This window comes from Panulirus ornatus, chromosome 72, assembly GCF_036320965.1.
Source record: "Panulirus ornatus isolate Po-2019 chromosome 72, ASM3632096v1, whole genome shotgun sequence".
Taxonomy (NCBI): domain Eukaryota; kingdom Metazoa; phylum Arthropoda; class Malacostraca; order Decapoda; family Palinuridae; genus Panulirus; species Panulirus ornatus.
This window is the reverse complement of record NC_092295.1, coordinates 8,015,326-8,087,414: the sequence shown is the minus strand read 5'-3', so window position 1 is coordinate 8,087,414 and position 72,089 is coordinate 8,015,326. Positions and strand designations below refer to the sequence as shown.

The following is a 72,089-nucleotide window of genomic DNA, read 5'->3' as shown; positions in this document are numbered from 1 at the left end:
TACGCCCAGCCAGCCAGAGGGATGAAAGCTGGAACATGGCTAGTGCTGGAGAGGGGGGCCTTAACCCACTTCGTTCGCTCGTTGATACATTCGCAGGCAAGAACAGTCGCTGTCTGTGATGCACTACCCTCTCAATTCCAAAGACCTTTGACTCGTTCATCAATTCACATACTCCACCACCTCATCTGTTGCAATGATTAGTATATCCTAGTTTAAATACTGCCTTTACAAGGAGAGTCATTCTCTAGCTATTGTCATTAGTGACTAGTTGATTACGTCATCCATTTAGAATGAAATGTCTCAATCAGTCCTTCGTATTGAACACTCTAGTGTTCATATATATATACGTGTGTGTGTGTTTGTGTGTGTGTGTGTATGTAAGTGGATTCAGCCTGCTTGTGATTACACAAACAGCTGAACGTACATATCCTGTGTTAGTATGAAGTCTGAACCAATATGTTATGGGTTCCGAACCGAAGCTGGTTCGACTGGTCCGTCGTGTAGGAAGCACCGTGGTGTTGGCCTCTGGCTCACGTAGCCAGTAGCAGGCGAGCTGCCGTACAGCTAAGTTGTATCTGTTCATATGTGTTGATATATGTACTGAGTGTTTACGTCATTGTTTCTACGACTCCAAAGCGTCGTAAGTTATCTGTTTTACATTCATTTGTGTGTGTATAATGTATATAATGTGTATAGCTCGTTTCATGATTAAGGTTAATTGGCTCGTTGGTAATTTTGAGCAATATCTGTGTTTATTCTTGATATTTACGAAGTATATACACGTTTCTTGATTAAGCTACTCCAGTTTGACATCCCTTTTAACGAAACTGGATAATGATAAATGATAACTGATTGATATTTATGAGGGATTTACATACATTGATGCCATCAACCCCTTAGACAGGTAACGTTAGTCGTAGTAATGTTTACAAACACGCGGGCAAACGTTTTACCTCGACTGAGGCAAAATAACGTTTCCTTCAACGCGATTGTTAACATATGGAATAACTTACGAGTTAGAGTGGTCGAAAATCGTATTGTAGATACGTTTAAGAATCACCTTGATCAATACTCCGCTTCATAGCCAGGACTTACCATTATTTGCGCCTCCTTAGTCACACTGACAATTTACAGGTTATTATCTTTGAAGTTATCTGTATATATTTTATCTTTTGCCACACTATTCTGTGAGTTTCTGATATCCTCCACTATCATAAGCAGCCTCGAAAGAACCCAATGGTCATACTGTCTGAAGTCCTTTGTATTCCTTTGCTTGTGTTTGTGTGTGTGTGTGTGTGTGTAATTACTAATTGTAAATATCATTTGTGTGTTGAGGGAGCAGAGTTGTCCAATCGTGTTGTCCCGTCTCCTAACCATGTATAAACGTTCCATTGGATGGTTGTTAACTATGATGTGGTTGAGTTTGGGGCTGGGGAGAGCCATGTACTATGGCAAAATATTGCGTACCGATTATATCTTGAATTAAGATGATATTGAAAGTATTTTCGATGTGTAAGTAATGGGTGTTTGAAGTTGTTAATCAAAATGACTGTTCTGTACGCTCTGCTTTGTATGGTCTGTAGCATTTCCCTACGTGTGCTTTTGAAAGGATGGGCGACCAGATGGGTGAGGCGTAGTTTAGGGTGGAGCAGATGATTTGTCTGTAGAGAACTAGGGGGGATTAATTTTCTTGTCCGAAGATGGCGCCGGTAAGTGTTCTTAGAGCACGTAGTTATTTATGGTTTATGTGATCACGTCTTTGATGGAGGGAGTAGATGACATGGATATGCTACCATGTATGGTCGCAGGATCCCATGTATGGCTTGCGTTTTGTTGGTATTGTTTGTATTGTCAGCAATGTATATATGATTAGACTGGAAACGAAGGTTTTGTTAGTATGTGGATATCCAAACCTTGGCCGAATATACATGTTTCACCTAGACCCCAAACATGGCTCTCTCTCTCTCTCTCTCTCTCTCTCTCTCTCTCTCTCTCTCTCTACCCCAGGCAGGTTGATCACACAGGGTTAAGGGACGGTCAAGACTGGATTCGTGTTGGGTTGTGGTGGTGCTGGAAATTCTGTGGAGACATTCTGTCTGTCTGTGAGTGAGCTCCAGTCACGTGATGTGTTGCTGTGCCGTCATGGGGGCTGGGGTAGTGTGGTGACGTTGCAGTGACGTGCTTGTGACGTCATCTGCCTCCTAGGGATCGCAACACACACACACACACACACACACACGTAAACACACACACGTAAACACCCACACACACACTCACACACACACACATACGTAAACACACACACGTAGACACACACACACGTAGACACACACACACACACACACACACACACACACACACACACACACACACACACACACACACACACACAGTGCACTGTAGTGGTTAGCGTTACTGACCATGGGTCGTCAAGGCGTGACAGTCAGCCTACACCCAACCCAGGTGTTCATCCTCGTCTTGGGGTTGGTCGATAAGTGGGTACCTGGCTTCTACTAGTGTGTGTGTGTGTGTGTGTGTGTGTGTGTGTGTGTGTGTATGTGTGTGTGTGTGTGTGTGTGTGTGTGTGTATGTGTGTATGTGTGTGTGTGTGTGTGTGTGTGCGTGTGTATACGTAGGAATGAGACATAGTACATACATTTATGCAAAGTTATGACAAATTTCCATGAAAAAGTCCTGGTGTTAACAAGAGCCTATGTACACTTGCAGCCCAGGGCTGCGCTACTTCCAGTGGCAGGGAAATGTAGACTTCTTTGGAATGATGCGTCCTTTGGCGAGACTGTAGTCCCAGTGACACAGCCTTTCCAAAGGTAACTTATCACACCTAGAGTGCATAGTCTTCTGTTCTTAACGCTGCCTCGCTAACGAGGGAAATGGCGAATATATTATTATTTGCTTTGTCGCTGTCTCCAGCGTTTGCGAGGTAGCGCAGGGAAACAGACGAAAGAAATGGCCCAACCCACCCCCATACACTTGTATATACATACACGTCCACACACGCAAATATACATACCTATACATCTCAATGTACACATATATATACACACACAGACACATACATATATACCCATGCACACAATTCACACTGTCTGCCTTTATTCATTCCCATCGCCACCTCGCCACACATGGAATAACATCCCCCTCCCCCCTCATGTGTGCGAGGTAGCGCTAGGAAAAGACAACAAAGGCCCCATTCGTTAACACTCAGTCTCTAGCTGTCATGCAATAATGCCCGTCATGTCTGTCATGCAATAATATATACATATATATATATATCCCTGGGGATAGGGGAGAAAGAATACTTCCCACGTATTCCCTGCGTGTCGTAGAAGGCGACTAAAAGGGGAGGGAGCGGAGGGCTGGAAATCCTCCCCTCTCAATTTTTTTTAATTTTCCAAAAGAAGGAACAGAGAAGGGGGCCAGGTGAGGATATTCCCTCAGTGGCCCAGTTCTCTGTTCTTAACGCTACCTCGCTAACGCGGGAAATGGCGAATAGTTTGAAGAAAAAAAAAAAAATATATATATATATGAAGTCTTACAGGCGAAGCCCTAGTCTCCAATGCGACAGTGAAGCACAAGAAACAATGATCAAATATCCTTCTCGTTAATAAACATTAATATAAATAACCGGATTAACTCATCGGCGATGGTAAACGCGCTTGCAAGACGTACCGTCGCATTATCTACATGAATTTATGAGGGAGCCATTATGGTCCTGCCTCTTACGAGCACGACGGCCTCTTAATTACTCACTATCTAGGGATGTCCCACACTCGTAAATATCCCGTCCCACAGCGCCGCTGTTGCCACACACACACACACACACACAGACACACACACACACACACAAGCCGGGACTGAAGAATGCACTCATTTGTTGCCTGGAGTGAACCTGTAGCTTGACGGTCTCATACGTAGGGTTTTGAGATGAGAAGGAGGTGTAGTAAATAGCCACACACACAGACACACACACAGACACACACACAGACAGACACACACACACACACTGTCCTCACCTGTTCGCTCCCAAATCACTCTCATTTCCCACGTCGAGAAAAATCTCTCTCTCTCTCTCTCTCTCTCTCTCTCTCTCTCTCTCTCTCTCTCTCTCTCTCTGATCTCTCTCTAACCCCCACTCAACCAACTGCATCCAAGGAGAGAGAGAGAGAGAGAGAGAGAGAGAGAGAGAGAGAGAGAGAGAGAGAGAGAGAGAGAGATGCTTTAGCCGCGAGAGGTCCTACGAGGTTTTGCGATAATCTCCCAAAAGCTCTCTTTCTCATCTCTCTTTAACCCCCACTCAACCAACTTCATCCAAGGAGAGAGAGAGAGAGAGAGAGAGAGAGAGAGAGAGAGAGAGAGAGAGAGAAAGAGAGTGTGAGAGAGAGAGACAGAGAGAGAGAGAGAGAGATGCTTTAGCCGCGAGAGGTCCTACGAGGTTCTGCGATAATCTCCCAAAAGCTCTCTTTCTCATCTCTCTTTAACCCCCACTCAACCAACTTCATCCAAGGAGAGAGAGAGAGAGAGAGAGAGAGAGAGAGAGAGAGAGAGAGAGAGAGAGAGAGAGAGACATGCTTTAGCCGCGAGAGGTCCTTACGTCGTCGTAGCCTTGCGTCACCTTCTGCGATAATCTCCCAGAAGCTCTCTTTCTCATCTCTCTTTAACCCCCACTCAACCAACTGCATCCAAGGAGAGAGAGAGAGAGAGAGAGAGAGAGAGAGAGAGAGAGAGAGAGAGAGAGAGAGAGAGAGAGAGAGAGAGAGACATGCTTTAGCCGCGAGAGGTCCTTACGTCGTCGTAGCCTTGCGTCACCTTCTGCGATAATCTCCCAGAAGCTCTCTTTCTTATCTCTCTTTAACCCCCACTCAACCAACTGCATCCAAGGAGAGAGAGAGAGAGAGAGAGAGATGCTTTAGCCGCGAGAGGTCCTTACGTCGTCGTAGCCTTGCGTCACCTTCTGCGATAATCTCCCAAAAGCTTTGTATTCCGAACCGTAAACCTAAGTCTGGAGGCAGGACCGAACACACAAATCAAATCCTGTATCAGGGCCGGCGCATCGCTGTCACCTGCTCGCCTCGGAAACCATGCAGGTCAGATGGACCAGCCACTCCTCCGCTTGGGGAGGTGAGAGAACAAGAAAAGAGAATAGGACTCGTTAATTAGCAGTGCGAGTATCATGATGGAGTTGTTGACAGCAGCGACCCTGCCGTGTTGCTGTTCCCAACCCTGTAATGGGAGGGACTGTCATGTCCATCATCGAAGCGACAGAAAAACGCCTCTGTTTGGACGGGTGGTAAGGGTCGGGGTGGAGGAGGCGGCCGGGTATCACAGGCGTGTGCATCAGGCAACGGCAAGCGGGGTGGGTGTATAAACACTTCTCTCTCTCTCTCTCTCTCTCTCTCTCTCTCTCTCTCTCTCTCTCTCTCTCTCTCTCTCTCTTCGTAGTTGTCCCCAGCCTTGGCTTCATCCTCTAGCTTGCATGCAGTGTGACTCGCTCAGACCACAGTGCCGACGGAGAAAAAAGAAATGCATCATTGGACGACATACACAAGCTGTTGTCCCTATTTGGCAAATTAGCTGGCGTGGGTAAAGCTAACTGCTGACTATTCAAACTGGCTGGCGTGGGTAAAGCTAACTACTGACCATTCAGTTATGTCTCCTCGTGTATTCTTCTATGTTGTCCCACTAGGTATGACGTCACATCATGTGATCACGCCATGAAGTCGGTGGGTCTAAGTTCGGTGGAAAAATAAGAGAAAGAAAGACATCCCGTACAAACAATGTCATCCTAATTTAAACTGCGCCTCGCCTACCTGGTCTTCCTCTCTCTCAGGAACAAATCTAACGAAGCTGCAAACCTTACAAGACTGTTACTTAGTAACCACGAATACTTTTCACCTACACAGTGGAACAAAGATCTTCCCAATACAACCCCACCTCAACACTCTCAGCACTCTGTCCTTTTCAGCAGCACAAGACCTCACCACCCTCTCACCGCTAGCAAACAGTGAGAGAAACAAACACACTGAAGTGACCCGGAATACACTAGACGAACACCCTCTCAACTCGGTCTTCAGCACTACCCTGCAGGCATACAGACACCCATTGGAAACCACACTACCTAGACAAACACGAGTCACACTTTCCCGTCTGGACATAACCCAACATTACCACAAACACAGATTCAGCTCATCCCTTAACCCAACATCACTGCAAACACAAATTCAGCACATCCCTTAACCCAACCCAACATCACTACAAACACAGATTCAGCACATCCCTTAACCCAACATCACTGCAAACACTAATTCAGCACATCCCTTAACCAACCCAACATCACCACAAACACAGATTCAGCACATCCCTTGACCATTCATGCTTACGAAGTAAGTACCACTACGAACTCATACACTCTTGCCACGTTGACACAGACACATCACTGCACTTTACAATCTATACGATCCCTCCCGGTGGACATGGTTGGCTTTCTGAGAAAGAGAAGCGTTCCTATGACCAATCTTTGTGACTTCAGACCAGCTCAGAGTATTTTCAAATTTTGTATATTTTGGGGTAGATTCAGGGTTAAGAGTATTTGAGTTTTGTTGGTACGTTTCGGTTTGTGTTGTATATTGTTAAATTCTTTTTGAGCCCCTCCAAATTGAGCAGTACAGGGCATTAGTAGGTCCTTTGGGAATTCCAGTCTGTGATGTGACATTGCGTATTTTGCTGGAAGCAGCAAAAGAAACCCTATGGAGTTTGACAGTTTTGTTACAAGCAAGAGTCATTACCCAGTCAGTTGATTTTTCGATTACGAGTAACGAAAACATAGACATGTCATCCGTGCCAACGATCTCAGATAATATTTTTGCATCTGTACGTATAAATGAAGATGCATTACTTTTACCTAATACAAATCTATTGCTGAGAGAAACGATTTTCGACCAAAGAGCATACTATCAGCACTAAATGGCATTAAAGTACATAAAACGGCAGATCCAGATAAGTTTTATCAGTCCAATATAGGAGGCGAAAAATGAGATACTTAAGCCTCTGGCGGGAAACTTTCCAAAGAATCAATAGTTTCCAATGGAATACTCGTATTCCAAAGAGGTATCAAGTTCCTATCCGGAGATTATCGCCGTATCAACTTAACGTCTGTGGTTGCAAACGTGTGAAAATCATCATTCATATTATCTTAAATCATTCTAAGGTTCACCACTTGATAAACGATGGTTTTCGACGAAATCGCTCATGTCTGACAAATTTGCTTGATATATGATATAATCAACATGTATGATGAAAGTGTAGCATTTGATGTAATCTATCAAGATTTTCAAAAAGCATTTGATAAAATTCCACATCAAAGCTTACAAGCAGAAGTTAAGTTACATAGTACAGACAGGATTGTAATTTAGTAGTTAGGAAAATAGTCAACAGGCCGTAGATAAAGTGTTGCGACTATTGGTCAAGCCTCAAAATGGTTAGACGTAAGAAGTGGTGTGCCACAAGGATCTCTCTTGGGATCGGTTCTGTTTCTCCTGTATATTAATGATACTGATAATGGGCTGTTGTGTTAGCTATCAGAATTTACAGATGATGGGATGATACATTTACAACAGAAATTGTACGCCTATTTCTTGAAACTGAGTTCGACAAGCTGATGAACTGAGGCCACAGAGGGCAAACCTTGCTATAAAGGAAATTGATGACTCCAAAACGGCATAACAGATTTTCGTCAAACGTGGTAGAAATGTTCGTTGTGACTAAAGAGCACAATTCGTACGGTTTTCAGATGTTGTACGTAACAAAACCTTTTTATATCTTCTAGTCTATGTATAATGGGCTAAGTCCAGTACTAGGAATACAGTGCCAGCAACAGTGGCCCGATAGACCACCAACGAGTGGGTGTCTGGGTATGGGAGGGCCATGTACGAGGTACAGGTCTTGGGAGAGGAGCGCCTTTCAGGGGGTTAGGACCTCGGGGAGGGGAAGGCAAGTCTTCGAGGAGAGGATACAGCTCTCGAATTGAGGGTCGGAGGAGGAGAGGTTCCGACGAAGAGTGGGGATCTGGGGAGGAGAGATCAGTTCTTGGAGTGGAAACCTCGGTCGAAGGGGAGGCCAGTGCATGTTGATTTGTCTATTATCTAATATACTTTTCCGCCGTGAGGGGATCTTGGTGTTCCGGATGGCTATTCGAACTTCCGGCAAGTCACTAGCCACTGAGAGGTAACTGTCAGGAGACAGTCGGGTTGTGCATGGGATGGGGATCGGGAAAAGGGAAAGTCATGCAGGGGTTTAGAGTCAATGGGACAGAGGGCCGTGCTAGTGAGGTGGAAGGCAGAGCGAGGAACGAGGATTGGGAGAGTGGAGGTGCGTGCAGGGTTGGAGGTTATATAATACAAGCAATGGTTGTGTGGACTATGTCTGCCCACTAAAGCGCCCAAAATGATCGAAGCATCGAAGCCAAATATGACCAAAGCTTCGAGGCTCAATATGATCGAAGGCCCGAAGCCCAATATGATCAAAGCTTCGAAGCTCAATATGATCGAAGGTCTGAAGCCCAATGTGATCGAAGCTTCGAAGCTCAATATGATCGAAGGTCTGAAGCCCAATATGATCGAAGCTTGAAGCTCAATATGATTGAAGGTCTGAAGCCCAATATGATCGAAGCTTCGAAGCTCAATATGATCGAAGGTCCGAGGCCCAATGTGATCGAAGCTTCGAAGCTCAATATGATCGAAGGTCCGAAGCCCAATGTGATCGAAGCTTCGAAGCTCAATATGATCGAAGGTCCGAAGCCCTGTGTGATCGAAGCTCGAAGCTAGGTTCAAGACTAGTGCGTAGGAAGGCCAAAGAGACTGATGAGTTTTGATGTGGGCAAGTGTAGAGCTACAGTGTGAAATCGGTTGGGCTACGAAAGGTGTAAAAGGAAAAAGACTTTGGTGTTATAATCTCTCGTGACCTAAAACCAAGTAAGCAGCGCACAGGAGCAGCAAAAGGGGCGAATCTTTTTTTTTTTTAAATTCATATACAGGTTTTCGAACAGGGTTTTCGAATGCGAGTCTAAGGAAATTCTCCTCATTCTTTGTAATTGATTAGCACATCCCCACCTTGAATATCATGCTCACTTTTGGTCTCTTGGAAAAAGACAGGCAAAATAGAGAGCGTAGAGAGAGAGGGCTATCAGAATGATTTCTGGACTGAGAAACTAATCTATGAGAGCCGTCCAAGTAAATTGAATTTTTTTGGCTTAGAAAAGAGAGGGTCAAGAGGTGATCTAATACAGGTATTTAGAAATATCAAAGGCTCCTATAACCTCGATCCAACAAGGTTCTGAAAGCTAGACTTTATCTTACTCATAATAATGGATGTAAACTCGGAGGCAGACCTAGAATGGGACGAAGCACTTTTTTTTTTTTCAACAGGATCATTAACGTATGGATTGATTTGCTAATTAAACTATTTGAAAGCATCACTATAGATACGTCTAAACACTTTGCCCTAATTCCACGACTAACATTATGTTACGCTTTCTTAAGTATAAAGAGCGTGTGTAGGTATATATGTTACGCTTCCTTAAGTACAGAGAACGTGTGTAGGTATATATGTTACGCTTCCTTAAGTACAGAAAACGTGTGTAGGTATATATGTTACGCTTCCTTAAGTACAGAAGACGTGTGTAGGTATATATGTTACGCTTTCTTAAGTACAGAAAACGTGTGTAGGTATATATGTTACGCTTTCTTAAGTACAGAAAACGTGTGTAGGTATATATGTTGGAATCATCTGTATGACTTTCTGATCTCGTTCCCTATCACAAACAGGGTAAGATTAACAGGCTTGAAAGGACCCCTTAGTCTTTATCTTGAATTCCTTTTCATCATGGTCATTATGTACCCAAGTGCTCCTTTTCCAGGCTCTTGTGACTCTAAGGCTGCGCTACAATCAGTTGCAGGGAAGTAATGTACTCTTCTAAAATGGGAATATCTTCGACGAGGATGTATTCTCTTAGAACACTGATGGTGATACGAGCCTCGCCAAAGGTGACCTTGACCTGCCACGGTTCAAGTCAAAGGCCAGGTCATCACATCGGAGGGTCGTTCAGTCGTGCTCAAGGGCCATACCGTCGTGCTCGAGGGTCATACCGTCGTGCTCGAGGGTCATACCGTCGTGCTTGAGGGTCGTACCGACGTGCTCGAGGGTCGCACAGTCGTTCTCGTGGGTTCTAACCGTTGTGCTCAAGGTCGTACAGCCGTGCTCGAGGGTCGTACTGCCGTGCTCGAGGGTCGCACAGTCGTTCTCAAGGGTCAAACCGTTGTGCGCAAGGGTCGTACCGACGCGCTCGAGGGTCGTACAGCCGTGCTCGAGGGTCGTACAGCCGTGCTTGAGGGTCGTACAGCCGTGCTCGAGGGTCGACCCATCTTGCTAAACGGGTCACCAGAGGCACAGGCGAAGGGCATCGTCCTCTGGAGACGAGAGTCGAGACTACGCAACACCTGTGCTGTGGCGGAGGATGAGGCGCCAGCAGGTGAGGCTATGTGATTAACCAGGGCCCGCTAGAACGCCACCTCCCTCCTGCCCGACGACCCACGTCCTCACACGAAACCCGACACTCGCCTCCTGCGAAAACAATCGATGAATGAGACGCGTAAAATTGCCAGGCTTAACCTAGCGTAAATAGTGATCCTCTCGTGTCTTTTTGTCGTCCTGGTGATGGTATTTTCCACGACGGAGCTCGGGGCCTTAACGGAATTGATTTCGTCTGGTCTCTTTCTCATCCAGCGTTACTCAACAATGTAGGATCAGGGGGTCAGTGGGTAGATCCTACGATAAACACTGTAGGTTCAGGGGGTCAGTGGGTAGATTCAACGATAAACATTGTAGGTTCAGGGGGTCAGTGGGTAGATCCTACGATAAACATTGTAGGTTCAGGGGGTCAGTGGGTAGATTCAACGATAAACATTGTAGGTTCAGGGGGTCAGTGGGTAGATCCTACGATAAACATTGTAGGTTCAGGGGGTCAGTGGGTAGATTCAACGATAAACATTGTAGGTTCAGGGGGTCAGTGGGTAGATTCAACGATAAACATTGTAGGTTCAGGGGGTCAGTGGGTAGATCCTACGATAAACACTGTAGGTTCAGGGGGTCAGTGGGTAGATTCAACGATAAACACTGTAGGTTCAGGGGGTCAGTGGGTAGATTCAACGATAAACACTGTAGGTTCAGGGGGTCAGTGGGTAGATTCAACGATAAACATTGTAGGTTCAGGGGGTCAGTGGGTAGATTCAACGATAAACATTGTACGTTCAGGGGGTCAGTGGTTAGTTCCAACGATAGACACTGAAGGTTCAGGGGGTCGTTGGGTAGATCCAACGATAAACACTGTAGGTTCAGGGGGTCAGTGGTTAGCTCCAACGATAGACACTGAAGGTTCAGGGGGTCGTTGGGTATTGCATAACTTCATACTAACGTTGTTCATGTAAATATCTGCTTTTGCATTCGATGATTCTTGTCAAAGTTTGGAATGCTTTTGGCGAACAACGTCTGAGACGAATGGGTTCATGTATATCCTTGGGAAAATGGGGATATTACATCTGTACTCCGTTGGCAGCTTATCTGCCCACCAGCTTGCCTTTGGACCCCATTGGTAGCTTATCTGTGCACCAGCTTGCCTCTGGACCCCGTTGGTAGCTTATCTGTGCACCAGCTTGCCTCTGGACCCCGTTGGTAGCTTATCTGTGCACCAGCTTGCCTCTGGACCCCGTTGGTAGCTTATCTGTGCACCAGCTTGCCTTTGGACCCCGTTGCTAGCTTATCTGTGCACCAGCTTGCCTCTGGACCCCGTTGATAGCTTATCTGTGCACCAGCTTGCCTCTGGACCCCATTTATAGCTTATCTGTGCACTGGATTGTCTCAGCTTATGACAACATTAAGTACTTTACCAAGTTCCTACATTCTGTGGGACGTGTTACTCTGGTATGTGTCGACTGTAGGTATGGTCCTCCGTGGTGTAGCGGTTAGCATTGCTGACCATGGGCCTTCCAGGGGTCAAGCCCACGTAAGGGTCGAATCCTTGTCGTGGCAATCGGTGAGCAGTCAGACCAGCTGTTCATCCTCACCTAAGGGCTGGTCTGTGAACTGGGCCCTTGGTTTGGGCCTAGGGTATTATACCTGTATGTGTATATAAACTGTTAGTATACTGGCCTTGATTAGGGCATTCAGTTACCTGTGTTCTCTCGGTTGACATAAGAAATGAACTCTATGACGCTCTGAGCTGCGAACGCAGAAGCTGCCACTGACATTCTCCAGTTATCTCAGGTCCCTCTACCGAACACTGTCCTCAGTGCTTTAAACTCAACTGGTTTCTGAAATACGAAATGAAGGAAAACTCTAACTTTGCGAGTTTCTGTGTGATATATATCACTGAATCTTCTATTATTAAATACACAAAGAATTATAATCTTAATATTAGTGAAGGTCTATACAAATTGGATAACTTTATTGTTGATGAAATTTGTAAACAATTCACCTTCTTGTCCACATAAAAAGTTTATGATACGCTCGTTTTCTGTCTTGGACAATCGCATGTTTACCAAATGGCGTCCTAGCTACGTCTCTTCGTTGTATATCAACTGACTGTTATATTTCTCTCTTGTGTCTCCCCTGATGATGTAATTATTACACGAAAGTGCCCTTTATCAAATTCATTCTCTAGCTGTCATGTATATTGCTTTCATCCCATATCATACATTCGTATCACCGTTCAAAAAGCCTCTCTATCAGCCCTATCATACATTTTTTCCATGTCCATAAGAATCGCATATATTTTCTCCTCTTTCTCAGAGAATCTCCTCACACAGATGCACCAGAGAGAACACCTAGTCTACACATCCTCTGCTACTCCAGAGGTTCCAGCGATGCACTGTGCTGGCCAACATCAATCGCCTTTCTCCCATTCAGCTTACGAGGTACGTTCAACAGGCCTGATACTCTCATATCTGCACGTTTGCTTTTGCCCTCCTTGCCTTTATACAGTGGCACCACACAGGCATTCCGCCAGCCTCCACACCCCTCACCACCTCACTGAAATCTCTAACTAACCAGTGAACAACGCTGCCACATCTTTTTTTTTTCTTCAAGAAATTCAACCGCATTCCATCCACCCCGTCCGATTTGCCACACCTCATCTTACGCAAGGCTTTCACCACCTCATCTCTTTTCACCATACCAATTGTCATGACACTCTCGCTCCGCATACCCCCACGTCCTAGACACCTCACACGTACCACATCACATTTGCCACACATCTGCCTGGTAATATGTTACCAGTGATATACACGAAGAAGAGTTATTTCCGACTTAGAAAATCTATTTTAGGGTATTTCTTTCTTTCGTGTTCACATCTTCCCTTGGGAGCAAGATGATGTCTATAGAAAATCGAGCCTTAGAGGGGAAAAAATCCTTTCTTGGCTTCTTGCTCCGTTCCTTTTTTTGGAAAGTAATACAGGAGGGGAAGATTTCCAGTCCTCCATGGGAGAGGAGGAGGAGAGATATATGTAAAGGATTGTACATCTTGGATATTCACGTGAGCACGACGGTGTGTTGCCCTTGAAGACGACGGTACGACACTTGAAGACGACGGTACGACACTTGAAGACGACGGTACGACACTTGAAGACGACGGTGCGACCCTTGAAGTCGGCGGCACGACCCTTAAGGACGTCGGCACGACCCTTGAAGACGGCGGCACGACCCTTGAACACGAAGGAACGACTCTTGAACACGAAGGAACGACTCTTGAACACGAAGGAACGACCACTGAACAAGACGGTACGAGCCTTGAAAACAGCGGCACGACCCTTGAACACGAAGGCACGACCCTTGAACACGTGGGTACAACCCCTGAACACGAAGGTATGACCAATGAACAAGACGGTACGATACGAGCCTTGAACACAACGGCACGATCCTTGACCACAAAGGCACGATCCTTGAACACGAAGGTACGACCATTGAACAAGACGTTACGACCCTTGAACACAACGGCACGATCCTTGAACACGAAGTATTGGCATGAAAGCACGACCCTCTGACCATTTACAAATAGAAAATGGCACAGCCAAACATTTTCAGGTAAATATATAAGATCGAGAAGACGGGGCGCTTATGGTTGGAAGGAACTGCTGTTTGACAGCGTGGTAAATTGACCTCAGACGACGCAGCTCCACTCCACAAAATATTTATCAGGTGTTTATCATTCTGAGGCCGTGGGCAACCACAGGCATTGTGGCCATTTGTCATTGTGATGACTGGGATCAGTGGAGACAGTCAGTGGCATCAGCTAGTGGAGGTTAGGTGGGAGATGGTAGGTGAAGGTAGATGGAGAGAGGAGGTAGTGGAGGGAGGAGGTAATGGAGGAGGAGGTAGTAGAGGGATGTGAAGGTAGGTCGTAGTGGAGGTAGATGAACATAGGTGGTAGTGATGGAAGGTGGTGATAGGTGGTAGTGGTGGTAGATGGACGTAGGTGGTAGTGATGGCAGGTGGTGATAGGTGGTAGTGGAGGTAGATGGACGTAGGTGGTAGTGATGGTGGGTGTTGATAGGTGGAAGTGGTGGTAGATGGACGTAGGGGGTAGTGATGGTAGGTGTTGATAGGTGGAAGTGGTGGTAGATGGACGTAGGGGTTAGTGATGGTAGGTGGTGATAGGTGGTAGTGGAGGTAGATGGACGTAGGTGGTAGTGATGGAAGGTGGTGATAGGTGGTAGTGGTGATAGATGGACGTAGGTGGTAGTGATGGTAGGTGGTGATAGGTGGAAGTGGTGGTAGATGGACGTAGGTGGTAGTGATGGAAGGTGGTGACAGGTGGAAGTGGTGGTAGATGGACGTAGGTGGTAGTGAAGGTAGGTGGTGATAGGTAGTAACGCTGGTAGTGATGGTAGATGAAAGTAGGTGGTTAGTGTAGGTAGATGGCAGTAACTGATGATGATAGTAGGTGGAGGTAGATGGCAGTGGTGGTGTGGAGCCAGACACCACTGAAGTGAATGATGTTCACTGTTATTGAGGACAAATTAGTACAGACTAGCAATTTTTTGCAACAGTCATTCTATACATTATTTTTCTCCTCTTTTCGTACTTGTTCGCCATTTCCCGCATTAGCAAGGTAGCACCAGGAACAGACGAAGAAAAGGCTAAGGCCGAGCGCATAGGTTCGAATCTAGGTTGTCGGTCCACAGTCAATCCAGCTGTTCATCCGCCTTTGGGGGTTGGTCGATGAAATGGCTACCTGGCTCAGGGTAGGGTCTATATATAAGGGTTTAATTGCCTTTGCCCTTGCCTATGCCCTTGCCCTTGATAACACTGCATAGGATCGGTAGGATCGAACTGCACATAACTGCTTGACAGGATCGAATCCCAAGGGAATCCGACATATCAACTCTTCCACGCCCCCTCCAACGTCAGAATGTTGCCTCTCTTTCCCTTTTCTACAGATATTACTCCGGACGCTGAGCGGGAGAACTAACTAGCCACTTGTGTGTTCGGAATGAGAGACGAGACGTCTCTCTCCCACACCCTGAGGCACCTCAGCTCTCACTATCTCACCCGGGGACACTACCATCACCAGACACTCGGCAACACATGCACACACACATCCATATCTCCCTCCGCCTGCATAATGAACACGTCCAGCTCCCTGTCCACAAAGGAATATACACAAACACTTTTAACTCTACTTTCACTAACCCAACACAGACTCTTCTAACTTTACCTTCACTCACCCAACACAGACGCTTCTAACTCTACCTTCACTCACCCAATACAGACGGTTCTAACTCTACCTTCACTCGCCCAACACAGACTCTTCTAACTCTATTTTCACTCACCCAACACAGACGCTTCTAACTCTGCCTTCACTCACCCAACACAGACGCTTCTAACTCTGCCTACACACACCCAACACAGACTCTTCTAACTCTACCTTCACTCGCCCAACACAGACTCTTCTAACTCTACTTTCACTCACCCAACACAGACGCTTCTAACTCTACCTTCACACACTCAACACAGACTCTTCTAACTCTACCTTCACACACCCAACACAGACGCTTCTAACTCTACCTTCACACACCCAACACAGACTCTTTTAACACTACCTTCACACACTCAACACAGACTCTTCTAACTCTACCTTCACACACCCAACACAGACGCTTCTAACTCTACCTGCACACACCCAACACAGACGCTTCTAACACTACCTTCACACACTCAACACAGACTCTTTTAACACTACCTTCACACACTCAACACAGACTCTTCTAACTCTACCTTCACACACCCAACACAGACTCTTCTAACTCTACCTTAACACACCCAACACAGACACTTCTAACTCTACCTGCACACACCCAACACAGACGCTTCTAACACTACCTTCACACACTCAACACAGACTCTTTTAACACTACCTTCACACACTCAACACAGACTCTTCTAACTCTACCTTCACACACCCAACACAGACTCTTCTAACTCTACCTTCACACACCCAACACAGACGCTTTTGACACTACCCTCACACACCCAACACAGACACTTCTAACACTACCTTCACACACCCAACACAGACGCTTCTAACACTACCTTCACACACTCAACACAGACTCTTCTAACACTACCTTCACACACTCAACACAGACTCTTCTAACTCTACCTTCACACACCCAACACAGACACTTCTAACTCTACCTTCACACACCCAACACAGACGCTTCTAACACCACCTTCACACACTCAACACAGACTCCTTTAACTCTACCCTCACACACCCAACACAGACACTTCTACCCTTCCCTTCATATACTAGGCACAGATGTAATCCAGTCTCCCTCCTCACTCAACAGACACAGACTCAAATTTACCCAGACATCCTTGCACAGCTGACCCAATGTCCCCCTCCACACTACCACAGATGCTCTAATGTCCCCATTTCTTAACCACAGCCATCCCAATGTCCCTCAGCCACACCACCACAAAGTCCCCTTCACATTACCACAGCCATCCAGTGACCTCCATCCACACTCCCACAGCCGTCTCAGTGCTCCCTATCCACACCACCACAGCCACACAATGTCCCCATCACACCACAGCAGCCTCAGTTTTCCCCATGCACACCACCACAGCCACTCACAGCCACCTAGTGTTCCCCATGCGCACCACCACAGCCACCCAGTGTTCCCCATGCGCACCACCACAGCCACCCAGTGTTCCCCATGCGCACCACCACAGCCACCCAGTGTTCCCAATGCGCACCACCACAGCCACCCCGTGTTCCCCATGCGCACCACCACAGCCACCCTGTGTTCCCAATGCGCACCACCACAGCCACCTAGTGTTCCCAATGCGCACCACCACAGCCACCTAGTGTTCCCCATGCGCACCACCACAGCCACCCAGTGTTCCCCATGCGCACCACCACAGCCACCCAGTGTTCCCCATGCGCACCACCACAGCCACCCAGTGTTCCCCATGCGCACCACCACAGCCACCCCTGTGTCTACACAGCCTCCCCTGGGTGTTGACCCCGTAAATACACAGAGTTCCACCTGATGACGACCAAAAGGCGTCACTTAATACGTCTGGCACCTGACGCTGTTGAACCTCTGACCTCTGAATTAACAAACACTTTGCGTCGACTGCCCGCATCCCTTACAACGGCCCTGGTGACAGTTGAATGGTCCAGGCCTGAGGTACGTGCGAGGCGTGTCGGATGTCGAGGTAGACGCCTGCACACGCAGACACACCGAAGACAATGTTGCCTCCCACACCCAGGAGGCAAAACGAACCAGATATAATGTGTGTATATCCTTGTAGACACACACACACACACACACACGCACGGTTTGCGATTAGCGTTACCGACCATCACGCATGCGAGGGCCGCCTGGAATCAAACCTGCATAGGTTCGAATTCTGGTCTCTGTAGCTGATCCACAGTCCACCCAGCTCTTCATCCTTCCCTGGGAGCTGGTTGATGAATGGGTGCCTGAAATAGGCTATGGTATGTGTGTGTGTGTGTGTGTGTGTGTCCCATTCGCTCATATCCGAGACCTCAGCTACCTATCCTCATCCAGGTCCTGCAGACCTTTCCATGGTTTACCATGACTGCTTCATATGCCCTCACTCAATCCAATGACAGCACGTCGCACCCTATATACCACATCCCTCCAGTTCACCCCATCTCATGCACGCCTTTCACCCTCCTGCAAGTTTAGGCCCTAAACACTCAAAACGTTTTTTCATTTCACTCCATCCTTCCATCTCCAATTCGGTCTCCCACTTCTCCTTGGCCCCTCCACCTCTGACACCTACATCCTCTATGCCAACCTCTCCTCACTCATCCTCTCTGTATGTCCAATCCATTTCAACACACCCTCCTCTGCTTTCTCAACCATGCTCTTTTTATAAACGCACCACTGTCTCGCATTTCCTTTCGTACATCCTCATCTGTATCCAATGCCTCGCATCCAGGCAGCACCGACGGGACCACTACACCTTCAAACATACCCATCATCGCCCTCCCACACGTTCCTCAATGCTCCCAGAACCTTCACCTCCTTACCCATCGTATGATTCCATTCGCTGTCACCTCCACTCCCATGTATTTACATTTTACTGCCTCCAATTTTTTTCTTTTATTCAAATTCGCACCCCCAACTGATCTTTCTCTTTGGACTGCTAAAACCTTACTTTTATCTACACTTACACTCAATTTCTTTTTATCTTAGCTACATCCTTAAAGATTCAGATACTCCAGCCTGAGCCTTCGAGGAAGATGAGCACTCCTCGCTTGGCTTCGTTTTCTGTTCCAACCTTTATAAACTAAGATACAAGAAGAGGAGAGTTTCCAGCCTCTCCTCTTCCACCTCTCTCGCGTCTATAAGTCGCCTTTTACGAAGCGCAAGGAATACGTGATATATATATACACACAGATATATATATATATATATATATATATATATATATATATATATATATATATATATATATATATATATATATATATATATATATATATCTTTTTCTTTTTTCTTTTTTCTTTCAAACTATTCGCCATTTCCCGCATTAGCGAGGTAGCGTTAAGAACAGAGGACTGGGCCTTTGAGGGAATACCCTCACCTGGCCCAATTCTCTGTTCCTTCTTTTGGAAAATTAAAAAAAAAAACGAGAGGGGAGGATTTCCAGCCCCCCGCTCCCTCCCCTTTTAGTCGCCTTCTGCGACACGCAGGGAATACGTGGGAAGTATTCTTTCTCCCCTATCCCCAGGGAATGTATATATATATATATATATATATATATATATATATATATATATATATATATATATATATATACATGTGATTACCTGTTTGTTTGCATTGTACAGGAAGGGAGTTTTGCACCCTTAGGGCCTCATCTCTGTATGTCTATATGAGGTTGTGTGTGTGTGTGTGTGTGTGTGTGTGTGTGTGTGTGTGACAGACAGCGTACATAAGCTCCAGCCTCCGCCCCCGTCATCCTCGGGGTTACGAAACCACCGCTCGCTGACTTCTACATTTGGTACGATCTCGCCCTTCAATTTCCACTAAAATCTCCCTAGAAGGCCCCTGCTAATTCTCAGTTAGGCTGGTCCCTCTCATGATCTACAGCAGGCACTTGGTCCTGTCGCGTCTAGACGCAGGTGGTGGGTGGGTGACCCCGAGCCACACAGCCACTTTGGTTGCCGCCATACAGTGAGGGGGAGACGCCCATACCCATAACATTGGTAGGGTTGCTGAGGAGAGAGATTTATGTATGGGTTATTTTGCCTCTATATGGTCCACTTCATGTCCCCACCACTGACTCTGCCAGGCTACACAGAACCACCCGAACAAAAGCTAATTGTTTATATGGTTTATAGCCTTTATATATATATATATATATATATATATATATATATATATATATATATATATATATATATATTGATATATATATTTTTTTTATACTTTGTCGCTGTCTCCCGCGTTTGCGAGGTAGCGCAAGGAAACAGACGAAAGAAATGGCCCAACCCCCCCCATACACATGTATATACATACGTCCACACACGCAAATATACATACCTACACAGCTTTCCATGGTTTACCCCAGACGCTTCACATGCCTTGATTCAATCCACTGACAGCACGTCAACCCCGGTATACCACATCGCTCCAATTCACTCTATTTCCTTGCCCTCCTTTCACCCTCCTGCATGTTCAGGCCCCGATCACACAAAATCTTTTTCACTCCATCTTTCCACCTCCAATTTGGTCTCCCTCTTCTCCTTGCTCCCTCCACCTCCGACACATATATCCTCTTGGTCAATCTTTCCTCACTCATCCTCTCCATGTGCCCAAACCACTTCAAAACACCCTCTTCTGCTCTCTCAACCACGCTCTTTTTATTTCCACACATCTCTCTTACCCTTACGTTACTCACTCGATCAAACCACCTCACACCACACATTGTCCTCAAACATCTCATTTCCAGCACATCCATCCTCCTGCGCACAACTCTATCCATAGCCCACGCCTCGCAACCATACAACATTGTTGGAACCACTATTCCTTCAAACATACCCATTTTTGCTTTCCGAGATAATGTTCTCGACTTCCACACATTCTTCAAGGCCCCCAGAATTTTCGCCCCCTCCCCCACCCTATGATCCACCTCCGCTTCCATGGTTCCATCCGCTGCCAGATCCACTCCCAGATATCTAAAACACTTCACTTCCTCCAGTTTTTCTCCATTCAAACTCACCTCCCAATTGACTTGACCCTCAACCCTACTGTACCTAATAACCTTGCTCTTATTCACATATATATATATATATATATATATATATATATATATATATATATATATATATATATATATATATATATATTACTTATCCCTGGGGATAGGGGAGAAAGAATACTTCCCACGTATTCCCTGCGTGTCGTAGAGGGCGACTAAAAGGGAAGGAGCGGGGGGCTGGAAATCTTCCCATCTCGTTTTCTGATTTTCCAAAAGAGGAACAGAGAAGGGGGCCAAGTGAGGATATTCCTTCAAAGGCTCAGTCCTCTGTTCTTAACGCTACCTCGCTAATGCGGGAAATGGCGAATAGTATGAATAAAAAATGTATATATACATAATTCCTTTAGCGTTACCGGGCTCCACCTGCTTGTGGTTACAACGCAAATGGAGAGCCACGTACAGCGAGGTTACACCATCAGAATACAATCTCGTCGAAGATCACACCACTCCAGAAGGGTCCCTCTTCACCCTGCTACTGGTTGTAGTGCAATCCTTCAAGCACCAGGAGACACTAGGGAAGGGGTCCAGGGGATGTGGTCTGATTAACATCATTAGATCTAAAGTTATCATGATAATATGCAAATTAGATAACATTTTGAAGATGACATCCGTTGTGTTAACATATCAGTAATTGGTCCCTTCAAAGATGTAGCCATGATACTAACATGTTAACAGTTAACACCCTCAATACCATAGCTGTAGTATTTACATATTAACAATTAACCTTCATAACCTCACTCCTGGTGCCTACATATTTAACATTAAACCCTCAGGACCACAGTCATACTGTCTACATATTTAACATTAAACCCTCAGGACCACAGACATACTGTCTACATATTTAACATTAAACCCTCAGGACCACAGTCATAATGTTTACATATTTAACATTAAACCCACGGGACCACAGTCGTACTGTCTACATATTTAACATTAAACCCACGGGACCAATGTACACTTAACTCACCTGTGTGTCAAATGGCCACTCTGCCCAAAGGGGTGGGTAGTGTAAACTTAAGATTTCAATGTATTAAACAGATAAACATATATATTAGGGGCAATATAGTGTTCCTCGATCCCTGGCATTAATTTTGGACCGTCATAAAGATGGAAATTGAGCTGGCGAGTTTACAGGTCTCAGGTGACGGTGAGAGCTGAGGATGCCACGATACAAATTGTTTTCTCTGTTTTGTAAAGTTGCCATTGGCGTGGACGGGCTGGGGTGCGTTGGATGTTTCGTCCTGTGTGGTTTGATCGTGGCGTCGAGTTAGAGTGTGTCTTATCCCCTTACGACTCATTCGTCATTGTCCTTTCTTTAATGGCGTTGGTTAGTGAGAGTAAGTGAGATATGGAGTGCCACACTCGCTCTCGATACACGCCTACTGTAGCTAGCTTGTACGTGTGTGTGTGTGTGTGTGGTGGTTGGAGTGTATAGCGTCCATGATCGAACGTACGTGTGTGTGTGTGTGTGTGTGTGAGTGGTGGTTGGAGTGTATGGCGTCCATGATCGAACGTACGTGTGTGTGTGTGTGTGTGTGTGAGTGGTGGTTGGAGTGTATGGCGTCCATGATCGAACGTACGTGTGTGTGTGTGTGTGTGTGACTGGTGGTTGGAGTGTATAGCGTCCATGATCGAACGTACGTGTGTGTGTGTGTGTGTGTGAGTGGTGGTTGGAGTGTATGGCGTCCATGATCGAACGTACGTGTGTGTGTGTGTGTGTGTGTGAGTGGTGGTTGGAGTGTATAGCGTCCATGATCGAACGTACGTGTGTGTGTGTGTGTGTGTGAGTGGTGGTTGGAGTGTATAGCGTCCATGATCGAACGTACGTGTGTGTGTGTGTGTGTGTGACTGGTGGTTGGAGTGTATAGCGTCCATGATCGAACGTACGTGTGTGTGTGTGTGTGTGTGAGTGGTGGTTGGAGTGTATGGCGTCCATGATCGAACGTACGTGTGTGTGTGTGTGTGTGTGAGTGGTGGTTGGAGTGTATAGCGTCCATGATCGAACGTACGTGTGTGTGTGTGTGTGTGTGAGTGGTGGTTGGAGTGTATAGCGTCCATGATCGAACGTACGTGTGTGTGTGTGTGTGTGTGTGAGTGGTGGTTGGAGTGTTATGGCGTCCATGATCGAACGCTCCACTGTCAAGGGGTGGTAGCATTTTCTGTCGTCACTCAAGGATTCTCTTTAGGTCGACAAATTTTGTCACACAGAGATCTTCACTGTGTCTTGGGGTGTTGGGGTACACTGTAGCTCGACCCATGACGAAATGGCTCCTCACCAGCCACTCAGCTTTAGCTTTGAAGACCAAGTCAAGAGATGGGATGTTTTCGATTGAACTCGAAGGCTTTAGGAATCTCTAGCTTGCGAGGGAAAGTTAAAGCTTACTGTCTTGAACACGACGGTACGACCGTTGAACACGAAGGTACGACCCTTGAGCACGACGGTATGACCCTTGAGCACGATGGTACGACCCTTGAGTACGATGGTACGACCATTGTGCACGACGGTACGACTGTTGAACACGACGGTACGATCGTTGAACACGATGGTCTGACCCTTGAGCACGATGGTACGACCATTAAGCACGACGGTACGACCATTGTGCACGACGGTACGACTGTTGAGCACGACGTTACGACCGTTCAACACGATGGTATGACCCTTGAGCACGATGGTACGACCCTTGAGCACGACGGTACGTTCCCTTGAGCACGAAGGTACGACCCTTGAGCTCGACGGTACCTTCCCCATGAGCACGACGGTACGACCCTTCAGTACGACGGTGCGACAATGTAACGTTATGACGACTTGACCTTTGAGTCGACCCTGAATAATTAGAATTAAATCCGACACCAAAATTACGAACATGAAACTGAAGCGCACCAGATATCTTTTCTTTTATTTTCCTCCACATCTCACAAAAAGTTAGACAAAAAGGGCGTCAATTAATCCACGGGAAATGAACTGAATCTATATTTCTCGTTGTCTCGGAGTAGCTCGATAATCTGGATGGTACTCGATCCAGGTGAATGTGGACTTTGATGCCGAGAAAAGGAATCGTAATCAAAGAGTTCAATAATTCTACGACAATGCAAGAATCGTTGCTCAGTCGATTACTTTGAATGTCGCCATCTGTGATGTGATTCGGACATCTCCAGATAAAGGAGATCCAATTACCTGTGCAGTTGAATAAACAAGAGAAAATCTGCTTTTAACAGATCGCTTTCGATTCCTTATGGCAATGGGATCACGAATTACTGAGGTCATATCTGCCTATCTTTATTTACAGTATATAAAGATTTCACTCAAGACCAATTTCTGTTCTTTTGAGATATTGTTTTACGATAATCAGTTCACTTTGAACATACAAGAGGGGAGAGGGAGGTAAAATCTTACCCTGTGGTACCCCAGGCTGTCTTATGTTACTGTGAATGTGAACCAATGTCTAATGTATATTATTGTCAAGTATATTCATTGTGCAACGCAATGTGCAGTCAGGTTATACTGAACATGTATATATGTTCTCTGATGTATATAATTTTCAAGTATGTTCGTAATTCATACGTTGTGTAGCCAAACTGCACTGAACATGTCTAGATGCTACGTAATACATACAATTGTCAGATACGTTCATTGTTCGTATATAGAACAGTAAAATGATCATGAACATATATGGATGCACGATTGAAATCAAGATATTTACCAAGACAATCTTACGATTGTCTTCACTACATCCACTGCAGATTCTAGGCTTCTACGAACCGCATCTACTTTGTATTTCTTATGAAAACGAAGAACTCGTTTTCTTCACCGAGATCAGATGCGTTTGCGTTGCTCTGCCATAAGGTGGGGCTTGTATATGGAAAGGCTTGTCATTTTCGTACCACTCGATATTTTTCCTGTCCTGTGTAAGTGTCGATTGGAAACCTCATTTGATAAGCTATAAATTGTCTGTGTTAGTCATTATAGAACTCGAGTCATTACGGCGCGACCTGGTTATCCATGTGGCCAAGTCATGATGCCTGCGCATGGATGACTTGACGCTTCTTAGATTGTAATGTGTCTCCTCTGCTTCGCTTCCTCTCCTCCAAGAGTCTAATGCAACGAGGGGGCTAGCTGCTCGGGTGTGATGATGAGAGAGATACTAGTGTCCCTCTGTGGCCAGAAACTAATCAGGTCTTGGTGAAGCCAGACTATTTTGGTTCACTGTGGCTGTCCTGTACCTTGCATTGATGAGACGAGAACACTTCGTCCCTCTGACGTTTCCTCGTCTGCCCCACCTTAGCCCACGTCAAGAGACTTCTCATTCTGCCACCGTAGATCGAACTCAGTCTCGCATTGCACCATCCTCTAACATAGCATCTGGGGACCATCCGAGCCATTGCGAAGTACGGTTAACAGTGGCGCGTCCTCCATTCGCTGAGGACGTCCTGCCCAGCTGTGTACTTCCCTGTGGGTCAGTGTTGCTGGAACCAATCTACTTGGTCACAGAGCCTACCTCTCCCACCATTATAGACCAGCCTGGCCCACTGAAGCGAGGATTATACCACTTAACAGATCCTGTTTCCCGGTGGAATTATTCCACTGCTTACAGCGACCTATCCGTTAATGAAGATTCTGTTTTGGCGTCTCTGACACTTAACTATCCAACGCTAAAGGCTCGTCTATCTCCAGTGTAGACGATCGTAGAGAATCATAATCATGGCAATTCTCCCACATTAAGATATCGCCCCCTCACTGTAGCTAGGGACGTCCGATCCCTTGATAGATTATCCTTACCCACTCTAGATCTATCATCCTAACCTCCAAGCTATACCGATCCATTGCTGCTAGAACTAACCCTATCCTCTTATAGACTATCCTGCTTCTTCGGAGCGAAGAGGAACTTGTCGCCTTACAAAATACCTGCTGGAGTTTGCCCTCTCACTGTCACTTGTCCTACACCAGATTACATCCTCGAGACAGGAAGTCGCAGCGACCAAAGAGTTAAAATAAACTCTTCATGGACGTCTAGAGTCCTTATTTCCATGTCATAAATCAGGCAGCTTATTAGAAGGATCGTATTTTCATGGTAACTCTTGCCTCCGCCTATGAGGTTCATCTCGTGTTGTGGTTGATCTATTGGTCGCTGTTAGGTTGCTTCGTTGTTATTTTTGGTGGCTCGACTTTTGGGAGCTGGGTGGCTGCTCCGCTGCCGCCTTTGTAGTTGTTGGTCGCTGTGTGGTTCCTGGTGGATGTCTCTTTGTTGATGATCGTGTACGGTTGTTTGTTGATGGATGTCCATGTGTTTGTGGTTGGTTCAGGGCTGGATGTTTCTTAGACAGTGGTTTGTTTGTTTGTGGTTGTATAGCCTTCTGTTTTCTAGTTGTTTTGCTGTTGTTTGTGTACGTGTCTTGAATTGTTTGTCCTTGAAGGGAAAGGGGAGTCCAGAGTCGCTCTCTCATCTTGTTTGTGGGTTCAGTTTGGTCTTCGTGTTTGTTGAGATGATTGTATAGACGACCTTACGTGGTGAGGCTCTGTGGTCTGGTGGTGGAGAAGGTTGGTGAGGCTGTGGTCTGGTGGTGGTGATGGTTGGTGAGGCTGTGGTCTGGTGGTGGAGATGGTTGGTGAGGCTGTGGTCTGGTGGTGGAGAAGGTTGGTGAGGCTCTGGTCTGGTGGTGGAGATGGTTGGTGAGGCTGTGGTCTGGTGGTGGAGATAGTTGGTGAGGCTGTGGTCTGGTGTTGGTGAGGCTGTCGTCTGATGGTGGAGAAGGTTGGTGAGGCTGTCGTCTGATGGTGGAGAAGGTTGGTGAGGCTGTGGTCTGGTGGTGGAGATGGTTGGTGAGGCTGTGGTCTGGTGATGGAGATGGTTTGTGAGGCTGTGGTCTGGTGGTGGAGATGGTTGGTGAGGCTGTGGTCTGGTGGTGGAGATTCGTTGGTAAGGCTGTGGTCTGGTGGTGGAGATAGTTGGTGAGGTAGTGGTCTGGTGTTGGTGAGACTGTGGTCTAGTGGTGGAGAAGGTTAGTAAGGCTCTTCTCTGGTGATGGTGAGGGCTGGTGGAGACGCGTGGGTGCCTGGTGCAGTGTTCTGGTGCCGTGTCCAGGTGAATATTCATACCAAACTCCTACTACCACTGTGGTCACACAAACACAACCATGTCTCCTACATTTTGGCCTGGGTCGCTTGACTTTACATACATAATGATCATCAACACAATTTTCAAGATTTATGGCACCTGATCATACGAATTATATTTATGGATTACTTACTATATCATAATAGCGATGTTTCTCTCCAAGTTGTTTGGCAAAGTAATAGATCGGTAATTTCTTTTTTTCTTTTGACTGGTATGATTTGTCCTTTTTTCACGAAAACTATTTTGTAGATATTGCTAGAGTAATGGGTAGAGTTGGTGGTGTTGTAATGGGCTTTTGTCTTTGTTGCCGACCCATTTTCCATGTCTGAGTAGCTCATGATGTGGAGAAGGCCTTTAGGTTTCTGCTATTGGTGCCAAATTCTCGGACATGGACGCCTCTGAGGGACATCGAACTGAGCTGAAGTGTTTTGGGTGACCAGATCTGTGTGGCGCTTTACCCCAGGCGAAGTTGACACCCATCTCTCTCTCTCTCTCTCTCTCTCTCTCTCTCTCTCTCTCTCTCTCTCTCTCTCTCTCTCTCTCTCTCTCCCTCAATGAGGGATGAACCCCTGGGCGAAGTGTGTGCCCCTCTCTACCCTTCGCTGGTGATCGAACCGCACCCGGCTGGTTTAAAGTCAACAAAGCGAACCACTAGACCATCCGAGTGCATCGTCTTAGCGCGTCGTCCTTTTAAGATATCGAATAAGAAAGTAAACCAAGAGGGCGGCAGAACATCTTTAAAGGAACGACTCAATATAAACACTTTAAGTAAGGCCCGCGAAGATTCATGGGAGCGTAGTTTCAACACATCAGCCTGATTTAATACTTCGCTAACACGAATATTGTCTCTGGATCATCACAGAAATATGGCATGGGGTCCCTAACAAGCGATTGATTTACAGTGAGGAGGAATTTATTCGTCAGTCTGACGACTTTGTTGGAGCAATGTAGAGATCTGGTGTATTGTGGACGCTAGAATGTGACGCATCCTTTTCCCCTGCCACTGACGTTATGTACTTAGCTTGCCATGTGTGCATTGTCTGATACAAATTTACATTTTCTTCTTCATATTTGTTCACAGTTTCCCGCGTTAGTGAGGCAGCGTCAGGAGCAGAGGGAGAAAAGGCCTCATTCGCTCACATCTATTCTCTAGTTGTCATGCGTAATGCACCGAAACCACAGCTCCCTATCCACATCCAAGCCCAACAGAACTTTCTATGGTTTACCCTAGACGCTTTACATACCCTGGGTCAGTCCATTGACTGTACGTCGCCCCCGGTATTTCACATTTAAAAGCATATTTTCGCACCTGTGTAATGCATATGACATTTACATTCATCTAACATTCACAACAGGTTAGTTGCGAGGTAGACTGTCATTTGTTTTTCTAATGAAAAGTTCAAGGTCAACCATCATCCGATAGGTCATATATCTAAGAGCGTGATGAGCCAATTGTGTAGTTTGGCCATTTAGATTGGTCTTTTCCTACTTTGTCTCCTGTTTTTTGGTGAAATTTCATTATCTTGTTTTATAAAGTATAGAGTATTTACCTAAACGAGGTTTCAATGTCCTTGCATTCATGAAGGACATCTTTGAATGATATCTTCCACCACTAGCTAGACCAAGCAATACTCGGCAAGCTGCTGCGTCACATGATTACTGTGTGGCCGTCGGCAACTCAAGGGTGGGCCGATTTGATAACTATTTCTTTCCCTACACTTTGGAATTCTCTGCCTTCCCATGTCTTTCCCAATAACTGTGACCTGGCACATTTTGAAAGACAGGTTTTTCACGTCCTCTAAAATTCGAAAATACTTTTCCTTGTCTCCTCTTTTTTCCCTTTCATAATCCTCCCTATATTTGAATTAAGGCTCGGCCTTGATGTGAACTCTTGTCCATGGCTCAAGCCTCGCACATATATATATATATATATATATATATATATATATATATATATATATATATATATATATATATATATATATATTATATTATCCCTGGGGATAGGGGAGAAAGAATGCTTCCCACGTATTCCCTGCGTGTCGTAGAAGGCGACTAAAAGGGAAGGGAGCGGGTGGCTGGAAATCCTCCCCTCTCGGTTTTTTTTTTTAATTTTCCAAAAGAAGGGACAGAGAAGGGGGCCAGGTGAGGATATTCTCTCAGAGGTCCAGTCCTCTGTTCTTAACGCAACCTCGCTAATGCGGGAAATGGCGAATAGTTTGAAAGAAAAGAAAAGAAGAGAGAGAGAGAGAACCTTAATAATTTGGACGAAAAAAAAGCGAGAGAAAAACGAGCATCAGCAGACGTGGCCTTAGGGTAGTTACCAGTGTAAAAGACCTTAGTTTTATGCTCGGGCAATTGGTCGTGAGGGTTGTCAACCTATCCTAGCCATTCAAAGGTCAGATGATAGTCTGACTGCGCTATGCTTTGGCTCTGCCAGATCTGACACCAGACACTTAATCAATACAGACATGAGACTTTGGAACTTCCACACAGTTCTGTGTGTAATTTCAAGATTTGGACAATACGGTTTTTCAATCGATTAAAAAATTCAGGAGTGGGGCTGTCTGGTCTTGTGGTTCTGTGGGTGTCATATGCGCTCCGTGTTACGTGTGAAGTGCACTACGGGTTGGCTGTTAGGCAGGTAAATGCATGAATTACTGTGTCATGTGATCATGTAGTTGAACATGGCAGGTTGAACGGCAGAATGTGGCAGTTTTCTGTGTATGATTCGCAACCAGGGCAGTGCTCTCTCTCTCTCTCTCTCTCTCCCCAGTAAAACAGTGTCTCTGTTACCACCATAGCGCAACCTCCCTACATGATCACCATCTCACAGCCCACACCACCTTGGTGCAGTCGGGGCGTCCAGCCCTCCAGGTGCACGACCAAAGAGAGAGAGAGAGAGAGAGAGAGAGAGAGAGAGAGAGAGGAGAAGGAGGAAGGGAGGAGAGGGAATCACCTTGCACACCACTCGGGTCTTAATATTTGTATCACCTTATTATTTATCTTGTCATCGTGTGAATACATATGAGGGATGAGGACCATATTAGCGTCTGGTCGTGTAGTGGTTGAGGCGCAAAACATAGGGCAGGAGGGGATTGAATTGCACTTGGCAATTGATCGTCTTTTTTCTTTTTTTCTATAAGAGCATCCCACCTCCACATCCCTAATAAGTGTTTTAATTCCAACTCTCATGTTTTCTTGTTCAATTCCATTGACTTATCGCCAATTAGAATCCAACTCTTCCCTCCATAAATTACCTTTTGTTTTTCCTTTAGTCCTTTTGATAATTATCTTTCGACTCGCAGGGCTGAATACTAAATACGAAGCCCCCTTTTTTCTTTTAGATATAGTCTTATATTTCCATGTAGTGCTCCTACGTAAGCACCCAGCTGGTCCCGTGTTGCTTTCAAGGATGATGGATTACTGTTCGCCAACACAGGTTAGGGATATTCAGGGCCCACCAAGACTCGACACGGACCTTGAGGAAGGGCTGGTTCCCCAGGGCCCATCAGAAGGGCCCAAGGGCCCGTCAAGGGAAGGGAGCTAAGGGGGTGCCCTATATCACAGGATAAACAGCAGTTAATGATCTCTGCAAAGTCCATATCTATTGCTTTTAATTTGTTTAATTGATTCATTAATGATTTTAGATTTTATCTACCCCATCCAGGGGCCTTTATTGGCCTGGGATCCAGGGATTTTTCCCCAGTTCCCCCACCGTGTGGACGAGACTGGGAAAAAGACATAGAGGCATTCAACATACATATCATTGTACCCCCTCAGAGGACAAAAATTAAAGGTATTTAGGCCTTAGACCTTAAAACGGGACGTCTTGAGGAACTGTTGACTAGAAATCCTAGCCTTCAGATCAAACTACAGGCAAATAACAGTAAATTACGAAGGGATACAAAGGAATTCAAACGTCAAAGTACCAATGGGTCCCAGGCTATTTGGTGGTGGTAGAAGACTTGAGAACTCTTGGGTCACGTCTCCTCCATGTCAAATGCCTCATCCCTTCTTACACCTCTTCAGTACGGGACATCAACGGCTCATTATTCCATCAACACCTCTTCCCCCACTGGACGGGAGATCCATGCACAATGTAACAATGGCCGGCATCACACACACACACACAAACGCAGTCATGCACCTGTGTCTGACGCTGCATGATCAGGCAACTGGTCCGCCACACAACCAATGACCAAACTTGGGGGTCGTCAACACTTGCTCGTGGGTGATGACACTTCGTGTTTACACTCTGCCACTCACGGCCGTGTGCGTGTGAGGCCAGCACTCGTATCGTGAGGGGAAAAAAAGGGCTTATGAGACGGGTAAATGAACTCACCAGACGTCACTTCGTTCAGGCATTATATAATACATATATAACAAGGAGGCAAAGGGCTATATAACTAAGAGGGGAACAGGAAAAGATGAATTGAGTTTTGGAGTATATAAAAAAAGCCTGCCTTTTTTTAAAATGGGGTGGGTCATATCTATGAACGAAGACATCAGAAGGTAATGCTAAAATATTTAGAGGTTCACGAAATAAAACTAACATGACAACGGTTTATTCTCAACATGTCAAAGGCCACACAATAAGCAAGTGAAAACCCACTCGCTCCCACGTCCCTCACCCCTAGCAGTCTCCATACCTACTGCTGTCTCCACGACCATTTGCAATCACCTCCCTCGCCAACCCGTCCATAAAGAGATCAAACAGCCATGGTGACATCACACATGCCTGACGCAGACCCACCCTCACCTGGAATCACTCACCGTCTACCTCTCTACCAACTCGCACAAACTCGTTACTCCTTTGTTATAACATCCTCAATGTTTCTCTCAGCTGTCCTCCCACACGATTAATTCGTAGCACTTTCCACAGAGCATCTCCATCAACCCTATCATGTGCCTTGTCCAGATGATCCATATATATATATATATATATATATATATATATATATATATATATATATATATATATATTCTTTTTTCTTTCATACTATTCGCCATTTCCCGCGTTAGCGAGGTAGCGTTAAGAACAGAGCACTGGGCCTTTGAGGGAATATCCTCACCTGGCCCCCTTCTCTGTTCCTTCTTTTGGAAAATTAAAAAAAAAAAGAGAGAGGGGAGGATTTCCAGCCCCCCGCTCCCTCCCCTTTTAGTCGCCTTCTACGACACGCAGGGAATACGTGGGAAGTATTCTTTCTCCCCTATCCCCAGTGATAATATATATATATATATATATATATATGTGTGTGTGTGTGTGTGTGTGTGTGTGTGTGTGTGTTTAGATGAGAATAAGGGCGTAGGCCAGAGAAATGGACACAACCAAATTCATCACTAGATTATAATCATTACCATAAGAATAATCCTCCTCAGTCACCTGTAATCACACTAATCATTTTATACGAAACAGATGATTAATGTACAGATCAATATTGCCACGACATTTGTAAACACCACTTATACAAGGATCGAAAAAAAGAGGACACCAGACACCTGTCTATAATATTGTATTCCCAAGTAAGACAGATGGAAAGGATTTCTATATTTCTATATGGTGTTCGCATAGGAATTCTTAGGTTGTATATTTTCTCTTTAAAACACCGTTGGTCCATCGAATTACTGTCAGACTAACTTGTCTAATCAACGAAGACTAAGTATGGTGTGTGGGTTACACCTGTGATGACTGTTAGATCACTCTTTGTGTGTTACGAGAAGAGAATTTTATATTCTCGTTGCCCTATCTCTTAGCTTTATATATATATATATATATATATATATATATATATATATATATATATATATATATATATATATATATATCATCCCTGGGGTTAGGGGAGAAAGAATACTTCCCACGTATTCCCTGCGTGTCGTAGAAGGCGACTAAAAGGGGAGGGAGCGGGTGGCTGGAAATCCTCCCCTCTCGTTTTTTTTTCAATTTTCCATAAGAAGGAACAGAGAAGGGGGCCAGGTGAGGATATTCCCTCGAAGGCCCACTCCTCTGTTCTAAACGCTACCTCGCTATCGCGGGAAATGGCGAATAGTACGAAAGAAATATATATATATATATATATATATATATATATATATATATATATATATATATATATGTGTGTGTGTGCCATGTCTTTACCCCTATGTACTACAAACACACACGCACACACACACACACACACACGAGCCTCCATGATGCATTGGTTAGCGTTACTGACCATCAAGCACCCGCGGGCCCCCTGGGATTAAACCTGCACAAGTTCGAATCCTAGTCGCGGTAGCCGGTCCACAGTCCTCCCAGCTGTTCACCCTGCCCTAGCGTCTGGTCAAGAAAATAGGTACCTGCCATAAGGTGTGTGTATGTATACATACAATAGGAGTAAAGATATATGTGCTACATATGTAAAAAGTTAAGAGAAAAGGCTATACGAGTTTAAAACTCTCTGCCTGTAGGATACAAATAGTAATTGTAAATAGTAGTCACATCCTAGCCTACGCCAGGTACCCATTCATCAACCTGACCCGGGGGGAGGATGAGCACCTGGTTTGGGTGTGGGCCGAATGTTGAGGAAGCAGGATATTAGTAGAATTGATTGATGGTATACAAATTAATCAGTAAGGGATAAATAAGTCTCTTGATATCCCTGTTATCTACATCAACTAATCTATCTTGCCTTTAGGGTGTACTTATTAGTAACACGTTCATACATGGGAGCGTATATACCTTTAATCAAAGTCAATTTCCTACGAGGTTTGGATATTATTATCTAAAATGGCAGATAATGCTACGATTATTCAATTGTTCTTGATCATTGACTGGATGGGTGTCTTCTGAGAGCTAGAGAATATGGAAGGGGTTTACTGACAGATTCTTGGAAGTATAAATGTTGCAGCGTTTTTGCGCCTCAGAGACTTAACGAAGATGATATGTTCTTGCGTAGTCTGCGTTCAATTCTCGTTTAACATCATTTTCTGTTTTAACATTTTCTTTGGACAATATTTGATCGTGGACTCAAGTCATTTTATCATTTCAGACACCTTTACCAACTATTTCATTTAATGATCTTCTCAAACACGTAACCTATTCATATCTAAGAATACCTGCCTGAGGACAAAGTTATAAGGAACATTGTTAAACCTTTCAATAAGAATTAATTGGTTGATCTACCCAGCTCTTACTGTGAAAACAATTAGATACAGATAGAATGCCAGTCAGCGTTTAGCTTATTTTTCAACAGCCTGATCAATGGCTTCAGATATTGACAACATTGTATGAATATTGAAGCAAGAATGATAATATCTGGACGAATAATCGATGAATTCTTTTCTAATATTCTAAAACTTTGCTCTGAATTTAATCGAAAATGTATATTTGATTATAAAATGCTACCTAAAAGTTCAAACTGTAATAGTTACCCCAGTTTTTTGTGATTTGGGGGATAACTCCAGTGTTTTTCTCTTTGTTATCTCGAAAAGTATTGAATAGTTTTCGACATCTCATTCGTGTCAAAGCAAACTAGATTTCCCAAAAATCTCTTTGGGGTTTTGATGATATCAATATAGAAGCTATTTGATCAATCCAATATTTGTGAAGTTATTTATATGTACATGAAATCATCTAATGTCTAATTACTTTGTGTCATGATTCAGTAAAGGATTTGTATTCATCATTTTCTAATGTGTGGATGATTATCAACATTTACATGTCACATACTTATAACATTCTCCCATTTATCTTCGTATGTTCAAGTCTTCATATATTATGTGTTCCTATGAGTCCTCTGGGAAAATGAAACACGATAAGTTCCCAAGTGCACTTTCGTGTAATAATCACATCATCAGGGGAGACACAAGAGAGAAATATAACAGTCAGTTGTTATACGACGAAGAGACGTAGCTAGGACGCCATTTGACAAACAAGTTTACAAGTTTGCCAGATGGCGTCCTAGCGACGTCTCTTCGTTGTATATCAACTGACTCTTATATTTCTCTCTCTTGTATCTCCCCTGATGATAATGTGATTATTACACGAAAGTGCACTTGGGAACTTATCGTGTTATATTTCTGTGGACACATAGGAATGTACTTGATCACGCGCTCAATTGTGATCCTTTCCAATATATTGTGTGTGTGTGTGTGTGTGTGTGTGTAGATTCGCTCAGTCATTCTTTACGCGGTCCTTTGTCAATAAGAGTCCGTCCTGGCAGTGGTCGAGTGTATGTTCTTGGGGTGACATTGCTGGCGTATTAGGGGTCCAGGAAAGAGAGGAGGTCCAGGTCTAAGGGCCCAGTTGCTTTGAGGGAGACCTAAAACACCTTATTCTCTAAGGAAGTGAGGGTTTCCAGACCCTTAATATACCTTTGGGTGCTATTACTAGTACAGGCTTTCCCTGCGTGGAGTGAAACCTTGAATATAAATGTGTAAAGTAAGGATTCTGATACTGAATAAATGCGTTCCCATATACAAATATGGAATGGTTATGTCATGGTGATTCTAATCCTTTTTTTTTTCAAGACGAATCTTGTGGAATCATAATGTCTTTGTTCTAATTATTTATTGTACAAGAAGGATCAGATATATATATACCACTGAGAGTTAACACAGTCTCCGCCAGGTGGACAGCCCACATTCTTTCGACTTGCTTCGTAAATTTCATGTTAAAGTTCTGTTGAATTTGCCGTCCGTCCGTTTTCTTTACTTTCCAATATGTCTTTAGAATCAATAGCTAGGCAAGGGGAAGCACGACTGATTTCAAAATTATCTTGTACACTTGAAGGTGTTCGACGTAATTGGTAGTTATAACTTGATGATAGTCTTAACGACCCCCTGGTTGTTGCTGGACCCGAAGCTCAACCATCCAACTGTTAAATGATAATGAACACGAGGATGTTGCAATGGCAAATGCTGTTCTTAGAGTCCATAGTACATCACTGAACAGTTCAATGGATCATACCCTTTGAGTGTATTAGTCTGGCTAACTCAAATGACCTTTAAGGGTAAGGTCAAGCGTAACGACCCGTTGTTCTCAAGGGTCGTACAGATGTTCTCAGTCACAAACTTTGTTCAAGAAAGCTACTCTGTTTCCTGAACGTTATTTGAAGAACCTGTCGTTCACCGACCCTTCCAGAACCCATTTCTGACGACCAAAATGGAGAGTCGTTTTCCCTTCGCTTCCCTCACCCACACGCCCCCCGTATACCACACCCGGGGGGTTTTCAGCCCACGGTGACAATCCTTTCAAACAATATTCACCTTCTATATAGACGTCGCCAAATATATTCAGCCAGCAATTTGGCGAGATATAACATGATAATATGTAGTGACGAGCGCCATCGACAACATCTGAAAAAGACAGCAGGTGTGTGTACCTGGCTGGGGCCCTCGAAGGCGGTGGACGTAGTAATTAACGAGGCTTCACCAGCCTCGCCAAAGGCGTGTTTGAATGTCAGTCACATCTGTATTTGGGACGAAAACAATCATGGAGCCATTATTGGCCAAGCTGTGGAGCCCCACGCCCGAGGTGGCCACACTGCTGGGTTGTGGAGCTCTACGCCCGAGGTGGCCACACTGATGGGGGTCCCACGCCCGAGGTGGCCACACTGCTGGGTTGTGGAGTCCAACGCCCGAGGTGGCCACACTGATGGGGGCCCCACGCCCGAGGTGGCCAAGCCCGAGGTGGCCACACTGATGGGGGCCCCACGCCCGAGGTGGCCACACTGTTGGGTTGTGGAGCCCCACGCCCGCGGTGTCCACACTGTTGGGTTGTGGACCCTACGCCCGAGGTGGCCATACTGATGGGGGCCCCACGTCCGAGGTGGCCACACTGCTGGGCTAAGTAATTCCACGCCCAAGGTGGCCAACTGCTGTTGTTCTCGAGTGAAGTTGTTGATGCACCCTGATTATCGGACCCGAGTGCTGGCTGCCTGTGTGCCCCCACCACTAGCTAGACCACGCGATACTCACCAAGCTGCTGCGTCATACGATTACTGTGAGGCCGTCGGCAACTCAAGGGTGGGCCGTTTTGATAACTATGTCTTTCTCACCACCTTAAAGCCTTGGAACTCTTTACCTTCTGATGTCTTTCCAAATAACTACGACCTGGCACATTTTAAGACTTTTCTTTTTACTTCCTCCAGAACTCGAATATAATTTCCCTCTTCTTTTCTTTTTTTTCTTCTCATAATCCTCTATACTTCAACATGATCCCAGCCTTGCTGTGAACCTTTTTTCGTGTGACTGGAGCCTTAAACGTATATATATATATATATATATATATATATATATATATATATATATATATATATATATATATATATATCCTAAAAACACATATACGGGATAAACCTACACTCATATTGGCGCACAGAAAATCCTGGTACGATGATGAGAGTGCACAAACAGCTGAGTAAACACACGCGCGTACACGGTCAATATCCTAACCCCAATGTTAGCTTAGCTTCAATATATCACACTTATCCTCATCCAGCACTATCACTCTTAAAAGTTATGAGGTAAAGAACATATATATATATATATATATATATATATATATATATATATATATATATATATATATATATATATATAACTGACAGTTATATTTCTTTATTGCACTCCCCTGATGATGTGATTATTGCACGAAAGTGCACGAAAGTGCACTTGGGAACTTATCGTGTTTCATTTCCCCAAGGACTCATAAGAATATATATATATAGAATTACCAACGTAATCTACGTTCTCCTTTCAAAAAATGGTATCTCGCGGCAAGCACATACAGCAAATACTTAATGTTTCATAAGAAAGTATGGAGAAAATGCTAACTTCAATAAGTTTATCGAGATGTTAAGACATGTACTGCAGATATAGAAAGATTATCCAAGGTAAATGACAGTTATGCCGTCTACATTCCCACATTTCAGGTTTGATTTTAATTTAATTAGAATCATGGCTGATTACGGAGGTAAGCCAACCAAAATCAGAAGTTTGGTAAGTATGGAAGTCTATCTGTGAAGGCGGAACTGTCAATGGTCGCATCCTGATACAGCGCGGCTGATTCGAGCGCAGCTTCGATCGAGTGAATTTTCGCTGATGAGAAACCTTCTTGAATAAATGACTGAAGTACTTACTTCTTTACACTTCAAGGGTCTTAGTCAACCATGTGCCTTTTTTGATGAAAAAACTAGGAAGTAAGATGTGTTTGTATACTGGAGTGGCACTCTTCCACCAACCATGTGAGCGGATTTATTCCAAGTATGGGGATGTATTTTGATTTAAGGAAATCTATGAGCTGAGTGAAGTCGAACAATGATATATCGTCGGAGTAACACATAAATGATTATGATGGTACATGTGGTAAAATGATTAGGTTGGCGAGAGATTGGGTAAATATGACAGAACGCAGATGGAAGATCTCTGAGAATGACGTAGACTTAGGCATTGATAGGTTGCAGAGTTGATCCTGACTCAGTAAGATACTTCGGTATTTAAAATAAGGATAGCGTCGGGCAAGTCCTATGCGATAACGGGTAGGTACAGATCGACAGAAGAGAAGAAATGAAGCTAGAGAGGAGAGTGAGCGTATATATGAGTGTGGAAATAAAAAGAGCGTGGTTGAGAGAGCAGAAGAGGGTGTTTTGAAATGGTTTGGGCACATGGAGAGAATGAGTGAGGAGAGATTGACCAAGAGGATATATGTGTCGGAGGTGGAGGGAACGAGGAGAAGAGGGAGACCAAATTGGAGGTGGAAAGATGGAGTGAAAAAGATTTTGTGTGATCGGGGCCTGAACATGCAGGAGGGTGAAAGGAGGGCAAGAAATAGAGTGAATTGGAGTCATGTGGTATACAGGGGTTGACGTGCTGTCAGTGGATTGAAGCAAGGCATGTGAAGCGTCTGGGGTAAACCATGGAAAGCTGTGTAGGTATGTATATTTGCGTGTGTGGACGTGTGTATGTACATGTGTATGGGGGGGGGGGCCATTTCTTTCGTCTGTTTCCTTGCGCTACCTCGCAAACGCGGGAGACAGCGACAAAGTATAAAAAAAAAAAAAAAAAAAAAATATATATATATATATATATATATATATATATATATATATATATATATATATATATATATATATAAGATTTTGATATAATGATATCAGAAGTAGCCTTGATGACTGGGGGTCGACGCCTAGCAACCATAGCCAGAGACACTTTGTTTGCATTAACACCCAACTTCCATTCCTCAACCACTTTTTTTCCTACTTCATTCTGTCTGTGGGTCCCACAGTATCTATCCTGAACTGTCATGAAAATTCTATTCTCTCAGTAATTTCTCAACACACTCGGCCTCCCTATATGCCTTTCCAGCCCTAATTTAAAAGTTTTAAGGAACGAATAAATGGCCTAGCTTTACATCTTTTTTCATTTTATTACTGTTTACTCACGTAATCTAACGTTCCTCCTTTCAAAAAATGTTTCCTTACCCTGTCGGTCTAAGCCACCACACCAGCAAATACTTACAATTGTTCTCCATGACCTCAGGAAACGTATGAGAAACATGCCATACTTCTAACCTTGATCAATGTATCTCACTAGACCATGTACTGCATTCTTATCAGAAGCTATCCAAGGCTAAAGACAGTTCATCCCGTCTACATTAACCCACATTTCAGAGTTTGATTTGTACTTCTCAATTAGAATCACATGCTGATTCGAGCCTAACCCAAAATCAGCACAGTTTCGTTACTGTACCTGGAGTCTATCACACGTCTGAAGGCTGTAGCTTCAACAGCGTCGCATCTCTCGCCCAGCCCTCTATCGATCGAGAGAACTCCTCTCTATACTAGAACCTTCTTCACTACCTGAAGTACTTACTTCTCTTTCACACCCTTCAAGGGTCTCTATACACACCATGATCCCTCCTTTTTCATTATCATTCGTCTAGAGCGAAGATTGTGGCATGTACTCTAACCACACTTTCCACCAATTTCTTGAGGCGTTTTCTCCAATCATAGGAATCGTATTTTTTGTATATAAGAAAATCTACTGAGCTGAGTGCAAGCAACAAGTGATTAGGTTAATCTGTATGGGAGCAACTGACAGTGGTAAATGATTAGATGATGGTACATTGGTAAATGATTAGATGATGGTAGAAGATTGAGGTAAATATATGATACAGAACACGATGGTAAGATCTCTGACGGTACGAACCTTAGGCATTGATAGGCTAGCAGAGCCTTCACTCCTGACCCATCACGCTAAAGATACATTCCGTCGTATTTATCAATACATAAGGAGAATATGTACTGTCGGGCGAAGTCCATATGGCGTAGATAATCAGACGGAGGTAGTAGGGGTACCAGATCGAAGCCAGACGAAGGAGTAGAAGGAGAATGAGCAAGCTTAAAGATGAGGAACTGGAGTGAAGCGTATTACATAATAGAAGAGACGCGTGAGGTGGGTGTGTCCACTGGATGGTGTCTGACGCTTCGAACGCTGTCATGTAAATGATTTATCATGTTTCTCTTCTGTCCGGATATAAGATTTTCACCTCATTTGTCTCCTTATACAGTAAAGAACAAGTTATCTAACTTACTTAATGATCGAGTGGTCCTGATAACCTGGTCTCTTCCAGAATCGGCAAAGATGATTTGAGTTAATTTGAGTCGATCAGTCATCAGAGGTGTAGCCTATTTGTTAACAGTTTGCTGTTTTGTGGTTGATCGGATATATATCATCTCTCGTTCGAGAATTTATCAAAGATAACAACTGTATTCTTTGCTGTATGTAATCTGATAATGATGATAATCAACATCATTCAAATATCCGACTATCTCAGTTATCAAATATCGGATTATGGCTTGCTTGCAGTATCTACAGACGCCCACCTCTCTAACTTATCCATCCTCGGCCTCACGTCCGCAGCCCCAGAGCCACACCCTTGTCCTTGCTCATCACCGCCACGGTGTGTGTTTCCTCCACACCACACCACACCCTTGTCTACCCCTCCAGCTCTTGTTACCCTCCCTTTTCCCACACCACTTTTGCCACACCCCTCACCCACCCGCTACACCATCATGATAAGATATGATTGAAGTGTTATCAGACTGCGGACCGTCTATCTCATATGGGAAGGTCCAGTGCAACACCCTAAAGGGAAATGACCCATGTTTTATGATTTTTGGACTTTACATTCCTTCCTCACACTTAACTAAAGCTCATTTAACCACCCAACTTAAATATAAGAAGACCAGTAGAAATCTAACGAAAACAATAGAAATCTAACCTAAATCTAATCAACTAATCTATTTACACTTTACCCAACTGCCTAACCTAATAACCCAGGTTAGTGGAACCTCACTCTGACCACCTATCTCGCCTTCAGTTTTACGATATTGTGGGACGCCTCCATCCATGGTTGATGATGGTAGCTGCCGTGTTGTTGCGCCTTCATGTACCTTCTCCCTCTCTCCCTCCTTCCCTGTAGCCTGCTCTACGCCCACAGCAGAAACTAAATAGGCAATGACTTGCGTGGATTATATAAACCAAAACTTCGTTTTACTCATTCCCAAATACCTTCATTGCTTGATCCATTCGCTACGGAGATCTATCACTTTTAAGATGATTCCGCTGCCATATCTTTAATACAATCAATACTGGTTCAGTGTTAACGCTAGAATAAGAACATTGTGCTTGCTGTACGGTTCTGTCATTTTCTTCAAGCACTGAAGCGTAATTTAAAAGCCAACTGGTCAAACACTTCATTTCCAGTCATTTATCATTCCCTACATCTTATCCATGATCCGAAAATATATTTATAGTCTAAAAGAGGCCGGATAAATTGCAGAAGTAGGGTAATCTAAATTCGATTCAGATTCTAAACCTAACCACATACTTTCCCCTTACACAATGTTCATCATACACAGACCATAAAAATCACTCCATTGAGGTAATGATTCCCGTTGAACAAGGCGGAAGTGTAGCTCTGAGAGTCGCTAGCCCCTGCATTCAATTCTTTCAGTCACGAGAGCAATGATGGCCCAACATGCCAGTGCACTCCTTGTTTAGTTAGCCATTATGTTATTACTGTTCCAACCCAGACATATGTGAGTGTACATATATAAGTCTCAGACATTTTGGAATGATAATTTTTCATATATATATATATATATATATATATATATATATATATATATATATATATATATATATATATATATATATATGTATATGTATTTTTCTTTCATAATTGTTCGCTGTTTCCTGCGTTAGAAAGTTAGTACCAGGAAAAGACGAAGAAAAGGCCGTATTTGCTCATGTTTATTCTATAACTGTCATGTGAAATGTACCGAAACCACAGCTCTGTTTCCACATCACGCCCTATAGATCTTTCCATGGCCTCCCCCGACTGCCCTGGTTCAGTCCATTGACATCACGTCGACCCCCGTATACCAGCATAGTTCCAATTCATTCTATCCCGTGTACGCATTTCACCCTTTTGCATGTTCAGACCCCAGCACTCATAATTTTTTCCACTCCATTCTTCCATCCCTATTTTGGTTTCCTTCGTGCTCCCCTCCGCTTCTGACACATACCCTCATTGTCAATCTCTCCTCACTCATTCTCTCCTTATGTCCAAACCATTCCAGATTACGCCCTTGAGCTCTTTCATCCATATCCTTCTCATTACCAAGCCTCACCCTATCACTACTCGCTCGATCAGTCTTCCTCACATTACATATTGTCCTCAAACATTCCATTTTCAACAAATCCACCTCACTACCTCATTACATTATCATCCATAGCCCATGCCTCCCATCCATACAACACCGTTGGGACTACTATACCTTCAAACATACCCATTTTCATCCTCCCAGATGGTGAACTCTTTCTGCACATTCCTCAGCGCTCCGAGTTTAAGATGAGGTAGATGAAGTGCTTGTGGTTTCGGTGCATTGCGCGTGATCGCTGGAGAGTGGATGTAGCCATTCTTCGTCTGTTCCGAGCGCTACTTCGCTATATATACATATATCTGACGAGATGAAAGGTCCGTCAATAATATCTATATGCAGCTCAATTACACCTTAGTGTCTTCAGCCTTAATGTTACATCTTGGGCCTGACGGATCCTGTGATATGTTGAATCTGTGTTTGTTGTCTTGTGGAGATAACCTTGGATGAGTCACACGTTCATGCCTGGGGAGCGTAGTTTCAGATATGTCTGGTGGTGCAGAATTTAAGACTGCGTTGGGATGTCGGTTCTTTAGTCTATATCGAGTCACCACTGGGTGTATGTGTTTCATCAGTATCGTGTTTGACGGGGAAGTAGAGATCTTTGAGTATAGACTGTCAAACTGTGAAGAAATTGAAGCGGGGATAAGTTTTTTTGTGTCTACCTGCTGTTGGCAGTCGGTTGTGGTGTAGTGTGGATGGGAGCAATCTAAGGCTGTTAGAAAAAGAAAAAAGAAGAAGGTGGGTGTCAAGGACATTGGAATGAGTTCATACTGGACGCAATTTTGGTTCTGTTATAAAAGTTATGTGTGGTTTTCGTTGCGCGATAGCCAGTGATTGTGCTGAGGGCCTTGCGGTTTACAGTTTCATTACGACTTATAGTGAAATGATGGATGAACGGCAGGTGAGGCTTGCTTTAGGGTGGAGCAGGTAAGTTGCTTGCAGAGAGTACAGATTCTATTTCTGGCCTGAAGCTTTTGCTGATGAGTGTTAAGAGGGCGGTCAGTTTATCTTTGGCCTTTATAAGGATGTTGGTGGTGTGGGGATCTTATGAGTGTGTCGTATGTAATACCTAATGTGACTGGAGTTCCATTTAATGCCAGTGGTTGATCAAATATACATACATGTTACCGGGCCTGCAAAAAGCTTACTCCTTGAGAGAAAAAGTCACTTTTGGCAGGGTTGTATCACAGGGAGCATTGTCTCGTCAGAAAAGTTTTAATTCCAAACGAATTTACAGATTCTTGCACAGCCTTCAGTCGCAGGAGCCATTAGAAAATGGTGATCGCAGGAGCCATTAGAAAATGGTGAACGCAAGAGCCATTAGAAAATGGTGATAAGTTTTTATCCAGAGACTCAGGCGGATGCACAGGTGGGTAGAGGGTTAGGTGAGTGATTCATGGGGAAAATAGACTGCAGCAGGGGTGCGAGATGTCACCATGGCTGTTCAATCTGCTTATGGGTGAGGTGGTGAGGGAGGTAAATGCAAAGTCTTAGAGAGACAGGAAGCATGCAAAGTGAGTCAGTTGTTTGCTAATTACACTGCTCTGATGGCAGATTCGAGTGAGAAACTGCAGAAGTTGGCGACTGAGTTTGGAAAAGTGTGTGTAAGGAGAAAGTCGAGAGTGAATGTGAATAAGAGCAAGGTTATTAGGTTCAGTTTGAGAGAGTGTGTGAAAGGAGGAAGTTGATGGCAAAGGAAAATGAAAGCAAAGTTATAAAGTAGAGCAGGGGAGAGGGACATGTTAGATGGGGTGAGTTGGAATGGAGAAAATTTGGAAAAAGTGGTTTGTTTATGATACCTGGCTGTGGACATGGCAGCGAATGGAACAGTGGAAGCGGATATGAGGAGGTAAGTTTGGGGTTCCTGAGAGCCATGAGGAGTGTGTGGAATGAGAGCTTGTTATCTGGCAGGGCGATAATGGATATGTTTGAAGGCCTAAGAATATCATCATGTGGATGCGAGGCATGAGCTGGAGGTGAGGGTTGTGCGGAGGAGGGTGGATGTGTTGCCTATGAGATGTTTGAGGACAATATGCGGTGTGAAGTGAACTGATCGAGTAAGGAATAATAGAGTAAGAAAGTAGTGATAAGCAGGGTGCGTTTGAGAGAGCTGAAGTGGATGTACTGAAATGGTTTGGACGTATGGAGAGAATGAGTGAGGAGATGTTGTTGACAGAGAGGATATGTGCATCGGAAGTAGAAAGATACAAGGAGAATAGGGAGACCAAACTGGAGGTGAAATTATGAGTGAAAAAGACTTTGAGTACTCGGAGCCTGAACATGCAAGAAGGTGAAAGGTGTGCACAGGATAGAGTAAATTGGAGCGATGTTGTATACTCGGGGCGACGTACTGTCGCCGGACAAAACCAAGGAATGTGAAGCGGCCGGGGTAGACCATGGAAAGGTTTCTGGGGCCTGGTTCTGGATAGGGAATGGATGCGAGTGATTTGAGTCCTTTCTATTGTCTTTTACAGAAGTTACCTCGCCAATGCGAGAGAATATGAAAAAGTATATATATATATATATATATATATATATATATATATATATATATATATATATATATATATATATATATATATGATTTGTGCGTGCGTGTGTAAGGGGAGGAAATTATTTTGCAGAGATGCATGTCTGCTTTAAGACTCTTGGCCTGAATTATAGACTAAATGTATGTAACTGACGAAAGAAAACTTTTTATTTTTTTTTCAAGTTGTCCAATTATTCAAATTTTTGTCTTCTTGTTTTGTACTTCAAGTGTATTTCTGGGACTTATATTTTCGCAAATCCAAGTGTGATTTTCAGGAATGCGTCTCTTGAGGTGTTACATAATACTTCCTAAAATTTCAAGCATTATGATCTAAATTCGACAGTGTGCCATTCAAAACATTATTCATTTCTTTTTGAACTTTTAATCTGCCAACATTTTCACTTCCCTGGCGACCACTGTATTCGCAGTTAAAGAATTCTTAGCTTTAACATTTATTGATCGATCCTTTGTGATTCAAAATGGTCAACACTGCCAGCAAAAGAACACAAATACAAGACTGAGTATTCATCAATACTCCATACTAGTAAAACAGAGAGAGAGAGAGCAATAGCTACAGGTATATAGAAATACTACACCATATGAGCTCCACAAATCCTCAGTGTGGTGCAGGGTATGAGATTACGTAATCACATTTCACCTTGTACGTGAGGAAAGTAAACCTGGGGGTTGAAGAATTACTGTTATACTCTTTTCACACCCCAGTCATGTGACTCACACTAGAATGAGTCAATCTGTAAACCCAACAGTTGCTCACGGACAAAGCCATCCCCTCGACTTCATCTTTTTTTTTCATAGAAAATGGAGACAATTTGTTTTCGAGAATAATACAGCCAAAACGAGTTTCTTCGAGTCAACTGGATTATTAGGAATATTCTGTATATATTAATGAGATATAATGCCGATTTAAAGGTCTATAGATGGATGTTAGTTGGAAAAAGGTTTATGTACGCACTTTGTTTTCATGGGAGTTTGCTCAGTGAAGTCGACGGTGTGTGGCAGTCGAGCTGTCGTTGTCAGCTGTTCCGTGTTTTCATCAACGTCACATTACTCTGTACTCTTATCAAGATGTCATACGATTATTTATTCAAGTATATCATTATTGGAGACACTGGTTAGTATTGCTAAGCGTTCGAGGGCAATATGGCAGTGATATATCGTGGAAACATGGGTTACAAGTGGTGAGAATCTTGTTTGATAACAGTGGCCCTTCAATATGGCGAAAATCGATTTGCTTGGGTAAACGCGTTGTTGATGGTGTTTTATCTAGTCTCTGCCCTTACAGGATATTGAAAGACCTCCTTAAGGATGGAGTGACAGATGTCCTACATTGTATGAGTACGTTAGAACAAGGAAGAAAATCTTGAAGATTATGTAAGGCGAGGAATTCTGTCACCCATCCTCCCTGGATTATTCTCAGCAGCATCATTATACTGTGCTTGGTGATGCGTTGTGCGTATCATTACAGTCAAACTAATCAGAGCAGAGTATGGCAACAAGTAGGCAGTATAATTAGACGGTATGGCGTTTTAAACGGAGGTAATATGAAATATGCAACAGAACTGGACAGTAGGCTGAACGCTGAAGCCAAGTGAAAGTATGGGGTAAAGAAAAGAATAAAAATGATAACAAAATAGCCATTTTTCTTACAAAATGATTACAGTTACGGTATTCATATGTAGTAATGTATGTGTTTAAATTTCAGAATTTACTTCCATAGAGAGCTAGTCCCTTTAATTAACACCTATGGTTATCATGACAGACACACTCGCCAAATTATTAGTGGGCTGTTCAAGGTAAGCTTGTGAAATTTAGCACTCATATGAGGACCTTAGGCCCCTGCTGTTAAAAGTTGTCTTGTGATGTTCACTCACATTTAAGGATAAAACTCCATCATTCATAAAGTGAGGCTAATATCCTGAACTTTTTCCCTTCAGTATGACTAGTTTTGCCCGTAGATTAAAACTAACTTTAGATATCAAGTACCGTAATTAAAGAATATGTTGAGTTGTAGATCACGATTAGTTGCCTTACATTTTATTCAAGAATGATGAATAAGGTGATAGGTATGGGGGTTAGGGTACATAACGAATTTTTTTTTCTTATTGTGACCAACATGACTTAGGCAAAACATGCCTCAGTCAAAGCCCATCCCTTGTTTAAGACATAACATGAGAACAACATATCAGTTAATCATATTGCATTGATTTTCTACAAGTGTTTCATGTACATTTGCATAATTGAACCCCACATTTTCTGTGGCGTTTATAACCCTCACCCTATGTAATATAAGAAAATAAACTATAATTTTAATCAAACACTGAAACTGAATTTTTTAGATGCTTTCTTAGCATTGCAGAACTACAATCATTTAAAATCTAATGATATTTCTAAGTATTCTGGTAATTCATATCTCTAATTACTTTAATGAGGTAAAAATGTTTCTGACACCATAAACTTTCTGCCCTTCAAAGATTTTTTTGGATGAGCAGTGGTATACATCCTAATTTAATGAATTTGCCTAACCTATTGTAAAATAGGGTATGAGTGTTCCTTGCTGGGGGCCTCCAAAAAATAGACCTTTCGATTGTATATAACAGAAGTTTCGTAACTTCTGTGGTCTGTAATCTGTAAAAGTACCATGCATTTTACGAAAATGTGTGTAATTAGAGATCACAAATAGTGTTGTTATTTTGTGAATATGGATGACGAGGCTCGCAACCTCCCCCTCCCCTATCCCACCTTTGCTGGAGGAATTATGTTTCACAAGACCTTCAGGGCTATCTCACAGTCATTCAAACAATGTTATTTAACTTTTTGTCTACATAATCTTTGTATTTACTTGTATTTCTTTAATAGATAGTAATGAGAGTAATTTTGGAATTTGCATCGGCAAGCTCACATCATCCCTTCTTCAGTCTGAATTGAACCAGGGTATGCGAAGCCTCTTGGGTAAACCATGGAAAGTTTTTTGGGACCTAGGTGTGGAAAGGGAGCTGTGGTTTCGGTGCAATACACATGACAGCTAGATACTGAATGTTTCCTTGCGCTGCCTCACTAACGCGGGAGACAGCGACAAAGCAAATTATTTATTAATATATATATATATATATATATATGGAAAGTTCTGTGGAGCCTGGATCCACGTGGAGAGCTGTGGTTTTGGTGCATTATTACATGACAGCTAGAGACTGAGTGTGAACGAATGGGGCCTTTGTTGTCTTTTCCTAGCGCTACCTCACGCACATGAGGGGGAGAGGGTTGTTAGTTCATGTGTGGCAAGGTGGCGATGGGAATGAATAAAGGCAGACAGCATGAATTATGTACATGTGTATATATGTATATGTCTGTGTGTGTATATATATATATATATATATATATATATATATATATATATATATATATATATATATATATTTATATATATATATATATATATATTTCCCTGGGGATAGGGGAGAAAGAATACTTCCCACGTATTCCCTGCGTGTCGTAGAAGGCGACTAAAAGGGAAGGGAGCGGGGGGGGCTGGAAATCCTCCCCTCTCTTTTTTTTTTTTTTTTTTTTCTCAAAAGAAGGAACAGAGAAGAGGTCCAGGTGAGGATATTCCCTCAAAGGCCCAGTCCTCTGTTCTTAACACTACCTCACTATCGCAGGAAATAGCGAATAGTATGAAAAAAAATATATATATATATATATATATATATATATATATATATATATATATATATATATATATATATATATATATTTTTTTTTTTTTTTTTTTTATACTTTGTCGCTGTCTCCCGTGTTTGCGAGGTAGCGCAAGGAAACAGACGAAAGAAATGGCCCAACCCACCCCCACACACATGCATATACACACGTCCACACACGCAAATACACACACCTACACAGCTTTCCATGGTCTACCCCAGACGCTTCACATGCCTTGATTCAATCCACTGACAGCACGTCAACCCCGGTATACCACATCGCTCCAATTCACTCTATTCCTTGCCCTCCTTTCACCCTCCTGCATGTTCAGGCCCCGATCACACAAAATCTTTTTCACTCCATCTTTCCACCTCCAATTTGGTCTCCCTCTTCTCCTTGCTCCCTCCACCTCCGACACATATATCCTCTTGGTCAATCTTTCCATCCTCTCCATGTGCCCAAACCACTTCAAAACACCCTCTTCTGCTCTCTCAACCACGCTCTTTTTATTTCCACACATCTCTCTTACCCTTACGTTACTCACTCGATCAAACCACCTCACACCACACATTGTCCTCAAACATCTCATTTCCAGCACATCCATCCTCCTGCGCACAACTCTATCCATAGCCCATGCCTCGCAACCATACAACATTGTTGGAACCACTATTCCTTCAAACATACCCATTTTTGCTTTCCGAGATAATGTATAGGTATGTATATTTGCGTGTGTGGACGTGTATGTATATACATGTGTATGTGGGTGGGTTGGGCAACCAAGCAAAATAAATAAAATGATTAATAAAAATGTTTCTTGTCTGTTTCCTGGCATTACCTCGTTGACTCAGGAAACGATTAACTATAATAAATATAAATAGATAATATATATTGTCCTTTTACATTTGGGTATGAGAAGGGAAGTTAGTGAATTAAACACTATGTTCTGTCCCGAGATCTTATCACTTATGACAGTCTTATGAGTTTAGATGGACATGAATCACAGATTTTTGCTTAAGAATGAAAGTCAAAGGCACTTCTCGATTATTTGTTTTGATTAAGAGAACATCATAACCCATGCCAAGTTGGTGCTGTTAGAGGCTGTTTGGAGATCTGTATACCCTGAGTCTTGAAAACCTACTTGGTAAGATTGCTTCTATGTATACTAGAAGCTTTTTTTATGAGCCTCACCTTGGCTTTCAGCTAGATCATGTTTTGAGTGTGTAGATGGCCTTTGCCATGGCCTTTCATGGAAACCTTTCGTTGGAGATCATGAAAAGTATTTTTAACACTTCTTCCACTTTCATCAAGTTCTGTTGTGTCTTTGATTCATAACTGAAGGTATGGTTTTTGCCTTATGATTAGTTTTATGTGAAAGTTTTTTAAAACCCCTCCCTCTTCATTTGGATGTGCTTTCTTGTTCACATATCATACCGTAGAGGATAGAATGAAATTCATTTACTCTCTGAGGCAGGATCACACGAGGAAGTTTTCAAGGTTTTCTTGCCCATCCCTGTTGGACCTGATATCTAAGAAGAGCCTATGATGATCCCTAGGGTCTTCTGCAAAGAGTGAGTGAATGCTATGCTCCTCACCAGAGTCATGAGTTTTGAAGGGAATATATATCATGTTATCCATTGGGAGAAAGTTTTTTTTCAATTTTCTAAACTTTATTTCATAAATTACTGTCTGTAACATTGTTTTTAGAATTTGAATTTTCTTTGCTGCTGTATATATTACTTTTGAACCCAAGTGTTACTAATGTTAAGAACACTTGTGTATCTTGGTGCTTATATAGCTTATTTTTTTTGTCACTGTTCTTTGTTGATACAGCTGTGGATCACCTCTGCAAAGACACTTTTGTAACTCATAAAATGATTCTTTCATGATGAAAGCATTATCTCTTTGTTTTACCTTTGCAGGAGTGGGGAAATCATGCCTTTTGCTGCAGTTTACAGACAAACGATTTCAGCCTGTTCATGATCTTACTATTGGAGTTGAGTTTGGTGCTCGCATGATCACAATTGACAACAAACTAATCAAGCTCCAGATATGGGATACAGTAAGTAGCAGTCATTATTTTCTTTAATGCTGATTATAAGGGGTTATGTTAATGGAAAATAAAGCATGTTACTTGTACATCTGTGCCCCACTTTAAGTATGTAATACTTGTGAAAATTTTTTATCTCCAGATTACTCTCTAAAATTGAATATTTCATGGTATTTTGAGGTATTGTTTTTTTTACTTATGAATTATTCAGTGATTTCATGGCAACATGCTATTTGAGTTGTATCCTACCAACTGGCAAAATATATTAGCATCCCACCTGCTGGTGATGAGCTTGTACAATTACAAAAATTTTTGTAATTCATGGCACAGTTACCTTAATTTTTCCTTTTATTTTGTGTCTGTTTAGTGTAGGTTATTGAGGAAGTTGGTCGTACACTTCAGTATGTGTTTAGTATGAATGTGACTGACCCAGAAGAGATTTCCAGCCAGGATGTTTATTAGCAAGAAAGAAAAAGGCTGCCCCAGTGTTTACAGCTGTCAAAGTTTGCTTGATGCTTCTGCTTTGAGGGAATGCTGTATTTATTTTTAAGTTAAAAGGCTCCAGTCACAAACAAATGTCTACATCATGGATGGGCCTTAATTAAGATTTAAAGAGAATAATGAAAGGGAAAAAAAAGACCGGGGAAAGTATTTACGAATTTTGGAGAAACTGAAAAATCTATCTTTTAAGATGTGCCTGGTCGTAGATATTGGGAAAGACATGAGGAGGTAGAGAGTTCCAAAGGTTCAACTTGTATGGAAAGTAGTAGTTATCAAAATGGCCCACCCTTGAGTTGCTGATGGTCACACAGTTATCATGTGATGCAGCAGCTTGCTGAGTATTGCATAATCTGTCTAGTGATGGGGGCACACAAGCAGCCACATCTTGGGAGCAAAAAACGAGGGAAAGTGAACCAGCAGTGTGGTGTAGGGCAAGAGCGTCAAGTTTGGAAGCTAGCCTGGTACAGTTTATAAGTCGAACTGCTTTCGATTCATCTCTGTCAAGTAAGGATGCAATGCTAGAACCACCCCAGATGTGAGAGCATTACAAGGGTGAATCAATCCTTTGTATGAATCGATACAAGTGATTCATTCAGAAAATCCCAGAGTTATGAAGGACTATGTAAAGTCTGCATTTACACTTTATTAGGCAAGAGTTGCTGAATGACATAAACCTTAATCAACAAATACAGAAAATCACTCCTCACCATCTCACTCTAGCAAATGGTCAAGCCTTAATCACTTTCTTGTTATGTATCTATTGAATTTTGTTTGCCTTACCCTTGTTATGGAAACAGAGTCTGAATCATGTAATTCAGGGTGTTATATAGACAAGACCAGTGCACTTCCCTAATATTCCCAGTAATCCTCGTTCTACCATAACCCATACCAACAACATGTCATTCCCTCATCACTACCTTTTTTCACTATGGAACCATCAAATTATATCTCCATTACCTGTAATATGGGAACAGCTTTCAAATTAGAAAATTTAGAGTGACATAGACAAGCATAGTCCACCTCATCCCATCTGCTTCTCAGTCACTCTTACTCCAGCAGCACATTAAGCCCTCATCACTGCGTTTTTTGGCAAGTACTCTAGAAATTTCATCTTTACCAGTGATAGGGCATTGCTGCTGAATTAGATAATTCAGGGGATAAAGCAGACAAGACGAGGATATCTCCCTCATCTTTGTAATCCTCACTCCACCCCTTCCCATTCCAGAAGCACCATGAGCCCTCATTGTCACCTTTTGAAATAATTTTTTTAGTATGTTTTCATAAGATTATATCATCCAAGTTACATTATGAGAAAGTGTGAAGAGTTAGTTTGAGAAAAGTTTTGTTTTGGAACAAAACCCCACTTATAACATGGGTTTCAGTTGCACAATCTATAATGTTTTGAATTGTGACAGGTTATGCAGGAGCCAAACCCTGTTGCAAGTTAGGATGTAGTTGTACAATTACCTCGTATGATATTGCTTACAGTATGGAGAAGTAAAACAAGAATAGAAGAAGGAGGCAAGGAAAGATTTGTGCTCGAAGGCTCTGTCTAGGATGCCTGAATATGTGCAGTTGTCACCATGATGAAAAGTTGAGTGAGAGAGTTGTGATATTTGATGAGAGAAATCTGGATGGTTTGGCTATGATGGAAACAAAATTTAGGGAAAAAAAGAGCCTGAATGGATACAGAATGTTTATGGGATAAAGTCCAGGGTAAGTGTGAGGATGAGTGAAAGGAGCTGTAGCATTTTTGAGGAGTAATAGGTTGTGGGAATGTATTAAAGATCGTAGGCCAAGAGTTCAAGATTGATATGGGTTAGTATGTTTTTGTGAGCTTTGAGAGCTTGGTGATTCAGTTCTCATGTACCTGACAGTGAGAGAAGTGAAGGAGTGTATTCTTAGGGAGTCAGGTGAATGCTTTGTTAGTCTTCGCGCAAATGTGTTTGAGTCATGTATGTGAATGACCATAAAGTTATGTTTCTTTCAGTGATGCATTAGAGGTATTCATCAAGGAAAACCATTTAGATAACTTATGTTTTATCTGATGTTTTTCCACCAAGAATAATTTGTACCATTGCTGCTCAAAATAAGTAGTAAATTAGAGATTGTACGGAAAATGAATTTAGATTTAAGAGGATTATAATTTATCAGGTTGTATGCCAGGCATTGCCTACGCTGTAGTGAAGTTTAGTTTGTATCAGAAGACAAGTTTAATATGCCTCTAGATTCAAGTTTAGTTTGCCTCAAAATTTGAATTTATCTGTCCAGATTTTTGCACTGTACAACCTTAATGCTTCAAGATGTCATGTGGACATATGGTTAGTGAGTAGCTGTAGTATGTACTGTATTTTCCTTCACATGTTTAGTAATAATTTTGATTTAGTGTGCATGTATATATGGTAATAAATTTTGGTGGAAGGAGGTAACCTTTCAAAGTATAGTTGTAGTTGCTTTGCTGTGCATGTCTGTGTCTGGTTACAGATCTTACCTGGCAGTTGATCAACCTAAAGCTCAAACAAACAGCCATAGGTTTAGGAACTTTAAAACCTCCTGCAGTCATAGCATTAAGACTATGACTCTTGCAGAAGAAGGGTATCATGGTGCTGGTCCCATGTAGTGTTCCTGGAATCACTGTGTTAGCTTTGCCCTTAATTTGATGAACAAGCTGGTAATATTTCTCCAGGATCTTTGAATTTTTCCTTATGTTTACTATTGTCAGCACCAGTGCAGATATCCTCTAATGAATCAGTGATGTTGAATACCCGGACACCAGTTTATTTTGTAAAAAGTTACTAGTAATTTAAGTATCTTTTTTATGAATCTAATAGGATTCCTCTATTCTTATTTCTGCCATATACACCTCATATTTTGGCTTTTATGAATCTAATAGGATTCCTCTATTCTTATTTCTGCCATATACACCCCATATTTTGGCAAGCATGTTTATGATTGCTTTTGCTTCTGTGTTGAACACCTTTACTGAAGTGAACATTCTTCTTACAGTTTCCAAAGTTTCTCATTGCTCCCATATGGTCATTAGGTAATGCATGCTGTACCACAAAGTCATTATGATTTAATATTTTTTTTTCACTAAGATTCTTAGCGATGTGGAATTAAGTGATAATAAACATATATGTTAACTTTTTAGAAGTAGCATGGTTTTCTCTCTTCTTTTTAATTTTTTTGTGATATTGTAATGATAATTTCATTGAGTTTATGCTTTTCCTTTTTCTGTGAGTTTCTTATTTGTTTTTAAGTTTCGTAATTCATTTAGTGTCTTATTGTACTGGCATTTTTACCATCCCCCAAATATAGCATAGTATTAAAGAAAGATTTTCTAATTTGTATTTTACTTCCAGGCTGGACAGGAGGCATTCCGATCTATCACTCGCTCATATTATCGTGGTGCAGCTGGAGCTCTCTTAGTGTATGATATCACGAGGAGGGAGACCTTTAATCACCTTACTCAATGGTTGGAGGATGCCCGTCAGCACTCTAATTCAAACATGGTTATCATGCTGATTGGCAACAAGAGGTCGGTTAACAGCTTGAAAAAATAGCCCATTCCAACTTTCTTTTTACTTATATGGTGTGGGAGGAAACTAGGAAAAGGTAAAAGTAAGAAAAACCTGTGAAGGAAATAGGATATTAGTATTATTTGATGAATGTGCTACCGCTTTCTTTACTCGTACCATTAAGGTGTGGAGTTTTGTTTATTGTTTAGTCTTTCCATCTTTCTAGAACCTTTCTTTTGCAAAGAGTGATAATTACAGACACTTCTGTATTCCTTATTATTTTCTACATTCTTTGATTGGGGCATATTTGTGCCTTTGCCGTGTCAGTTTATGTAAAAATGAAATTGAAGGACTGAAGATGAGAGTATATGGCTTAGAGGGTTAAATGCTGATGGTAGTATTTTCATTATGAGAATAATTAGTACACCTTTTCTTACGGATTATATCTGTTAGTTAATGGAGGCAAACATAGCTACAACCCAAGTTGCATAATTTGACTTCTTTTATTATCCCTCCGTGCATTATTAGTTTTCCAGCATCATAAGTGTGATTTGATATGGCTGAGAGATTTATATGAACTATCCGTGTCAAACTAAGGGAAGTAATAATATAGATATAAAACAATAATTTTTTTATTTCTTCTTACAGTGATTTGGATTCTCGGAGGGAGGTAAAACGAGAGGAAGGTGAAGCTTTCGCCAGGGAACATGGCTTGGTATTCATGGAGACCTCAGCAAAAACAGCAGCCAATGTAGAAGAAGCATTTATCAACACAGCCCGTGAGATCTATGAAAAGATACAGGAGGGAGTTTTTGATGTTCATAATGAGGTGAGGATTAGTGTATCATCACAGATATACAAAATTAGCCTCTGGTTACTGTTTTAACCATGGTTAATCTGAATATTAATGTGATGGCAAGGTAAATCCTTTGTTTGTGAAGAACACGGTGGGTTTGGGAAGGAAAGAGGGTGTGTGGATCAGGTTTTTGCACTTATATAAGCTTTTTTTTTTTTTTATTATTTTGCTTTGTCGCTGTCTCCCGCGTTTGTGAGGTAGTGCAAGCGTGGGAGACAGCGACAAAGCAAAATAAATAAATAAAAAAATTTCCCAAAGTACTTTCACTTTCCTATTCAATTCATCACATGTCTTTTCTAAATCAATAACTGGTTCATACCCCTTTATTTACTCTAAAGCTTATTTTTTTTTTTTTTATTTTGCATTTATTTATTTTGCTTTGTCGCTGTCTCCTGTGTTAGCGAGGTAGCGCAAGGAAACAGACGAAAGAATGGCCCAACCCACCCACAAACACATGTATATACATACACGTCCACACACGCAAATATACATACCTATACATCTCAACTTATACATATATATACACACACAGACATATACATATATACACATGTACATAATTCATACTGTCTGCCTTTATTCATTCCCATCGCCACCCCGCCACACATGAAATAACAATCCCCTCCCCCCTCATGTGTGCGAGGTAGCGCTAGGAAAAGACAACAAAGCCCACATTCGTTCACACTCAGTCTCTAGCTGTCATGTAATAATGCACTGAAGCCACAGCTCCCTTTCCACATCCAGGCCCCACAGAACTTTCCATGGTTTACCCCAGACGCTTCACATGCCCTGGTTCAATCCATTGACAGCACGTCGACCCCGGTATACCACATCGCTCCATTTCACTCAATTCGTTGCACACCTTTCACCCTCCTGCATGTTCAGGCCCCGATCACTCAAAATCTTTTTCACTCCATCTTTCCACCTTCAAATTGGTCTCCCACTTCTTGTTCCCTCCACCTCTGACACATGTATCCTCTTGGTCAATCTTTCCTCACTCATTCTCTCCATGTGACCAAACCATTTCAAAACACCTTCTGCTCTCTCAACCACACTTTTTATTACCACACATCCCTCTTACCCTATTATTACTTACTCGATCAAACCACCTCACACCACATATTGTCCTCAAACATCTCATTTCCAGCACATCCACCCTCCTCCGCACAACTCTATCCATAGCCCACGCCTCGCAACCATATAACATTGTTGAAACCACTATTCCATCAAACATACCCATTTTTGCTCTCCGAGATAATGCTCTCGACTTCCACACATTCTTCAACGCTTTCAGAACTTTCGCCCCCTCCCCCACCCTATGATTCACTTCCGCTTCCATTGTTCCATCCGCTGCCAAATCCACTCCCAGATATCTAAAACACTTCACTTCCTCCAGTTTTTCTCCATTCAAACTCGCCTCCCAATTGACTTGACCCTCAACCCTACTGTACCTAATAACCTTGCTCTTATTCACATTTACTCTTAACTTTCTTCTTCCACACACTTTTCCAAACTCAGTCACCAGCTTCTGCAGTTTCTCACATGAATCAGCCACCAGCGCTGTATCATCAGCGAACAACAACTGACTCACTTCCCAAGCTCTCTCATCCCCAACAGACTTCATACTTGCCCCTCTTTCCAAAACTCTTGCATTTACCTCCCTAACAACCCCATCCATAAACAAATTAAACAACCATGGAGACATCACACACCCCTGCCGCAAACCTACATTCACTGAGAACCAATCACTTTCCTCTCTTCCTACACGCACACATGCCTTACATCCTCGATAAAAACTTTTCACTGCTTCTAACAACTTTCCTCCCACACCATATATTCTTAATACCTTCCACAGAGCATCTCTATCAACTCTATCATATGCCTTCTCGAGATCCATAAATGCTACATACAAATCCATTTGCTTTTCTAAGTATTTCTCACATACATTCTTCAAAGCAAACACCTGATCCACACATCCTCTACCACTTCTGAAACCACACTGCTCTTCCCCAATCTGATGCTCTGTACATGCCTTCACCCTCTCAATCAATACCCTCCCATATAATTTACCAGGAATACTCAACAAACTTATACCTCTGTAATTTGAGCACTCACTCTTATCCCCTTTGCCTTTGTACAATGGCACTATGCACGCATTCCGCCAATCCTCAGGCACCTCACCATGAGTCATACATACATTAAATAACCTTACCAACCAGTCAACAATACAGTCACCCCCTTTTTTAATAAATTCCACTGCAATACCATCCAAACCTGCTGCCTTGCCGGCTTTCATCTTCCGCAAAGCTTTCACTACCTCTTCTCTGTTTACCAAATCATTTTCCCTAACCCTCTCACTTTGCACACCACCTCGACCAAAACACCCTATATCTGCCACTCTATCATCAAACACATTCAACAAACCTTCAAAATGCTCACTCCATCTCCTTCTCACATCACCACTACCACTACCTATCTCTCCTTTTTTCTCATCTTGGTTACATCCACACACATTTAGACAACCCAATCTGAGCCTTGGAGGAGGATGAATACTCCCCGCGTGACTCCTTCTTCTGTTTTCCCTTTTAGGAAGGGAAGACTGCTCCAGTTCTAGCAGACAGTTGAAAATTTCTGGAGTTGTATTCAAAGGATCTGACCAATAAGGAAGTCTTGCAGTTTTAGGTAGAAAAACTCCATGAAGAAAAGAGAGAAACGCTTCTAATATACACCACTTTACAATCAAGGGGGGGTTAGCAGAGATGTTGTATCATGTAGACAAGGATGACCCTTGCCAGTGATATTGATCCCAACTGTTAACATGTCCTGTGTTCTCTTTAGGGCTTAAGAGATATTTTGAGTGGCTGCAGGGAGCTTACAGAGAGAGAAAGGGATGTGTTGCATAGGTGACATTAACCATATTTTCTTGAGGTGGGCGTTAGGCTCATTTTGATATCCAGTCTGGATGGTTCAGAATCCGTCACCTCTAGTTTAAATAGTTTCTGAATCATATGATTTGAGGGGTGAAATAGACAAACCTTAGAACCTCACCCTCTATTCTAGTAACCGTCACAGCAACCAGTTCCCCTTCACCATTATCTCAAGTCCTCGTGACCAAAGTTTTGATAAACTTCTGTTAGATATCATCTAAGCTAAATGATTAGAGAACTTAGTAAGTTGTTCAGAAGCCATTTCTAGTGTATACTTTATTTTGGAGTTTTCTTTCTTATTCCACGTCAGCTTTCCGTTTCCCATTTGAGCAAGGTAGCATCAGGAACAGATGACGAAGTTTTTAAGTAAAATTCTTTACTTAGTTCCTTCCTATCCTACTCCTTTTGGGAAGTATTAAGTTGCACCCATCTATGGTAGGTTACTTTGCATTTCACTTCCCATGGATCACGGATGTATATTTTTGAAAAATTTGTGTTAAGAGAACGTTCTCCATTTTTGCCCCTTAAATATAAAAAGTTTTATGAACTTTTGTGTATTCTGGATCGCTTCTGAATTTATCATTTTTGTTTTAGGCTAATGGCATTAAGATTGGACCTCGGCATTCTCCAAGTGGTGCTGGCCTTACTGGAAACCAAGGAGCAGCAGGTGGACAAGGTGGTGGTTGCTGCTAATCTCTGTTCCACTTGAGCAGCAGTCAGCAGCATTGAGGAGCTCTTTGATGGACTGAAATCAAGAGATTGATGTGAGAGTGACCAGTGATATTAGGAAAATGGATTGTAGATAATGCTTTGGATAACTACTAGCTCTCGGCAACTATACCAATACACCCTACAAAGGCTGATAAGCATATCTTTTTGAAATGGGTGTTGGACTCAGTTTGATGTCCGGTCTGGATGGTTCAGAATGCTGGTATATAGACTTAACAAAAATTAGATGAAGTTGACACATCAAAATTCCATTAAGCCCAGATATCTGTTATATTGTAAAGATAAGAATTTATGTTGAAATGATACGAGAAATGTATATGATGTATATTTTGATTGAAAGGGTGTATGCTTTTCATTTAGATAATCCATTAATTAAAAGAATTTCAGCTCACAATGAAACTCAAGCACCTAAAAATGTAGGTCTGATGTTTTTGCAGGGTATCTTCAAACATCAACAGTTGTGAGTCATTGTGGGAATTCTTTGTATCCCATTGCAATAGCTTTTGAATTAAAGACAACTATTGTCATCATAACAGCCACCAACACTTAGTAGTATTTAGGTGGCAGAATGGTTTATGGTGCACAGGAATGGCAATTCTGGACTTCAAGAAGAAAAAAATATTATCCATTGAATATTTTTTATACTTGCAGGTAGACTCAAAAACTTTTGGCCAGAAATACTGTATGTAGCTTGATATGTGATCATAAGATGCTTTTTTTAAGTTTCTCATACAATAACTAGTCTTCTGTAAACATTAAATCTTAGATAGTCCAATTCTTGGCTGAGAATTATAATCTAGGGTGAGTAATGTTTCCACGGTAGTATAACTTGCATGTTTCCAGCTGTTAGTGTGGCACTGGGGTCCAGTTTCTTGTTTAACTTATTTAGGATGTTTAGCTCATATTGGCTTTTGATAACTTTGTAGCATGGAGAATCTAGATACTTACTGACTCAGCAGTTCCATTTATTCTCTACTGGTATAGTGCCAAGAATCTCTTCCAGCATGGTTGCTAACTCGGTTGTCATTCTTCAAATAGGTTTAACCCCAACTGCAAGTTCTGTAGAGGTACATGTAAAAGGCGGGAAGTGTTCCTTCACACTCATGACAGACAAGGAATGTTGGTTCAATAGCACTGGTTAATCATTTGGTAACATGCTTTGTCAAATTAAGTGATAACATGTCTGTCAACTGTTCAGCTTCATATGAGTGTGATAGTTCTTCATCTATTATGTATCGTGAAAGTATTTTTCTAGTCTTCATGTACCATACTAGAAAATCAAAGTACCTGTCACTTAGGATTGTTTTACTGCTTTCTTCTGTGCAGAGAAAGATTGTGCATTGTCTGCATATCTTGTGAGTTATAAAATCAGATCATCAATGAGTACAGGATGTCATTGTTTGCTGCTTTAAAAAATGGAAAGGTTATTGTAATATTTCAGGAACTTGCAAAGAGCAGGAACATAATGAAAGTATATGTGTCAGAAGAAACTCAGATCACTCATTGTTAGATTTAATTAGTGACCCTAGTGCTTGCTGACTGCATAATCGGATCACATTTCATTTTCATGGCTCAATAAATGAGATGATGAATTAAGGCAGGGTCCCTCAAAATCTTGCCGTTAAGATGCGAGTTAGAAGTTTTCCCCTGTAGTGAGAGCTTGTATAAGGTCTAATGTTATTTATTATTTTTCTATGGGATTTGGTGGATGGATTCTAGGAAGATGGGTTTTGAAGAGACCCCCTGAAGATTGTGTATGAATCACAAGCTGTTTAAAGGTGTAAATATGCTTTGTTCAGCTGCAGTGTATTTGTTGAAGTTGACACTTGTATACTAATCAGTTATAGTACAGTTGATCAGAATTAAATTGTAAGTAAATAATATTGTCACTTTTGTTTAGTACCAATGGAAACATGTTTTATGAATGTATTTCATTGTTTCAATAAAAACAAAAATTATAGTAAGCTTGTCTGTGGTGAGAACATTCCAGAAGCCAGACAGCTCAAAATATTAATTTCAAAAATATGATCATTAATGCATGATAATGAATAGTTTTGCATGTGGATTTTCAAAAGTTCTGATTATTGAAATATGCCCAGTACATATGATTTACCATGTATGTGTCATTGCTTGACGTGTCTTGTTTTCCTAGTACCATTACCCTGTGGTGAATGTTCCAGGAATTTTCAACACCATTTTTAGTTTTATTTCACTTATGGATTGTTTATCTCAGCCTGTTGTCACCCTTCTGTTTATTTGTATTATAACTTGAATTAGTATATTAGTAGTAGATTTATAATTTATGATTTTTTTCATAGTTCATGAATGAAATGTGGATGAATGTGTTTTTGCTATTCTAACGAGTATGTAGGGTTGACCTTTTTGTATCTGTATCAGAAACGTATAAAGCCTGTATATCAGAGAACCAAAGCAAACTAGGTACACTTATGTGTATTAAAGATTTTAAGACTAGATACTTTGCTGGTCTTTAATGGCATTTATCCTCTACTTCAAATACTGAACAAATTTATACATAAGTTGAGAGTAGAAAAAAAATTTATTAATTGCACGTATCTGATATTTCTGTGGTCATTTTTTTTCTTTTTTATGAGCACTGCAGTTTGAACTTAAGCCATTGAAGACCAAAAGGTTTCATGCATTAGTGTGATAGTGGATCCTTACATGATTTTGTCCTTTAACTTGTCTGAAAGTTTTGTCACCTTGTTAAGTTGTGTGAGGCAGTGGCATATTGCATTGGTTTTTACTTGATCAGAATGAAAGCCTTAGTACAGCATATTTTCTTACTTAAAGATATGTAGGTAAATTATGCTTGACAAAACTGTGGGCTATAACATAGTGAATAAAAGGGAATCTCTGTTTGAGGAAGTAATTGTGAATGACAAGGATCATTCTATGCCTATACTCTTTGTTCACTTATAGCAAAGTATTTGTGAAACAAAATTGAAGAAATATGGGTTAAGGACCATGAGAGCATAAACTGTCATTCATGTATGCTATATGTGGCAGCTACGTGGTCCTTTACCCATCTTATGTGGGTTGTCCACCATCAGGGAGAAAATTAGAAACCCACTGGCACAAACTATTTCGCACCCTGACTATCATGACTCCCCAGTGTAATCCACAGGACAATCTTGGATGGCATGCCATGCATCTCACCTTCTTGATCTGGTATCACAGTCAGCTACAGTTGTGTATGACTTTATGTTCATTAAACTGTCTATAAAGCCATTTGATAGTTTTTTAATCCTATCCAACGGGAATTATAATGTTTCATCACCCCTTTCAAATAAATGTATGCTAGAGTCATACAAACACGTATGCCAGGGTCATACAGGCATGTATTCCTGGGTCATACAGACACGTATGCCAGGGTCATACAGACACGTATGCCAGGGTCATACAGACACGTATGCCATGGTCATACAGGCACGTATGCCAGGGTCATACAGGCACGTACGCCAGAGAAATACAAACACGTATGCCAGGGTCATACAAGCTCGTATGCCAGGGTCATACAGACACGTACACCAGGGTCATACAAACACGTATGCCAAGGTCATACAGGTATGTATGCCAAGGTCATACAAGCACGTATGCCAGGGTCATACAGATACGTATGCCAGGGTCATACAGACACGTATGCCAGGGTCATACAGACACGTATGCCAGGGTCATATAGATACGTATGCCATGGTCATACAAGCACGTATGCCAGGGTCATACAGGCACGTATGCCAGAGTCATACAAACACGTATGCCAGGGTCATACAAGCTCGTATGCCAGGGTCATACAGACACGTACACCAGGGTCATACAAACACGTATGCCTAGGTCATACAGGTGCGTATGCCAGGATCATACAAACACGTATGCCAGGGTCATACTGTCACATATGCCAGGGTCATACAGACACGTATGCCAGGGTCATACAGACACGTATGCCGGGTTCATACAGGCACGTACACCAGGGTCATACTAGTAGATTCTCTAGGGTCATACAGGCACGTACACTAGGGTCATACAGTCACGTACGTACACAAGGCATCACAAGCTTTAGCCATGTTAGGATTTCATCTGTGACTAGCTCAGGGACGTGTACTGAATCACTGAATTACTCTGTCCTCACTTGATATTCAGTGGGTTTAAGAGCAAAACAACATCCTCCTCCCTCAAACTACGCGTCTCACACACATCATTGGATCGGTTCTAATCAAACTCCAGACTGAATGTATATTCGGCCATGATCAAAATAACCAGACATCAAAAACATAAATGGGTAAAATATCACGTGCCTCTGGCTAAGTCATTTCCGGCCCACTTTCAATCGCTTGTTTATTTGTTGATCGTAACAAACGAAACAAATCCCTTAAATATATCAAACACTGATCTACTATAAGCCTAAGTTCCTTAGAATGGACGTCTTATAGGAATCGATTGACGAGGAAATGCATAAAGGCTACATATTTCGGGGCAATATATGGCCCAAAAATGATCAACGAGTTGATTAGACATGAAACACACACAATGTACATTATATACACAAACTATATATATCATATACACATGAGTTTGTAAAGTAAAATGCCTACGATGTATGGAAAAGGTGAACTAAGAGGATTTAATGTATATATACATATACCTCAACACAACAACTGTAAACAGTTTCCACATGATAACAGCTACGCTACTGCCTGACTGGGTTACTTTATTCGAAGCAGTATCAGTTCGGAACCCACGACACCATTTCAAACTTCATACTTAACAGAGTAAATATACTTCCAGTGTTACAGGACAGATGCAAAATACATAATGTAACACACGCTTAGTAATATAATGATAAGAACTTTGAAGCGTAGTAGAATGATGGGAATTTATCTCACAAGCTCGAAGCTTCGGATTCTTCATCTGAGAATGACACCGTGGGAGATATAGAGTAAAAGAGGTTTTCCTGCAATGCTTTAGATTGTATGTGACATCTTCTGCAATGCCATTTGACATTGACCGACCCCAGGAGAAATAGATAATCATAGAAAATGGTAAAGCAAGAAGAAAAGAAGAACGGTTTACTTTCATGGGTAACTATAATGATTATCCTTACTTTTTAAGGGGGGTGACATAACATTGTCATAAGATGTAGAAAAATGTATATATGTATACTACAGTGTCTTGTAATCACAAGTGATTCATTTTATCTGTAGATCATGTGGGAGACCTCATTTCTAGTATGTTTTCTTCAAAATTGAGATATTTTCTGTGTTCTTAATCAAAATATTTATGTGAGTATTCAAAGAATATCAAACTACGCATGTACTTATCAATATTCATTCAAGTACGGCAACAATGAAGACTGTGTAGCTGTCAACATACAATAATCAGGTTGTAAGTAGAAACATGAACAGTCGTGATGAGATAGAGGTTAGCTACAGCGTAGTATATGTTGTACATCAAATGCAGCAATTAAGCAAAAACCCAAACAACTGCGCGATAAGAAAACGACACATCATGTTCAGACAAACTAGTAGCAAATACATACTCCCATGGATAATCTTTTTAAGCATACAGTAACTGTAACGTACTATAATAACTCGTAACATGAAAAGCGATGACAAGAAATTCTCACATTCAGGAAACATTATCCACTGGTCAGAGATCAAAACACTGCACAGAAATGCGGTCTTTACACATATCAGACTTCAAGATCTTGATAAATTCCATTTTTTGGCTTGCTGAGTCTAGCCTGAATGTGTATGTCACATATATGTTACAATTGTAGCCTTTGTTTACACTGAAGCGACAGATTCGAAGAATCTGCTTACCGTGACACATCTGTGTCTGTGTCTCTTTCTATATCCTTTTCGCACACTACACACTGTGCCAGCCACGTAGATCCATATTTGAATCTCACGGGGAAAGTCTGTTGTAGCGCGCGACGTAGAAGAGAAACAGCTGACGATGAAAATACTGGTGCTGTCATCTGCCGCCGACAGCCCCAACTAGATTTAGCCAAGTTTGTGTCTGTACAGAGTTGCAAGATATTACTTTTGGCGTCGTGCATATGAGTTGGGAGTTGGATTTCCTTTTCGTCTCTGCTCGGAACACTCCAAACAACAACACTGGAGTAGGTGGACCTACAGTTGACTTGCTGCTGAGATTATATCACCTCGCTGAGCTCTGTGTGTATACGCATTCACTTTCTTCACGGAGATCTGCAAGGAGATATACGCGCATCCCTCGCGTAGCTTCCCGTCGTGGCTCACTCTCTACCAGTGAGCAGCCCCTCCCTCTCCACAACAAGCTCTGATCTTCAAGCCATCACGAACACACAAGAACGACTCCGCTGTGCCAAGTAGACCCTCCTCGCTAGTCAATAGAGACGTGTCTGACGAAGAAATGCTGGGCTGGTAAGCAGAGACTCTCCTACGGCTCCTACAACAGACAACCTCCACGGCGAAGAAGTCTCCTCTCCAGCTGCAGTGCTTCGCCCTAGCCAACAGCTGATCCCGGTGGGCAGCAGGCTCGCCTGACCGTCTTCAAGACCCATCTGGGCCGACATACCATCCACTCCAGTCCCCTGTAGATACCTATAGGCACGTCTGAGAAGCAAGGGTATGGGTTGATATACAGAGACTCTCCCACGGCATGAGGACCTCCCGTTGGAACCCCTTCTGCTGCTGAGGGTCTCTGGCATTCAAGCCTGGTCTTGTGGAATTGGAGTCAGACTTCTTTCTCTTTCGCTAATGTTTTTCTCTTAACGCTGTCGTCTAGGGGCCTACTGGATCCTACGGTGGAAGTAGGGTCTGTATTCGCTCCGAAGCGCCCGTAGTGACGTGCACCTCACTCAGAGTGGGTTCGTGTGCGCACGAAGGGTCAGCAGCAGCCTACCGAGTCGCTGTGGGATTCTGTGATCGTGCAGGAGCACCCACGGTTGAGGGTCGTAGGAAATTAGGGCTTTAAGGAAAGTCTACGTCTTCTCCTTGTCTGTTTTTGCTACACCTGCGACAACTCCAACTCTCCTTCAACGCCACAACATCCACAAAATCTCCCACAACACCTTCCTCTCCTTTTCATCATATCCCGCTGGTTTCAAAAGCAATAAATTATCATGACAACTTAGTCATATAATTTGTGTGTAAACAGCAACTCGCTCGAGGTAAACAATATTACCGAAGACGTTGTTTGTTACGTAGCCTCAGTAATATTATGGATTTTGATTATAATTTAGTTTGTGATTTAGGTCAGTAAGGCATTTAAGGATATTGAATGTTCTTAGTTTTTTATTGAAGATTATTTAGCGTGCACTTCCCGACTCACACCACGGTGTGTCTTGTCTGCTTAAACCTGCCACAGGAGCAGTGATGTCGACCATAGATTCAGCTTAAGCTTTCAAAATTATCGTAGCGTCAAAATGATGATGTACTTGAATATATATCGTATACAATAAGCTTCTGCCCTTGCAAGAGCTGGTTCTTGGTAATGTAAAACGTATATATGAGGGAAGCCTCAAACTGTGGAGGCGAACACTTTGTGTGTGGGTATCGAGCGCAAGTTTATTGGCTGGAATATATCTTGACCAACATAGGAACGGCTGTCAGAGGAATGAGTAAGGTATTAAGTGGTCCGGGGCCCTGGTGGGTTGGGGGCAGTGTTAACACACACACACACACACACACACACACACACAAGACTCCTACTGTTGGCTAGCGAGCAAATCTGGGACGAGATAGTTGTGTTACTACCCCACTGGCTAACCTGCTCACGGATTGGCTGGGTGTCTCTGTGGCCCACTCCTCCCGCCCATGTGTGTGTGTGTGTGTGTGTGTCCCACACATTCACGAATATCGTACTATTCGATCGTTTTTGATTAACATATTGTTTAACGAATTCATACAAACTTGAATGTCCTTTCTACCTTTACTATCACAAGCTGATAAATGATAAAGATGAATGTATCTTGCCATGAGAAGCTACAGTGATACAGCGCCCTTCATTGTCTTTGTAAAATGATGTATAAAGTAGAAAGGACATTCAAGTTTGTATGAATTCGTTAAACAATATGTTGAGTTGGTACTGCTTGACGATGTCACAAGTTCGCGATGCCGTCGCGAAACTTGACATATTTTGAGAATTATTTTTTTTAGCAACGTAATGGTTATGATTTTGTTAAGTTACGCGACTTTTAGACACGACCATAGGGCGACGTACGGCATACAGCCTGCGTTCATTACCTCGCGGTAGAACTACATGGGATAAGTACTTAACATAGTGGATGTGAGTTGGCGTCACTTGGTGAGGATCTGATGACATGTGTTGCACTTGTTCCTGTACCTGCAGTCAGCGACAGTGACACCTGTCTTGCACAGCAGCTGTCGTCATCATTTGTTTCTGCAGCTGCAGCCAGCAGCCCTGACACCTGTCTTGCACAGTAGCTGCTGTAGTCATCACTTCTTCCTGTACCAGCAGCCAGCGACAGTGACACCTGTTTTGCACAGTAGTATTAGATATCAATTGTTACTGTAGCTGTAACCAGCAGCGCTGACACTTGTCTTCCACAGATCGCCAGCTTCGTACCCACGTACCTGGTCATCTTGCTGCAGTTCAACTTAAGTGATCCCACTGAGGCGGCAGTGCCGCAGGAGACGACCAACACCACAGTCCAACCCACATGTTGAAGCTGTGTCGAACTGGATCCTTCATTCCTACAGAGACCAGGAATGTCACACCTGAACCTCACCAACTGCCAGGACCTGGAGTGTCACACTTGACCCTCCCCAGCAGCTGAGATCTGCAATGTCACACCTCACCCTTCCCAGCTGCTGAGACCCGGAGTGTCAGACCTAACCCTCCCCAGCTGCTGAGACCTGGAGTTCGTAACAGATTGATTAGGAAGGAGCTGAGAAGAGATTGATTACAGAAGTTATTGGAGACGTATTTTTGTTTTGAGAATCAATGAGATTTATCAGAAGATAATACATAAGCCCAAGTTCCCACTGTTTACAAAAGTGTGCTTGAATTTACGAAGAGCAGCTTTGCAATGACTACCCACTGTAATACGGAGCTTGTCCATTTGTGTATCTGTGAATTCTCTATGTGTGTGTGTGTGTGTGTGTGCGTGTGTGTGTGTATGTGTGTGTGTACACGTATTCTGTTGATATTTAGGTGTGAAACCCATGTTCTAGAATTACACAACTTGGTATGTATTATGAAAGTTAACATTACATTACGGAGGGTCATTGTATATAGTTGATCGCATCACATACAGTTGATTGGAAGATGACTGAAGAGTTGGATTGCTTACATATTCAGATTTCTTCTGTGGTTTTGAATAAGGCGACAGGTGGTGCCATTTCAATTGTGGCGGGGTGGCGACGGGAATGGATGAAGGTAGCAAGTATGAGTATGTACTTGTGTATATATGTATATATCTGTGTATGTATATGTATGTATACGTTGAAATGTATAGGTATGTATATGTGCGTGTGTAGGCTTTTATGTATATACATGTGTATGTGGATGGGTTGGGCCATTCTTTCGTGTGTTTCCTTGCGCTACCTCGCCAACGAAGGAGACAGAGACAAAAAAATCTTCATTCATATCTATATCATGAGCGATCTTGTAATATATTTTACAGATAGGAGATTGGAACATTTACTTGAATTGTTATATTGTTTGGAATTATGTCGACGAAACTTTATGGAAAATGTATAGATAAATTTCTTCAAATTATAACTATATATTAAAATGATGATCAATTTTTACGTTTTCATACTTTCTTCTCTTCATTTCGTACTCTTTCACCATCTAACATTTCGTCGAGGTGGCGTCAGGAACAGATGACAGCTTTGGAAAAAAAGAAATATCCTCACTTGTACCTTTCCTTTGTTCATTACTCACAAAACACGAAGAACAAAACACAGAAAGTACGTTTATAGTCGAAGGTGATCATAATATGAGCCATTAGTATTCAAACTTGAAATATATAGAATAAAACTCAAGTCTTGAATGTGAAATAGATATTTTTTTTATAGTCGAAGGTGATCATAATATGTGCCATTAGTATTCAAACTTGAAATATATAGAATAAAACTCAAGTCTTGAATGTGAAATGGATATTTTTTTCCCTTTAAGTCCAGGGAATTTTTGTTATTGTCAGTTATTGGTTATATGAATCCAGGGAATTATTATCAGAGGCCAAACCGACCATAAGACAGAGTCGTAAAACAAACCCTGATATTATCCTGTTGTTATGGAGTCGGTGGACTGCAAATAGAGTTTCGTTGGCCGTGTTCATTGTGGTGTCAACACAGCTATCTAACATAGAATTTCCACCCTTAGTACAGGGTGAGTCAGTGTTCCTGTTTGCGTGACTGGACACACACACACGGGCCGTGAGTAGACAGTCAGACACACACACACACACACACACACACACACACACACACACTAGAGGTGGAAAAATTAGATTCAAAAGCGAGTGAACGTGACACTAAAATGAAAAGATTAGAATATGTTGTCGTAAAAATGTAAGGGTGGAGAGGGGCTGGGGGGTTGATTCTGGGCCCGGAGATAGACTGTAAAGTAGAAGCAATTAAAATAGAGCTGGAGATTAGGGTCTGTGAAGCAGATAAGCTGAGAGGCTAACTGAAGAGGTTGGGTATACAGGCAGAGATGGGCCGGTTATGGAAACCTGTGATGGTGGTGTGGGGGGAATGGAAGGCTTGAGAGGGGCCCAGGGCGTTCGAGAAGGGCGAGTGGCGACGAAGAGGCAAATTGAAGACGTGAGAAACATCATCGGCAGGAGATGAGGGTCCGAGACACGACACATGTGAACGAAGTTGTACAGAGGAAGTTCTAAAGCCTCAATCCTGTGATGGTCCTTGGGCTGGAAACGGACCATCCAGGCAGGGCTGGAAGTGGACCATCCAGGTAGGGATGGAAGCAGACCATCCAGGCTAGGCTGGAAGCGGACCATCCAGGCAAGGCTGGAAGCGGACCATCCAGGTAGGGATGGAAGCAGACCATCCAGGCAGGGCTGGAAGCAGACCTTCCAGACAGGGATGGAAGCGGACCATCCAGGCAGGGCTGGAAGCAGACCTTCCAGACAGGGTTGGAAATGGACCATCCAGATAGGGCTGGAAGCGGACCATCCAGGCAGGGATGGAAGCGGACCTTCCAAACAGGGTTGGAAGCGGACCTTCCAGACAGGGTTGGAAGTAGACCATCCAGACAGGGATGGAAGCGCACCATCCAGGCAAGGCTGGAAGCGGACCATCCAGGCAGGGCTGGAAGCGGACCATCTCCCAACTCCGGGGTTGGTGAACTTCGTTTCCCTATTGCACATAGTCAGCCGCCTTCAGCTGCTGCTGGTGTGGTGCTGGATCTGACGAAGGTGGGGGAGAGGCTCGCTGGGTCGTGCAATCCCGCCTAGGATAGTGAGACGCTCGGCTGGTCAGAGAGAGAGAGAGAGAGAGAGAGAGAGAGAGAGAGAGCAATCGCTCATCAACCATGATACACGCTGCTCGGGTTATTGAGCCAACAGGTAATGGGCAAGCGAGGGTAGATTTTCCCATCGGCTCGAACGGTTCTCTGGAGACCAGGGTTGCACAGAATTGGCGTCTGTGTCGCACATATTGGCGAAGGTATGGGACATAGCTTGGCATGAGTCAGGTGACTGAACAAGGAGACAATGAGTTGATCAGATGTCTCAATACCGTTTGCTAGCCAACCCATACTAAGGGGAGACGAATTACGTGTGTTCTCTTAGCGCGTTTACTCCAATTCTATGGCGATGAATTGGTAGATTACAAAGGTAATTGAATACCGTAATGAAGGCCATCTCATTAACTTCATCTGTCTATCTATCCTTGCCCGAGCCATACCCAATTGATCGACCATCCGCTAGAGGAGGGGGAGAATGAAGACCTTGAGTTGACTATAGACCGACTGCCATAACCAGGATTCGAACCTCGAAGGCATCACTGTCAGCAGCGTTAACCGCTACATTAGCGGCTGGTTGATGGTACAAGGAACAACACACCTTGTTGACACACAGTCCCAGAATGATGACTGAGGACGCAGCTGTAAAACAGATGCTCACTGACATTGCCTACGATTGTCCTGCACGCATCTGTCTTGCTAGCTCTACCCTTGCTTAGATAAACAAGGCCCAACAGAGCAACATGTCCTTGTGGCCCCGTCCTTCATAACTGTAGTGTTTATCCTCTTAGCATGTAAGTTTGTGACATTCGAACGCGATAAAGACATTGATTACAGCATCTATCCATTATGTAGTATACACGATCTATAATGACGAATTAGTTATTCAGAGGTAAATGAATTATTTTGTCTACCAAGACGTATGGTTTTCTTACGTTTTTCTTAACATAAATGAAATTGAGATGTTATCCCCTAATGTATATGGAATGAGATATGCTGATGGAAGTCATAGTGAAGCCTGTGTGTTCTATACAACCTCACTGAGTTGCTAAGATTAGTAATGTGTTTGTTGTGTTGTGTGTTGCAAAGTGTATTGAGATCTTGCAGTAC

At 42.7% G+C, this 72,089-nt stretch overlaps 1 protein-coding gene across 1 annotated transcript; it reads left to right on the top strand.

Moving 5' to 3' along the window:
- Window positions 1-46,212: 46,212 nt before the first annotated feature.
- Window positions 46,213-62,774, top strand: Rab2 (RAS oncogene family member Rab2). Its single transcript, XM_071660745.1, has 5 exons — window positions 46,213-46,365; window positions 50,867-51,006; window positions 54,858-55,033; window positions 55,662-55,842; window positions 59,391-62,774. Exons 1-5 carry the CDS (start codon window positions 46,320-46,322, stop codon window positions 59,487-59,489), a joined length of 642 nt encoding a protein of 213 aa, XP_071516846.1. The 5' UTR covers window positions 46,213-46,319; the 3' UTR covers window positions 59,490-62,774.
- Window positions 62,775-72,089: the final 9,315 nt, after the last annotated feature.

Bases quoted from the DNA above. Each gene is read 5' to 3' on its own strand.
- Rab2 (XM_071660745.1), top strand. From the start codon at position 46,320: ATGTCATACGATTATTTATTCAAGTATATCATTATTGGAGACACTG. The intron at 51,007-54,857 runs GTAAGTAGCAGT...TTTTACTTCCAG, and splicing joins AGCTCCAGATATGGGATACA to GCTGGACAGGAGGCATTCCG. The intron at 55,843-59,390 runs GTGAGGATTAGT...TTTTTGTTTTAG, and splicing joins TTTTTGATGTTCATAATGAG to GCTAATGGCATTAAGATTGG.